Here is a 72,089-nt window from a genome sequence, read left to right on the forward strand (position 1 = left end):
TGTTGATGTCGAACTTTAGGCCGGCTAACATGTTGGCGGCGTGAAGATAGTCCGGCCGGGTCTTGAATCTCTTCAGCTCGGGGGAGGTTGGTGGTCCGATCTGCCATTGGGTTCGGAAGGAGGCCCGCTCGGGAAGGCGAATATAAAAGTAGAATTCTTTCCAATGCTTATTGGAAGAGGGTAGTTTGTTGAAGAAAATTAAGTCGGGTCGAGCCTGGAACATGTAAGTGCCCAGCTCAGACTGTTTAGGGTAGTAGAAATAGTAGAATACCTCCGGTCGGAGGGGAATATTGTGGATTTTAAACAGGACGACAACGCCGCATAAAAGGCGGAAAGTGTTGGGGACCAGGCTTTCGAGTGGAATGCTGAAAAAATTACAAACTTCAATGATAAAGGGATGAATTGGAAATCGCAGACCGGCTGTGAACTGGTCGTGGAAGACACAAAAAGCTCCGCGCGGCGGTTTGTTCGGCCGAGCGGAAGAAGTGGGTAGGATAATTTCAAGGTCGGAGGGGATGCCAAAACTATCGATCAGAATATCGACGTCGCGCCGATCGAAGCGCGACTCCATGGTGGTGTACCACGGGCCGAGAGCTTGGTCATGAGGTTGGGAGGAGCTAGCCATTGGCCGAGCGGACGAAACCAAAAAAGACGACAGGTAGAGGATAAAAGAAAGAAGATGGCAAACAAAACAGCGGCCGGAGAATCCGAACTAGACAAAAAACACAAGATTAACGAAGAGGGAAGGAAGGAAGAGCCTTACAGAGAAGAAGGAGGATCGAAGGAAGAACGTCGGAGATCGTCGGAGAACAGAAGAACAGGGTCACCGGAATGCTGAGAGCGAGAAGCTATGGAGCACGCGAGAGCAGAAATGTGACGAAGGAAGAAAGCGAAGCCTTTATAGGGTGGAGCCCGAGCGGCCTCCACCGTCGGATTCAGGTCGCGAGAACCGGAGCACGCATCGCACCGTTCATTTTGAACCGCCTCGATCCCGTCAGAACACCACGCCGCCGCTGTACAATGATGACAGCCTCGACACGTGGCATTCGGCCACTGGAACGCATTTAATGAGCGCGTGCTCGACTTTAATGATGGAGATTGGCAAAAACTTCGAAAAGATACCGAGGAATGTTGCCGTTGACTGGCGTTTTAGCTGCCCCCATGGACGCCGCTCGGCACAACTGATGGTCCAGTCAGTCGGACTAATCGCCTCCTTCGACTAGACTTGAAGGGGAGGCAAGTGATCCGGTAGTAAGGAGGGGGGACCCCCCCCTTTAAGCAGAGTCAACGCCTCGTGGAGGTTGAAAAGTAAAAGTTCAACCAGGGGTTTGTCCGAGCAGATAAAGATTGGGGCGACCGACCGAACGTTCCGAACGGAAGCAAAGACACCCCGGCGGGGAGTCGGGGTTCCGACGCTCATGTTGAACAGGGTTGTATGGCCGAGCGGGTAACCCGCTCGGCCGAAGGCATAAAGTAGTAATACTGCGAACAGTCTTCACAGAGCACACAACCGGGAATCTCCCGAGCGGACTAGCACATACGACCGGCCGGACGTGAGGGGACTGCCGACCGGCCGGACGCTCGGAATGGGGTAAGAAGAGACAAAAGGACAAGGGAACATCTTCTGACAGCGGGTATGTTCAACGACCAGGCCATACGCAGGATCTTACGACAGAGGGTTCCGCTGTCCCATCAGAGATGTGCTCGAACTGTAGCAGTATGGTATCAGGTAAGCTCTTCTGACAAGCTCATACTGAGGTATGGTTAGAGGACACGTATTCACCTCGGTATGTGTGCGTGAGCCTCTTCACAGCTCTATATAAGGAGCCTCACACTTCGCCGGAGGTACGCATTCTCCCGTATTCGAAGCCACTTCTGCATTTCCTCTTGCCTGACTTGAGCGTCGGAGGGTCGTCGCCGGGAACCCCTTCCCGGCCCGACTTCCTTGCAGGTTCGCCGGAGGTCCATACGATCGGTCGGAGATCTACGTCAGCAATTTGGAGAGCGCCACGTGCCCAGCGTCCGTTGATTCAACGTTCGGATAGGATCAGTCGACATTGCTACATAAGCCTGCTTCTTGCTATGCCATGAGGTGACGCCATCATTTAGCAAGAAGGTATAGCCAGATATGAATTTTCTGTCATCAAGGTCTCCTGCCTAATCTGCATTTGTGTAGCCACTTAGGTTCATCTTAGATCCTTGGAAACAGGTACATATCTATTGTCCTTTTAAGGTATTTTAATATCCTCTTCACCTCTTTCCAGTGTCTTGATCTTGAGTTTAACTAGAAATGATTAACTAAGCCAACACCATAGCTTATATTAAGACGAGTATATAACATAGTGTACATTAAACTACTAATAGAACTGACATATGGTATTACTTTCATTTTGACTATTTCTTCAGGAGTCTTAGGATACAATGTTGTAATCCGACATATTGAAGTGTTGTAGCATCTTAGCGATATAAGCCTCTTGAGACAATCCCAAAAGTCTCTTTGATCAATCTTTCATGATCTTTACTCCAAAGATGTACTCAACTTCTCTTCAAAAATAATACCCTCCATTTGGGTATATCCTTTTGCAACTAGTCGAGCTTTGTATCGATTAATCGATCAATCCGCTTTCCTCTTGATTTTGAGAATCAACTTATTCCCAATAGCCCTTCGGCCCAGAGGAAGATCAACTATAATTCCAAACTTGATTTTTTTTCATTGACTCCATTTCCTCATCCATTGCAACTTACCTTTTTTCTCTAATTGAGCATCTTAATGCTTCCTCAGCCGTTCGAGGTTCATTGTGTCAACTGAGTGTTATAAATGCCTTATTCTCAATATCAAACCATTTCTGAGGTTTAATCTTACGAACACTTCTTCGTAAGTTGGGTTGTTGAGAAGTCAACTTATGACTTGGCAAATCACTCCCGCTAGGTTGACTAGATTCAGACATCTCCTGATTTGTTAATAAAAGAACATTATCCTCCTCCTTTATCTCATATAGAGGAATACTCTTATCAACTTTACCTCATGTTGGGAATTCAGTTTTAAGAAAAGTATCACTCGAATCTATTTTGGAGATGGTTCTATCTAGTTGCTCACCTATGAAAACATAACCTTTGAAGGCCTCATGATATCTAATAAAGATACATTTCTTACCCCTAGGTCCCAATTTTCCATGCTTGTGAGAGCTATCATGAAGGGGGTCTCAGATTACTCAAATCCAATTTTTTGTCTATCTAACATTCATATGGGGTAGATAGAACTGACTTTGAAGACACTTTGTTAAGTATATAGACCACAATTAATAATGCATCTCCCCGATAGGAGATCGATAAATTAGCCTGCGCCATCATAGACCTAACCATTTCAAGAAGAGTTCTATTGTTTCTTTCAACAACCCCATTTTGCTATGGAGTTCTAGGGAAAGTTAGTTGTCAAATAAGCTTTTTCTCATTATACATTGTCTTGAACTGATCGACAAATATTCACCTCTACGTTCAATATGCACGATTTTAACCTTATATTCCAATTAATTCTCAATTTCATTCAAGTAACGAATGAAGCAATCTAATGTTTTGGTTTGAGAGAAATCAAATACACATGACCAAAATATGTGAAGTTATCAATAAATGTAATGATATAAGAACTCCCATTTCTAGCCTTCACATTCATTGGATTACAAGTATCCGAATGAATTAATTGCAATGATGATTCAACTCTTATAGCCTTACTAAATGGTTTCCTAGTTACTTTTCCATTAAGACAATGCTCACATATAGGCAAGTGAATCTTAGTCCGAGTGCCCAACAGACCCTCTCTAGCCAACCGATTCATATGTTCTTGTCCTATGTGCCCTAATCTAGCATTCCAAAACCTTATTAGTTATATCTACATCACTAGTTAGAGTAATGTTTCAAAAACAACCCTCAATGGCATAATTGACATCTGGTTCTACCATAAAATCATTGGATAGAAAACCATATCCAATTGACACTGAGTTAATCTTAAGTTCAACACTCCGGCTATAAATTAATACAATACCCTAAATCAAGAAGACATGTAACGGAAACAAGATTCTGTCAAATTTTAGGAGCATACAGGACATTATGTAGAAACAAAATACTATCACCACGGAATGTCGACTCCTTTGACTTCAACTCTTGCATTGTTTCCTACATAGATCCATTTGTTTCCAGTTGATACCCAGTGGTACTCTACAAATGTAACTCGCTCTCGAGCTACAAGGTTGGTTGCTCCCAAATCTATAATCCACAAAGGATAAGAATCAGCTAACAACACTGAACTAGCAACAAAATGCTCAGGAAAAGAAGATAGTTGCATTGTTTCAATATGGTCTTCTTTCCTTTCTTCTTGATTGAGCTTTGTTCCATAGCAACAACTTCTTTCTTCTTTCCCTTCCCCCTCTTGAACAATTTCTTTTCTTGGATCCAGATAATCCAATAGAACCAATAGCCACACAGGCTAGTCCATAAATCCTTGTGGATTCAACTCTCTCCGCCTCCAATTACACATGGTGTGAGATGTTAATGAAAGTCTTAATACTCTCACTGTGAGTTAGGGTTTGCTTTATGGTCATCCAAAAATTTAGAAGGGAATGAATAACTGTTTGAATTTGTTGTTTATTGGTCAACTCATGACCAACAATTTTAAGCTCCCGAATCATGTTCGGCATCTCCCTGAGGTGTTGAATCATTGAGATATTCGGACGCTTCTTGTAGCTGTTAAACCTGATTGTCAGCTGTCAAAGCTTGCTTAAACTTATTCCACTGTATTTTTCTTTAAGGGCTACCCAGATTGCATGAGCCGAAAGATACATACTTAAAAGATAGGTCATCTACCATTGAACTAATTAATATGCCCTTTGCAGTAGAGTCCTTTTTCTTCCATGCCTTATAGATATCAAGATCTCGTCTGTGCTGTGTAGTGAGACCATCTACAGGTTCTACCATAACCTGATTTACAACCTCTAGAACTTTTTGTTCTTCAAGTACATATTATATCTTGAGATGCCAGATCTTATAGTTATCCCCATATAATATCTCTCTGCAATTGAGTTTAGCTATGATATTCTTATTTGCCATAGTCTAACATAAATAAACATATTATTTAGTATTCAGTGTAATTCATATGTATGTAATTTATGATTGACTCATTGTTAATTTGAGTTGGTTTACAAAATCAAGTGATAACTACGTTTCTACTCATCATGTGTATGATCCAATCAAATCAACATTGATCAATACTATTACACACATCCCAACTAATGAACTTAATCATTATTCTATCATGATTTCTTTAATTAAATAAATTAATCATTTAATAAAATGAACTAATCATTTATCATGACATCATGTAGAGCAATCAGCATATGAATGAACATTAACATCAACATTGAATCAAATAGACTAATACTATTCATACATAATGATAGTAACAATAACATAACTCTAACAAACTAGATAGACTAATACCACTTCCACTAGGACAGACACTAGTGTAGTGACCAATATAGTCTCCTTCAACCTGGACTCATTTGAGGCAATCTCAGATAGACTAACTTTAAGATTTTTAATTTGATCTATCATCAAAACTTCTTCAGAATCCTCCTCAGATTCTTTAAGATCCTCCTCTGGATCCTCCTCAAATTCTTCGGGATCTTCCTATGAGAACTCATGGTGAAGTAGTTCCACACACAATACCAATGGGTGTGCTACCACCTTTGGTTTCTCTAGCAATGAACGAATCAACGCCCAGATCCTATAATTATCTTGGATTGAAAACTCTTCCTGTTCGAGTTTCCAAGACTGATTATCATCTATGTCATCTATAAATTGAATCAAATAAGTCAGTATAAAACCAACTAAGTAGTACAAAATCAGTTTAATTCAATTTATACATGTATAGAACCAACATTATTAATCAAGAAAAATAAATATTCTTGATTTTCAAGAGTTTTAATTGACTGACCCATTTGATCGATCGATTAGGAATCCAGATCTTGAGCTCTGTCCAATGTCCTCGTTAGAACTAATCCAATTGGATAGGAATTTTCTGTACATGTATTTTGTTATGATTTAAGCTAAGTTCATTTCAACTAATTTCAAACTTATAGATCAAACTCTGGTTCGTTTGATCAAACTAATACTTATTGATTTAAGTCTGATCCATTAGAACAAATTTAATTAGTCTAATTAAATCAACTAATGGTTTAAATTAAATTGGGATTTAATTTGACCCAAAATTAGTCTTGTTAAACTAATCTGGTCGATCTGATTTAATGAACCAGATGTAGTTTAAAACCGACCAAAAGGTTTAAACCTAGTCTAATTAATTGAAGCAGTTAATAACACATGAGATAACATTAAGGCTGCGTTTGGTAGCATGTAATCTACCTTGTAATGTAATCCAGATTACATTACAAAGTCGATTATTTTGTTTAGTTTAATTTAAAACTTGTAATGTAATGTAATCTGGATTACAAAAGGTAGTGAAGATTTGTAATCTGGATTACAAAGCAAATGCTATGTAATCCGATTACATTACGAGGTCATTGTTTCACCAAAGTTTAAATGCCGAATATACCCTTAGTCTGTTGTCGACTGCCGCCCGCCACCGGTAGCCAACCTTCGTCGCCGGCCACCGCCGCCGGTCGCCGGCCACCGCCGGCCGCCGGCGATCTACGGCGCCCATCCGGGCCCTGCCCACTACTGCGCCGCCACGCCCATCCCGCAAGAGTTCTACTCGTCGGTGGCGCCGGCGCCGCATCACCGCCGCCGCCGCCACTCGCTTCAACATCTGAAGCCCCCGCGGGCGCCGGCGTACGAGGCGATGGCGGGGGAGTCGCCCGAGTCCGAGGCGAGTTGCCGATGGCTGCCGCAAACTCCGGCAGAGGTGTGGCGACCGCCGATAGAGGTCACAGTATATTTTTGTCATTTTATAATAATACGAATTACATTCCTTATAAAAAATAATGGATACCAAACAAAAGAATGTAATCACTTTTGTAATCAAAAATTACATACATTACATTACCATTACATACATTACATTACCAAACGTAGTAATATAATCAAGATTTCATTATATTACATTACAAATTTAATTACATTACAAGTTAGATTACATTACACCCAACCAAACGTAGCCTAAATGAAATCAACATCTCAATGATTTAGGCAAACCACTGCATGCATAAAATTTAATTAAAAAAAACCATGAAACGTTTTTACATGCATAAGAAAAAAAACGTTTCAAACCTTAATCTGTGCCAACCATTCTCTGTGCTTCTTCTCCTTCGCCGTAACCCCTGTGCCGTCCTTTTTTTTGTTTTTTTTGTATTTTATTTGCTCATGCAAAAAAAAAACGGCCGGAGACGAACTCCATGGAAATGGCCACTGATCGGGGCGACAGGTCACGACACAGTCGTGATCTTACCTGGTGATGACGGCAGACCTCGATACAGTCAAGGTTTCACTCGGCGACGGCTGTAGATCACAGTCTACGATCTCGCCTGGTGACGGTAGAAAGCATGATGGAGACCGTGATGGAGACAAACTCCGTTGGCAATTTCTCCTGCATTAACAGAGGAGTGAGATGTTTAGTTTTTTTTTTCTTATATTTTTTTAATTAATTGAAGCATGTGAGATTAATTATAATTGGGATTATTAATCACCTCAATTAATTGAAACGTAAGTTTGACAACGCAAACTTAGGGGGCGTTTGGTTTAGGGGAATAGGAGTGAGGAATAGGAATGGGAATCGTTGATTCTCATTGTTAATGTTTGGATTATAGGAATAGGAATGCAAATAAGAGAATGAATCCTTGAAATTGGGTAATAACTCATTCCCATGTACCTCCCCTTCAATGAGTCATTACCCTATTTTCATCAATCAAAATATTCCCTTATTCCAAAAATACCCTTGAGCTAAAATTAAAATTTTCTTCCTTAATATCAAATATCAAAATATATTTATTTATTTTTTCTTTCATATCACTTCTCTCTCCTTATTCTCTCTCATCATATTTTCTCTCTCATCATTTTATCACATTCTTTCTCTCTCCTATTACACTCTCTTTCATTTTTTCTCATTACACTTTCTCTCTCATCATACTTTCTCTCTCCTCAATCTCTTCCATCGTACTCTTTTCCTTCTTTTTTTCTCATCATACTTTCTCTTTCATCATACTTTCTCTTCCATCACACTCCCTTTTCTCTTTTTTTCTCATTTACACTTTCGCTCTCATCACACTTTCTCTCTCCTCAATCTCTCTTGTCACACTCCCTCTTTTTTTCCCTCAACACACTTTCTCTCTCATCATACTTTCTCCCTCATCATACTTTCTCTCTCCTCAATCTCTCCCATCACACTTAATGTTCTCTTTTTTTCATCACACTTTCTCTCTCATCATACTTTATCTCTCATCATACTTTCTCTCTCCTCAATCTCTCTCATCACATTCTCTCTCCTCATTTTTTCTCATTACATTTTCTCTCTCTTCATCCTCTTCCATCGTACTTTCTCTCACATCATATTTTCTCTCTCATCTTCTCTCATCATGCTCTCTCCTATCACACTCTCTTTTCTCATTTTCTCTCATCACACTTTCTCTCTCTTCATTCTTTCACATCACACTTTCTCTCTCTTCATTTTTTCTCATCACACTTTCTCTCTCATCATTCTCTTTCATTATATTTTTCTCTCACATTTATCTTTCTCTCACATCTAATTTTTTCTCTTATTTTTCTTTAAGGGTAAAAAAGAAAATTTTGATTTATTCCGATAGAAAATATGCAACTAACCAAACATTGCTTTTAAGTGTGATATCCATGCTCATACCCATTCCCATTCCACAATACAATGATTCCCATTCCGATTCCTATTCCTAACAAAGAACCAAACGCCCCCTTAATCTAACGTGTAATTATCAGACAATTTTTCAAATAGTAAGTTTTACGAACAAAATTATTATCGACCTTTTTCTTCGCTACGCCCACTCTGCACGCCACACACCACACGTAGCCTTCATGCAACCACGACATACGCGATTACCAGCCACGAAGATCAATCATCGGCCTATAACGGCGGTCGCCGATCCTTTCTAGCATTGGATACTGGTCACTAGTTCTTGCAACGATTATTCGCAAGCCATTTACTGGCTTGGGAGGAAATTTTTGATACAGTTACGATTTCCAAGCGAAGTAATACATCTATCATGCATTTAGAACTAAATACACTCTGATACCTTTGTTGATAAATAACATGAAAAATTATAGAAATACAAAATCTGTAAAAATTCACAGTGATCTCTGATAGTAGATCTTGATCTTTGCTTTTCTGTCGGAAGAACGATCACAAACCACTTGTCATCGGAAGAACAATCACGAACGAATCGGAAAACTCTTTATGGTTCACAAACCAAATTCCACACCTCGGATGTTTTTCTTCTCTACAAGACACATAATTTCGACAGAATTCTAAGAGCACTTTTGATGTGCTTCGGTCCCATCTACATACACAACGCAACAATCTTTCTTAATGCATGCACCCCTCTTGCTCTCTTTTTTTCATTGCACCAATTGCCTTGGAAAACGAGGAAGATGACTCTTCATTTTCCTCTACCTCTATTAATGAAGGACTGAGAAAGGATTGGAAAATGAATGAAAAGAGGCACCTTACCTTCTTCACACCAACACAAACTATCTTGGAGAAAAAAACAAGTATAAAATCATACTTTTGTGTAGCTAATTCATCCTTTGATTACATCATGCTTAGACTAGATACTGTCAGGGGGCATTTGATATGAGCATGGAAATGAGAATCGGAATAGGAATCATTGTATTGTGGAATGAGAATGGGTATGAACATGGATATCACTCTTAAAAGCAATGTTTGGTTAGTTGCATACTTTCTATCTGAATAAATTAATATTTTCTTTTTTACCCTTAAAGGAAAATAAGAGAACAAAATTAGATGTGAGAGAAAGATGAATGTGAGAGAAAAATATGATGAAAGAGAATGATGAGAGAGAAAGTATGATGAGAGAGAAAGTGCGATGAGAAAGAATGAAGAGAGAGAAAGTGTGATGAGAGAAAATGAGATAAGAGAGTGTGATAGAAGAGAGCATGATGAGAGAAGATGAGAGATAAAATATGATGTGAGAGAAATGAGAAAGAATGAAGAGAGAGAAAGTGTGATGAGAGAAAATGAGATAAGAGAGTGTGATAGAAGAGAGCATGATGAGAGAAGATGAGAGATAAAATATGATGCGAGATAAATTATGATGGGAGAGGATGAAGAGATAGAAAATGTAATGAGAAAAAATGAGGAGAGAGAGAGTGTGATGAGAGAGATTGAGGAGAGAGAAAGTATGATGAGAGAGAAAGTGTGATGAGAAAAAAAAGTGAACAGTGGGTGTGATGGGAGATATTGAGAAGAGAGAAAGTATGATGAGAGAGAAAGTGTGTTGAGGAAAAAAAAGGAGGGAGTGTGATAAGAGAGATTGAGGAGAGAGAAAGTGTGATGAGAGTGAAAGCGTGATGAGAAAAAAAAGAGAAAAAAAGTGTGATGAGAGAGATTGAGGAGAGAGAAAGTATGATGAAAAAATGAAGGAAGAGAGTGTGATGGAAGAGATTGAAAAGAGAGAAAGTACGATGAGAGAGAAAGTGTAATGAGAAAAAAGAGGAAAGAGAGTGTGATAGGAGAGAGAAAGTATGTGATAAAATGATGTGAGAGAAAATATGATGAGAGAGAACAAGGAGAGAGAAGTGATATGAAGAAAAATAAATAAATAAATTTTGATATTTGATATTAAGGGAGAAAATTTTAGTTTTAGCCAATGGTATTTTTGGAATAAGGAAATATTTTGATTTATGAAAATAAGGTAATGGCTCATTGAAGGGAGGTACATGGGAATGAGTCAATACCCAATTTCAAGGATTCATTCCCTTATTTGTATTCCTATTCCTATAATTCAAACATTAACAATGACAATCAATGATTCTCATTCTCATTCCCCACTCCTATTCCCCCTAAACCAAACGCCCCCTGAGTCTCAAACTTCCAGACATCAAGGTCGACATCGGAAAAAAATAATAATCTTAATTAACTTTATTGATTATTTTTAGGATAATGGATCTGACCTCACGAAAGTTTCTCATCGATCATCATGATAAATCAAGAAGCGCACACGACGATCAACTTAGAAACCCAGCATCAGCCTTTGATTACGCTCCCTATTTAGAAAAAAATTTCCTACAAATACATCATAATTAAGATTCAAACCACAAATATCTAGATAATAATCTAAATCTCCTATCGCAACATCATAACCACAAGGACAAGCACTCTGGCAACTTGTCCAAAATAAAGATATCCACCGGGGAAACTCGAATGTTTTACATTACTTCTTTGCAGCTAATATGAGGTATCAATGAATATGCAAACGAAAAGGTTTATATTAGTTTTTGCTCAATTCAATGATGTAAAATATTTTAAGAAAAAATGCTAAGTAATTAACAGACAATGGTGATTCATAGGCGCGAGTGGAGTTGTTATTGCAAGAGGATAATAAAATGGGTGTCTCCGGAATCCCACGTAAACAAACACGACTCGAAATAATTTAAAAAAAAAAAATCAAAATTAATAAGTAGATTCTTAATTAAGCATGTGGTTTTGGAAACTTAAAATCAGGAGCATTTGTCAAATTTAATTTTGAGAATAAAAATTTCAAAATAAGTTTAACAAAAATATCTATGTTTCATATAATTAATGTAAAATAATTATGCTGATTAATAAAAAAAAGGTAATCAAGTAGAATGTAAAATAAAAGTAACTTTTATTATATTGTCCTGGGAACAGAAATAAAAAATTTATCATAACATATAACAACCACAAGACTACTGACTTGTGTTAATAAGGTAGGGTCCCACACCGGAAGGAGAGGATAATGAAATATTAGAGAAACAATATTCTTCTACGCTATTACAGGCTGAATATTCAATTAAAACTAAATGACTAAATCCAATAGAATCAATCATTTTTTTAAAAATAATTAATTTTTTCATTAAAAATTAAACAAATCCAAAGGATAAAATATGTAAAAATTAAATTAACTGCATAATCACATTTTTATTTCAATTTATTCTGTTTATTTGATTTAATCAAATAAAAAATTTTAAAATCAAACTTGAACCGAATTAATCGAATAATCTGATTATTTTTTTTAAAAAATAAATTCTAAAATAACCGTATCAAATATTTAAATTCGATTAATTTGATCGATTTATTTAATTTACTAACTTTTATTCACTTACTCTATGAAGCTAAAAGTAAAAAAAGGATAGTCTGATGCACGAAATTTTCATAATCTTGAGGAAAGATTCATTGTATATTGTCTTATTCTACTTTTATAAGAGATTATTTTTAAAGGCTATTTCCAAAATTCAAACCCGTGAAGTTTCACTGAAAGCAAATTAAGTAAAAAAGAGAATGCATTATTTATTTCACGTGTGGATGAAAGATAGATAGAGGTAAGCTTAGAGACATCATTGCTATAACCAGTATCGTGCATAAAACAACAAATGCAGCCACTGTTAGAAATATAAATGGAAAATGAGGTGGATATGGAGACGACCCCTTTATGTATGAGTTTAGTTTTATATTGAAGATTTTAAGGTACTATGGTTAGTTTATATTATTGTATATATATTGATGATGTGAACTAATATAAGGTGAGAGACTCTCTCTCATGCGTGGTACGTAGGGGTGCAAATTCAGGGTTCAGATTTATACTGAACCAAGTTGACTCATGTGCGAACATGATCTGCACTCATCGAATACTAGACTAGTGGAGGCAAAATTTGTCGAAGTGAATGAACCAACATTTTGTCACCTAAATCTCTTTTGCTACTTGCTTAAGAGTGTAATGGAAGCATTAATATGAAATTAATGGCTGACATTAAACTCATTAATGATGATTTCGTAACATCTCAATAATAATATCTGACATTAAACCCATTCATGACAATTCTATAACATCTCAGTAATAATTTTTTATATTAAACCCATTAATGATGATTCTGTAATGTCTCAGCAATAATAGTTGACATTAAACCCAGTATTGAATGATCATAACTTTGTCATTCATTGCAACCATGGGTAAACCCTCCTATAAAAGGAGGCCATGGGCAAGAGCAGAAAAAAATAGAAGTGAAAGAGAAAGAAAAAGAATTCATCCACCTTTGTTGCCTAACGTTCATTCGTTCAGTTGAACTATTCGTGATAACACTCAGGTGTATTCTCAATTCGTCACAAACAACTAGTGTTTGGGTGTGTGCATGGTTCTGCCATTGTATCTTGAAAAACAGACTATCTGAGAGAACCTCAAAGTACAGTGGAAGCGGGGCGAATATATTTCAAGAAAACTGCATTGAGCACATGCCCCAACATATCCCATGACAAATTCCTTTCCCGACTCGGTGATTCTAACTCTCGACTTGACTTATGACTCCCGACTTGATGACTCTGCTTTTGGACTCGGCAATATGAAGCAGAAATCATCCTAACAACCTAGCAGCCTGGCCTAGCTATCAAGGTCGACAGCTTGAGATTCTCTACTCAGGTCATCTTAACAGATAAGTTTGAATTTAGTTTGTCAATTCAGTATTTTCCCCAAAATCTCCAGCAATAGACTGTCCAACAATCTTCAAAACATATCTATTATTGTTGAGATGATCACAAAAAGTGTTGAGGTGCAACAGGCTCATCACATGAATGCCCCCTCCGCCTTGATTGGAAATGTTCCAATCATTCATGGGGAAAGGCTAGAGAAATTCATTGGGTTAAACTTCAAGAGATAACAACAGAAGATGCTCTTCTGCTTGACCACGCTTAATCTGACTTAATTCTTGATTGAAGACCCTCCCAAGCATGCTGAGGATGCCGATGTTCAGACCATCAATGCAGTGGATGCATGGACTCATTCTGAGTTCCTTTGCTGAAACTACATCCTCAATTACCTTGCTGACTCACTATATGCAGTGTATAGTATAAAGAGAACGACTAAGGAGTTGTGGGAGTCCTTGGACAATAAGTATGAGACGGAGGATGCGAGGGTCTCTAATTCCTGGACTACAAGATGTTTAACTTCAAGACGGTGATTAGACAAGTCCAAGAGCTTCAAGTGATCCTGTATGAGATCCACTCGGAAGGTATTGTTTTGAGTGAAACCTTTCAGGTGGTTGCTATTATTGAGAAGCTGCCTGCCAGCTGGAAGAATTTCAAGAACTACCTGAAGCATAAGCAAAAGGAGATAAACGTAGAAGAACTCATTGTTAGAGTTTGAATTGAAAAAGAAAATAAGGATTAAGAGAGAAAACTATTATCTCAGGCTACGGTGAAAGTCAATATGGCCGAGCATGGTAAAAACTTGAAATGGAAGAACCCCAAAACTTCCAAGATAGGGCCTAGAGGAGTCATAAAAATTTTTTTTCTGAGAAGTGCTTCAATTGTGGCCGTGTCGGTCGCGGATCTTCGGAGTACAAAAAGCTGAAGAAGAAGCAAAAGGCCAACCTAAATGAGAAATCAGAAATGGACGACCTTTGTGCCGTGGTCTTTTAACCGAAACTAGTGTGTTTAAATTTGCAACAATGGTAGATTAATACTGGAGCCACTAGACATATCTGCTACAATAAGGAGCCGCTCCACAATTTTAAAGAAATCAAAGATGGAGAGAAATTGTTCATGGGGAACTCAGTAATCTCGGACATCATGGACGAAAGAAAAGTGGTGCTGAAGCAAACCTCGGACAATTAGAGTTAACTCTCAACAATGTGTTGTATGTTTTGGAGATTTAGAAGAATCTAGTGTCTAGGTCACTATTAAGTAGTATGATTTTTGTATTATTTTTGAGTCAGACAAAGTTGTTTTATCCAAAAATAAAATATTTTTAGGAAAGAGTTATGTAATTGATGGGCTATTTAAGCTCAGTGTAATGCCGATTATGCCTAAGGTTAATAAAACTGTAAACTCTTTTATTGAGCCTTTATGTTTGTGGCATCATAGATTAGGACATGTTAACTATGATACGTTGAGTAGATTAATTAACATGCAAAGGATACCAACATTCCACCTTGAACTGAAATACAAATGTGAAATTTGAGTTGAAGCGAAAATGATAAGGTCATCCTTTTAACATGTTAAAAGAAGCAACGAACCACTCGGTTTAATTCAAATCAACGTGTGCGATCTCAAAGGTACACCGACACATGGTGGGAATAAATACTTCAACATTTATATATGATAACATAAAATATTGTTATGTGTATCTTCTCAAAAGTAAGGATGAAGTTATAGAAAAATTTGTTCTCCATAAGAATAAGGTTGAAAACTAACTTAATAAAAAGATTAAGGTGATTCTAAGTGATCGAGGCGGTGAATATGTTCATCATTTGCTGAATTATGTGTTGAACATGGGATCAAACATGAAACGATAGCTCCTTACACTCCTTAATAAAATGTAGCTATTGAGCGAAAGAACTGTTAGGGTCGATATGTGCTTGGGGGGGGGGGGGGGGGGAATAGCTCGTCGCGCTCTCGTTGCTTGCTTCGATGTTGATATGCAGCAAAAATAGACTCAAAACAAGCTCTCCAATGCTAACACAAGGGATTTACTTGGTATTCACCTCAAGAAGAGATGACTAATCCAAGGATTCACACGCGACACACACTCCACTAATCAAAACACTCTTTTTCGGTCGCAGCCGGAGGCGGAGAAGCCTTGTACAAACTCACACAACAATATACAACACCCACAAGAAGAAAATACAAAAGATACAAATGAAAACTCTTTCTTCTTGCTTACTTATTGCTTGTTGTTGCCTCTTGAACCTTGGAAGTATGACTACACTTGTCTCCAAGAACCTTCAAGAACTGGCTGTGAAAGTGTGGAGAATCTCACTAAGATCGCCGCTATGATCGCTAGAGAAGAAGCTGAAGAACTGCGGAGGAAAAAGCGCTCGCCAACGGCTATTGTTGGGGATCGGACGACCGGCTTGAAGGGGGGTTGGATAGACGGCACCCCCAAATACTCGCTTCTTTCTACAACGTTAGTGCGCAAGCGGAAATGCAAACAAAGCAAGTAGAAAGCTAAATACTAAAGGAAAGAATGCAAACCAAGCTACACGATCATTTACGTGGTTCGGAGATAAAGCTCCTACTCCACGGCGTGTCCGTAAGATGGACGATCCCTATCCGTCGGTGGATTACTCTCCGGAAGATCTCCGGCTAGTTCAAACCTCCTTGTGGGTGGAGAAACCTCACCACAAACTCACCAAGACCTCTTGGACACAAGGGAAACTCTTGAGCACTTGTAGACTACTAATTAGACCTTAACCAAGTTTAATTTCGTCAGAGATAACCAAGCTTCCAAGCCTTGGCTATATAGGCCGCGGGTTGAAAACCCCGCCTACCAGTCGACTGCCAAAACATGCAGTCGACTGCCCTCAGTGGAAATTCGACCGTTACATCCCAACGGCTCGATTCCATACGAACAGAGACATTCTGTTCACTGCCAGTCGACTGCCCTAGTCGACCGCACCAGTCGACTGTTAAAACATGCAGTCGACTGCTACAGTAGCGCTGCAGTAGCGCTACATTATTGCTACAGTAAAACCCTAAAACTAAGATTTTACTCCGAGTACAATCTCTCATGCACTCGTACCCTCACCCTTATGACTCATTTGATGCTTCATTTGCAGCTTTGACATCTTGCCTTCAAGCCTACTTCCTTTGGCTCTTGTCCCTCGGATGCATTCAAGCCCGCGGCTCATCCCCAATGCCATCCTTCGCGTATGCCTCGAAGTCGCTTCCCTCGACCCTTGTCCTCGCTGCCTTGTCCATGGTCCCTCGGATGCTCCATCCTTCACCGGACCCGAAGTCATCAACCTGAGTCACATGTGTATCCTGCAAACCTGCACAACTCAAATACACATATCAAATACAAGGGTGAACCTAACTTAAACCCTTTGCCCAAACACCAAAACACATGGTCCCGCGGACCATTGGGATTGCTCCAACAATCTCCCCTTTTTTGGTGTTTGGCAATACGTTTAAGTTAGGGAAAACATATAGCAAATAAACATGCTAAAACAAATGGACTTACGTTGCCAAGGCTACACACTTGGACTTACACGGCCGAATGGACTTACGTTGCCAAGGTTACACACTTGGACTTACACTGCCGAATGGACTTACGTTGCCAAGGTTACACACTTGGACTTACACTGCCGAATGGACTTACGTTGCCAAGGTTACACACTTGGCAACCGCCGTAACAATGCATCATGCATTTGAACCTATCCCAAGGCTCCCCCTACACTCCTCATGAGCTAGGATTTTTACAACGGGCTTTTTAAGAACCTATCCCAAGGCTCCCCCTACACAAAGGTACTTTCAGGTTTTCCCAACTAAACCTGACTTCTCCCCCTTTGCCTAACATCCAAAAAGTCCTCCAACAATATCCCAATTGTTGAAAACTTGTCATTCCAATTGACCCTAAACTCGTGTGTTTATCCCCCCATGGATTTCATACACTTGTATGAGTTGACTTGGTCAAAATTCAGTGCTGAAGACAATTTCAGACTAGTATCAGTCGACTGCAAGAAGTACCAATCGACTGCAAGAAGTACCAATCGACTGGTCGCTACTGGCTGAGCGAACAGAATGCTTCTATTTCCAGCCAGTCGACTGCATGTTTTAGAAGTCGACTGGTGCAGTCGACTGCTAAAACTAGCAGTCGACTGGCACAGTTTTTCAGCCTTTTTTAGCATTTCTGACCCAATTTCAGAAATTCACCAATAATTCCACAGACCTCCAAAAATCTCCAAATTTTGTGGAGAGGTCTGTTTTACCCATGTCTACTTGGGAAAATACATTCAAAAATGTATCTATCACCAATCCCAAGATTGATACAAAACTCAAAACTAGCTAAATGATTCAATTTAACCTTGACCTAAAGTCCTAGTTTTGGCTTCCTCTTGATGTATTTGCCCATACTAACCCACAATGCATCCCTAGCATTGGTTTATATGACATCTATACATCCAAAACCAATTATCATGCTATATGACCCCAATGTCATATTTTGAAGCATGAAACACAGTCCATGTGTGCCAATTCCCTAGGTTTGAGACTTAAGTCCGTCTCTAAACCATTTGACACACTCCATGGCTCCTCTAGACTCCCAAGTAGTACCCACCTGAGATCCATTTGCCATGGGTCCCAATTTGACTCTTTGAGCTCCCCCTAGAACTCTTAACCTTAGCCACCTCCTTAGGTGACTCATCTATTGTGGCTAAACCACAATGATGTCTCTTAGAAGATTTCCTTATCTTCTTGACCTTGGACATATCATCCTTGCTATAGTCATATGCAACCCTAGCATAAGACTTTCCCTTAGCCTTGGATGATCCTCCCTTGCCATGATCATTTGCCACCCTAGCATAGATCTCTCTTTGGCCTTTGAGGTGCTAGATCGGTATCCCAAACCCGATCTATCATTATTGGGTCTTTGACTACCCAACACCATATTTAATCCCTTAGATCCAATAGTGAATCTCTTAAGGAATTTCTCCAAATTATCAAGCTTTGACTTTAAAGCTTGATTTTCCCTTTCTAGGTTCCTAACCCTAGAGTTAACATGTCCACCTTGGACATTCCTAGACCTACCCTTTCTAGGCATGTGCCTCCCCTTCTTGGGATTAATGCCTTGGTTCTCTATTACCTTCTTCTCCTTAGGTAATGAGAATTTAACTTGCCTAGGTCTATCATGCATAGGTCTCCTAGGGTTTTGATCGACATTTACGCTACTCCTATCATGATATTTGAAACCAAAATTTTGCATGGGCATATAATGATTAACATTATTTTTCCTAACATGCATGAGAACATAAGAATTTGAATTTGAATTACACTTCAAATTAGGGTATACCTCCCTTACCCTTGAAGCTCCCCCTTGACTTGAGCTTTTCTTCTTCTTCTCTTTCTCCCATTTCTTTAATTGCGCAAGCTTCTTGATCTCCCTCTTCTTGGGGCATTTTTTGTGGTAATGTCCCCGCTCACCACACGTGAAGCACACTATGTGCTTTTTCTCCTTCTTCTTCCTACAACTCAAATTAGATTCAAAATGAATTGAATTGAGTTTAGGAGCTACCTTCTTCTTACCCATAGGACATCTACTCTTGTAGTGTCCCTTCTCATTGCACCCGAAGCAAGTGATATGGTCCTTTGACTTCACTTCGGTGGAGGTGCTTGCTAGGTTGACCACTTCCAAGACCTCTTCTTCATCCTCTTCACTTGTCTTGGATTCTTCTTCAATTCTTGAAGATGTTGATGATGACTCATCTTCCTCATCCACACTAGTGGATGACTTTTCTTCATCCTTCTTCTCCTCGGATGTTGAGTGCTCATCACCTTCCGGTTGCTCCTCCTCTACTCGAGCTTCTTCATCCGTTTCTTCAGATTTTTCTTCTTCTTGTGTATGCATAGGTTCTTCCCATTGAGCCTTCTTTATCTTGCTCCACAAATCGTGAGCATTCTCGTATTTACCTACAAGGCTCATTACGTCATTAGGCAAAATATCAATTAATATAGATATTACCTTGTCGTTTGCCTTTGACCGAGAGGTTTGCTCCTCCGTCCAATGTCGTGGTCGGAGCTTCTTCCCTTTCTTGTCCTTTGGGACTTCAAACGGCTCTTTGACTACCATCATGGTGTTCCAATCCGTGTTGAAGAAGACATCCATCTTCATCATCCAATATGTGATGTCCCATAAGCCTCTACCTTCAAGCTTTGACGGTTCAATCAAGCCGGTCATCTTTGCTTCCTTGGCGGTTAGTCCAATGGAGAGCGGCCTCGCTCTGATACCACTTGTTGGGGATCGGACGGCCGGCTTGAAGGGGGGTTGGATAGACGGCACCCCCAAATACTCGCTTCTTTCTACAACGTTAGTGCACAAGCGAAAATGCAAACAAAGCAAGTAGAAAGCTAAATACTAAAGGAAAGAATGCAAACCAAGATACACGATCATTTACGTGGTTCGGAGATAAAGCTCCTACTCCACGGCGTGTCCGTAAGGTGGACGATCCCTATCCGTCGGTGGATTACTCTTCGGAAGATCTTCGGCTAGCTCAAACCTCCTTGTGGGTGGAGAAACCTCACCACAAACTCACCAAGACCTCTTGGACACAAGGGAAACTCTTGAGCACTTGTAGACTACTAATTAGACCTTAACCAAGTTTAATTTCGTCAGAGATAACCAAGCTTCCAAGCCTTGGCTATATAGGCCGCGGGTTGAAAACCCCGCCTACCAGTCGACTGCCAAAACATGCAGTCGACTGCCCTCAGTGAAAATTGGACCGTTATATCCCAACGGCTCGATTCCATACGAACAGAGACATTCTGTTCGCTGCCAGTCGACTGCCCCAGTCGACCGCACCAGTCGACTGCTAAAACATGCAGTCGACTGCTACAGTACTGCTACAGTAGCGCTGCAGTAGCGCTACAGTACTGCTACAGTAAAACCCTAAAACTAAGATTTTACTCCGAGTACAATCTCTCATGCACTCGTACCCTCACCCTTATGACTCATTTGATGCTTCATTTGTAGCTTTGACATCTTGCCTTCAAGCCTACTTCCTTTGGCTCTCGTCCCTCGGATGCATTCAAGCCCGCGGCTCATCCCCAATGCCATCCTTCGCGTATGCCTCGAAGTCGCTTCCCTCGACCCTTGTCCTCGCTGCCTTGTCCACGGTCCCTCGGATGCTCCATCCTTCACCGGACCCGAAGTCATCAACCTGAGTCACATGTGTATCCTGCAAACCTGCACAACTCAAATACACATATCAAATACAAGGGTGAACCTAACTTAAACCCTTTGCCCAAACACCAAAACACATGGTCCCGCGGACCATTGGGATTGCTCCAACAGCTATAACCTGTGCAACGGTCGAATCCCAATCGATTGAATGACTCTCAATCGATTGGGGAGGCTTTGAATCAATCAGTCGATCGTCAGAGCGCCTCTGTGCTCTCTAGAAATCGTCGCAATTGATCGCTCGATCGATTCAACTTCTATGCACGATTTTCAATTCCCCAATCGATTGGTCGATCGATTGGGGGCGCCCAATCGATCGGCTGATCGATTGGGAATGCTTCTGTGTGAGCGATATAAGCTCCCAATCAATCGGCCGATCGATTGGGCCACTGGTTGTGGAACATAGCCCCAATCTATTGGTTGATCGATTGAACCTTTATTCAATCGATCAGTTGATCGATTGGTCTCCCCTTTTGACTTACTTAAACCAAGTCCGGGGCCCCTAATTCCAATATCTAGTCAATCGTGACCTGTTAGGACATTATTCATGACATCCGGTCAACGTTGACCTGCTAAGACTTCTTCATCAAGTGTCTGGTCAATCCCTTTGATCCACTTGGACTTTTCTCTTCATGCCAAATGTCCGGTCAACCTTGACCCACTTGGACTTACCATCTCATGCCAAGTGTTCGGTCCTCCATGATCCACTTGGACTTCCACTAGATGTCCGGTCACCCTTGAACCATCTAGATTCCCTCGTGCCAAGTATTTGGTCAATCCTTTGACCTACTTGGACTTTCTAATACTAGGTGTCCGGTCAACCTTGATCCACCTGGATTTCCATGTGCCTGACTTTACTCACCCGGTCTTTCCACTGCTCGACTTCACTCACCGGGACTTCTACCTGCCTAGCTTCACTTACTAGGACTTACCATCTGCCTGACTTCACTCACCAGGACTTTCTATCTACCTAGCTTCACTCACTAGGACTTTCCATCTGCATGGCTTGACTCACTAAGACTTTCCATCTGCTTAGCTTCACTCATCATAACTTTCACCTAGCTTCACTCACTAGGGTTTTCTAATTGCTTGGCTTCACTCACCAGGACTTTCAACTTCCTAACCTCCAATTAGGACTTTCCCAGTCAAGTATTCAGTTAACCCTTTGACTTACTTGACTCTTCTTCACATCTAACTAGTCAACCTTGACCAGAGGAGAATTGTATCAATAATCTCTCCAACCGGATGATTGCATCTGCAATTTTTATGTATTGTCAAACATCGAAACCCAAACATATAGACTCAGACTTGAGCCAACTCAAGCCTAGTCAACCTGGTCAACCTTGACCCAGGGGATATTACACCAACAATCTCCCCCTTTTTGATGTTTGACAATACCTTTAAGTTAGGCTAATCCCATAGCCTCAACTTCCTTTCATGCCAAAGTAAGAATGAGAGTTTCCTTCATTCTCCCCCTTTCCTAGAGGGCAAACTCCCTCTTTAGGTAATGAATATCTAACTTAAACCCTATATTCTTCCCCTATTGACATACATAAAAAAGAACTCTCCCCCTGAAAAGTTACTCACCGTTGTTCACAACTTCACTCGTTGGTCACAACACCACAATGAAGGTCTCATACGCTTCACTGTATTAAATGCTCACCCTTGAGCATTACTCCATATTATGATGCTAACCCCACAATGAAGATATCTACTCTCCATTATTTTTCAACGCTCAACCCTGAGCATTTTATCAAGAGAAGGATATACCACCTTCCATGGTTTCAGAAAATAATTTCCATGTCCTTAGCGAGTAACTCCCCCTAAAGACATGTTTCAAACTTCTGTCATTGCACCAACAATGACTTCAAACTCCTAAACCTTTAGGAAACCTAAAAATTTAAAGTTTTGAGATTCAAAAATCCAATATTGAAACTAAGCCTCAACCTAAACTTCTATTTAGTCTCCCTTAATCAATCCATCCTTGTTTTCATTATGAAAACTCCCCCTAAATGTATACACATGTGTTTCAAGGGGTTATGAATGGTTACCTAGACTAAAAATAGTTTAAAATACTGAAATAAGGCTTTCCCAGCCAAAATCAGCATTTTCAATCGATTGAAACCAATTCAATCTATCGCCTGATCGATTTCGCGAGTTTCTGTTCATGAAAATTACCTTTGAATCGAACCACTAATCGACCCAGGCAAATTGAATCAATCGGCAGATCAATCCAGCGAGGCTCTGCTCATGAAGAAACGTAGCTCAATTGATCGGCTGATCGATTGAGGCTTCCCAATTGATCGGCTGATCAATTGAGTTTATGAAATTTTGAAATCCAATTTCAACCGAATTCCATAAATGCCCTAAAAATTCTACAAAATTCTAAAAATCATGAAAACTCATGTAGACATTACTTAGGATATATACTATCATAGAAAAATAGTTTTCTAGGAAAATACTTCATATTTTCAAAGATTGACACAAACTTGAAAACTTATAAAAACTTTAGTGTTTTCTTCTAGTTTGTGTCTAAATTTTCAATGATGATTACTATCAAGCGATAGTCTTCACCAAGCTTTTCCAAAATTATTTTAAAATTATTTTCAAAATCAATTTCCAATCATGTTCTTTGGGCTCAATGCATATGACTTGTACATTATCTTTCCCAATGATTGGAGTACACACAAATATGTGTTTTGATGAACCTAAAATTAAAAAAGAATGCACTAAATCAACATCTTGAGTTTTGTTTATTATCCTAACATCTCATTTGTATCTAATGTGTACTAAAACATATACAAGTCACCTTATAGTTCTTTGTGAGATGTAAAATTTGGTTTTCCCCTAAACTAGGCATCATGTTTATCTATCTAGGCATTTTGGACTATAAACATCCATCTAGGATATTACTTGTTAGTAAATGTCATTATCCTTAATTTCAAGGAATTAAACATAATGCATGATGAGTTATGACATACATCAAAATGAATAATTTTCAAAAGAAAATATACTATAACTACATGATGTATGTATGACATGACATGATATTTTTGTGTTTTTCATAATAAGCATGAATGCAAAATATGATGTCATGGCATGTGATGGGCAAATAAAGCATGACAATTAGCATAATAAAATGTACCTAGATTATCTATCTAAGTGTTCTTAAATCCTTAGCTAAACCTAAAAGTAATCCTCGATTGCCCATATCTTCTTAAGAAAATGCCAAAACCCAGCTTGGCATTTCTTTTGCACTTGATTAATTTGTGCCAATATAAATTACATCAATTCCTCAAAGTTGGCACATTTTACTCTTCCAAAGAGTAAACAAATAATGAATTTCATTTTCAAAGGTTAATAAAAATCATAAAAATGCTCTCCGAGTGTCAACTTCATCAAGGTTGGATTAACTACCCTTACAATTAGAGTTGACACTCTCTAACTCATCTAAGGGGTAAAGAAAATGCTCCTAGGAACCCAAAACCTATTGGTGCTCCTTGGATGCTCCAGGTACTCACTAGGGATGACTTCCCTAGATACTTTCCTAATGATCTTGTTAGGCTTCTTAGAAGCCTTGGTCACCTTCTCTAGGTCAACTCTAGGGATAGCTTCCCTTGTGACATTCTTAGTGACTTTGTTAGACTTCTTAAAAGTCTCAGTCACTTTTGATGTTGCAAAGATACTCCTAAGGATGACTTCCCTTGTATCCTTGACTTGACTCCTAGACCTAGGGTTGGTTTCATAGTTATATGGAACCCTATGATAAGATATTACATCCTTCTTAGCCTTGGGTTTGTATCCCAAACCTCTATGACCATTGTATGACCTTTGTGCTCCTAAACCTAGGTTATGCTCATTTTGCCATTTTAGGATATTTTCTATTCTTTTTAGGGTCTTTTATATTTTATCAAGCCTTGACCTCAAGACTTGATTTTCTTTCCATAAATCCCTAGTTTTGGATTTCTTTTTGTCCTTGAGCATTTTTATTTTTAGGCTTATACCTAAGGTCCTTAGTGTTATTTCCTAGTTTATCTATCTTGCTAGCCTTAGGGGTAGCTTTAGCATGATAAACTACATAATTTTCCTTAAGTTTATCATGCTTCCTATTTTCATGGTAAATATCGTTAAAATGATATACGCTAGAACTAGCATGCTTTTTACCATTACTCAAAGGGATAGACTCAATAAATGATACATTGAGTTTTACCTTGGAAGCTCCCCCTTGACTTGAGCTTCCTCCTTTGACTTTGACCACTTTCCTCCCCTTAGGGCATTGACTCCAATAATGTCCTTTTTTATGACATAAGAAGCACACAATGTGCTCCTTACTCTTCTTTGTTGTGGGGCGGTCTCCTTGGGCTTCTCCTTACCCTTAGGTGCCACTTGGGCCATCTTCTTGGCCAATTTAGGACACTTACTCTTGTAATGCCCCTTTTTCCTACACTCAAGTAAATGATATGATCTTCATTGTTAACAATTGAAATTGTTATACCTTTACTTGTAGTGGTGACATCTTCTCCTTTTGATTTGGATGTAGAGACTTCCTCTTGATCCGACAATGATGATCCTCTAATTGATTTGTCTTGACTTTTGGAGGTGAAAACTTCTTCATCTTCATCCCTTCTTGATCCGGAGATGGAGGCTTCTTCTTCTTCTTCATCCTCTTGTAAATGAAACAAGGAATATGCTCCCTCCTTGCTCTTTTGGTTGCACTCCTTTGAGGATGAAGCTTCTAAAATCTCTTCTTCCGATGTTGAGCATATCTCAACTTCGAAATCCTCCTCCTCTTGGTCTTGCTCCAATGAGTTACCCTCTTTGGGTTTGTCTTGATTTGGTACAGTAGAAGGTTCTTCATGAAGCTTGGCTAATTTTCTCCATAGCTCTTTGACATCTTTAAATTCTTCAATTTGCTCCAAGATGTTGCTCGACAATATATTGACCAATAGCTTGATCACTTTATCATTGGCCTCACATCTTTGGATTTGCTCTTGGCTCCATTTGCTATTCTTCAGAATTTTACCCTTTGAATTTGTTGGAGCTTCAAAGTCTTCCATTAGAGCAAACCATTGCTCTATCTGTAAGACCGTTAGACCGTTAGTGCTACCCGCACCAACACTATCTCCATCATCAAGAAATTTTTGATTCTTGATTTCCAAGAATCGAAGCTAGTCATTGTGAATGGTGGAGGCTGTTGGATCGAAAAGCGCTAGAGGGGGGGGGGGAGGGGTGAATAGTGCTCGTGGCTTTCACTTTTCATATTCGGAAAACTTTAGAAGTAAACGCAGCGGAATAATAAAGCACACCACAAAGAGACACCAAGATTTACTTGGTTCGGAGCCTGGGGTGACTCCTACTCCAAGGCCCACGCTCGTTTAGCGTTTACTTTGGGCAACAACTATAATCGCGCAAAAAGTACAAGAGATTATTACAATTTAATTGTACTAAAAGACTATACTGACAACAAAGAATTGAAGTTTCGCAACTTCGGGTTGTCAGAGTCTTGTTGTAGCTCAGCCGGATCGTCTCGTTGCAGCGTGCTGAAGAAAGATTACTTGGAATGTGTTGATACAAGTTGCTGGTCGAGACTGCCTTATAAAGGCTATTGAGGGCGCCTTCAAGTCCCTTGAGGGCATCACCGCCGGATCCGCAATGTGGATTAGCTCTGAAACAATCTTTGTCTATCCACTTGAGGGTGCCTCCAACCTCCTGGAGGGTGCCTTCAATGTCGTCCGAGGTGCCTCAGCACTCCATGAGGGTGCCCCCAGCTTCGCTGCATGCACTCCTCAGCCTTTGCACCTGAGGTGCCTCCAAGCTCCATGGAGGGCGCCTCAGGTACTATTCATCCGAGGTAAAGCTTACTCCTTTGTCCCTGCAAGATATGTTAGTCCTAAAAATACCCTGCAACACAAAGTTAGCACATAATAATAACATGAATATAAAAGTATGACAATCACCGGATTGTCTGGTTCTGACTTCAGATTTTCGACCTGGAAACCCCTAAGTTGAACCGACGCCTACTGTTCCCTCTTCGGAGAACGCGTCCTCACCTACTCCACTCAGGAGAGTATACTTGTTGCTAGACCGGTCCTCCAGACCGATTGGACTTTTGCTCAGAGCCCGAGTCTTCAGGTCTTTCAGCTAGACGCCCGCTCCACGACCCGCCCAGTCTTTCACCTGGTTCGCGACACCAGGACTTTCCACTTAGAGTATCTGACTCTAGGACTTTTGTCCGAAGACCTCGACCTGCCAAGGCTTTCCACCTAGGGTTACCACCCCTAGGACCTAGGGTTACAATACCCTAGGGTTTTCCTGCCTGCCTAACCGCAGCTAGGACTTTTGCCTAAGATACCTTAGGACTTTTCCTGCAAGCTCATTCAATACATTAGATCACCAATAATCTTAACTTTGAATCCTTTGCCATTATCAAAATTCAGGTTCGATAGTCGGATGCTTCCCGCACCAATAATCTCCCTCTGTTTGATTATGACAATAAAAATTTAAAGCTAAATAAAAAGACATAAAGAAATAAAGGAATAATGTTGTAAAGAATTTCAATGACAGTACAAGAAAAAATTTAATTTAAATGCAAAGCTCCCCCTAAATGCAAAGCTCCCTCTTAATTAAAGCTTAAGTGAAAAACTCCCCCTAAATGCAAAGCTTCTCTTTTTTCATATTTGAATTTTCATATACTCTCCCCCTTTGCCATATATCAAAAAATAGCAAAAGGAAAGGTATAAAAATAGACAGGTTGAGGAGTTGATCATATGCCTTAGTTTAAGAATTTAGCTTTAAAAGTACATAACCAATAACTGGTTTTGAGAAATATTTTATCTTTTAAAACTTAGCTTTTCAGAAGGTTTTGAAAAAACTTAGCTTTTTAGAATACACAAACTTTTAGCTAGAACTAACTAAAAAAAAATTAATAGAAGGTTGAACATATATTTTGATAAAAACTTAGCTTTTAGAATAAATTTTCTTGTAGACTTTTTAGATAAGTGAATGCATAAAAAAAACTTTATCAAAAGTTAAGTAGGGAGCTTAGTTCTTTAAAAATAATCTGATTTTTAAAAAAGTACTTGGATTTAAAAGAACCATTTCCTTAAAAATTTCAGAAACTAAGTTTGGAAAGAAGTTTTTAGCTAAGGAAAAGTAACTTAGCATAAAAGTTTTTAGCTAAGGAAAAGTTTGTTGACTTTGAAAAGTAACTTAGCAGAAAAAGTTTTGTGTAAAAAGAACGAACAACAACATTTGAAGAAGAGAAAAAAATTTTAGAGATTCAAAAATTAATTTTACTTAGTTAAATTTGAAAGGAAAAACACTTAGCTTAAATAGTAACAAATTGTAAAACTTTAGCTAAGGTCACTTTCACTTAGAATAAAAAAGAGTAAGTCAATGTTAAAGAAAAATTTAGTTCTGTTTTTCAAAAGTCCTAAAGTCCAAGCATGAGTAATTAACAAAATTAAAACTAAATACTTAATTTCCTTATCCAAATGTCTAACCATTAGCTACTAGCTGCTTACCTAAAAGGCAATAGCTTTCACTTGGTTAGTCAAGTTAAGTCAGTGATCCAGTTAGACTTGACTAAGACAGGATAACTTATCTTAATTAATGTAAATTGGTATTTATTCCCTAGACTTATGTCGATGCACAGACATAAATATTCTTAAGTCCAGACAGTACCCTATGTATCTCACACCATTCTAAGTGTTTTTATACACAAGCAAGTTAAACCTAGGGTGCTTGTGAGATGCTCTGGTTGAAACTAGGGGTACATGATTTCTGGGGGGTTAATACCTAGGCTAAGTCCAAATTTTTGAAAACTAACAAAAATTGGAATTTAAAAAATATTTTTCCTAGAATTTTAAAATAAATTGACTTAAAAACATAGTTTAAAAAAATAGAATAATAAAGATAAATTCTATTCTAGTAAGCACAAAACAAACCAAAAGAGAGTTATCTACACAAGGAGTAAGTGTAAGTCCAATAGATACAATGCATGTCCAAAATATGATCAACTAAGAGGATCGTCAGCTGGAGGAGGTGATAGAGGTCGCTCGGGTGCATGTAGTGCTCCAAGAATCTCCTCTCGGAGAGAAGTGAATCCGGAGGTCATCTCAACCTGTAGTGTCCGAAAATCGTCTGAAATGAGCTGTCGCGTCTACACGGAAGACTCCTTGAGTCGAGTGAGTCTATCCTCGATAGATATGGAAGTGGAAGGCTGGGTTGACGTCGAGGGCTGAGCTGAAGGATCCTCAAACATCTCAGTAAGTGTGAATCCTAAAACCTCCTATCCCTCGGCTGGATAAAAATACTCATCTGGAGCTAGGACGAACCCCTCGGCTGGAGCAGTGCCTTCGGCTGGAGCAACAACCTCATCCTCAGCTAGATCGACCGACGACGACCCACCTCTCCATGCGAGGGCCCCCTGAGCGGTGATGTCTATATGAGCTAACCTAAGGTGACGCTGGCCAATCTTGTCATAAGGTCTAAGGGAGGTAAATGCCCCCTGGGTCGTATCTATCCCTAAAGTTGAGAAGATATATATCAAGACATGACAGTAAGGCATGTGGACTACAAGGGACGTAATGAGACTGGCCGCATGAATGATGTTATGAAACATGTGTATTGCGATGTCTATATCAAAACGCTGACATAAGACATCAAAAAAGAAGGAATGTGAAGGACGCATTTTCGGGACATCCCGAGATGTGATCGGTAAAATGCATGCTGTCAGGACTCGATACATAATGTAGTCCTGGACCCTAAGAGATAGTGACATGATGTATTTTTGTGAGATACATAATGTAGTCCTGGAAACCTTATGTATTTTTGTGAGATGGTTAACTTTAATTTAGATTATATCTAAGGATTAATTTACATTTGAGTTAGACTTAGGTTTTTTAATTAGTCAATTAAATACACATTTCAAGGATCGACTCCCAGGCTGTGGCGAGACACTAGACCTTCTTGGGTATGTGATCATCCACCACTTCTGGACAGAGCATTTCAAAGAAATTATATATTTAATTTTCCTTTTGAAACTACTAGAACTAACTAATCAAGTATAAATTACGCCTGAGTCCTTAATCTAGCCTAATCTAAGCATATAATAAAAGTAGGAAAAATAAAGCAATCATCAAACAATTCTTATTTGTTTATAAATATAGTTTTTCTATTGGCTCCCCCTGGATCATAATCTCGATATGGTCTATCAAGGTAATGTATCTGATCCTTGGAGACCCAATAATGACGTAGTCCAACGTGATTGACCAAGTTAGACTTAGACACCTATGCTTGGACTATCTTTCTATTTGGTCTGTTAACAAGTGTAGATATGAACGGTATTTCCTTTTAGTCTTAAATCCTAGTCCGGATCTATTGTATACGATATTTCATTTTCCAAGAATCAAATCAAGATTCTTGGAACCCAGTGTAAACCATTCCAACGTGATCTTCTAATCCTTGACTTGAGTTTTCAGACTGGAATTATCTTCCTCAAGCTTTTGAACTTGAGTTGAGGTTTTAGTCTGAATAGGGTCAGTCAAGGATTCGGAGTTAGTCACTTTTTTAAGGGATGTTACCTCCTTTAGAAGTGATTTGATTCGAATGTTGAACTTAGCTAATTTATACATAAGATAATTAACTAAGTTATGCAACCGAGAGATACTTACAGTGGGGTTTGGCCCTTCGGAAATGGATACGGATCCGTGGCTTCTCTCGGACTCAGCTTCCGATTCATCCTCGCTTTCGGATTCGTTGATTTGGTCCCGGGTCGTCAGTGCAAGGAAGCACGTTTGTTTGAGCTCTTCATCGGACTCTTCTGATGAGGACTCGTCCCAGGTTGCCTTCAGAGCTTTCTTTTTTCTTTGCTTCTTAGCATCTTTTTGATTCAGACAGTTGGCTTTGATATGTCCCTTTTCATTGCAGTCATAGCAGGTTACTTCGAACTTGACCTTGGAACTTGGTTGAACCTCCTTGGACTGGATTACCTTCTTGACATCCTTCTTATTGAAGCCCTTCTTCTTTTTGTAGAGCTTTCTTACCAGATTGATGAGTTTGGCTATGATCTCGTTGTCATCATCATCCAAGTCTAGTTCTTCTTTTGACTCTGGTTTGGTTCTGCGTCTTGCTTTTGGTTCGCATGCTCTGCTTGTACATGCAATCAAAGCTATATCCTTCTCGGTCGATTGTGCGTTAATTTGTTCATGCAATTCAAATTCAGCAAACAATTAGTCTAGTTTAATTAAAGATAGACCCTTAGATACCTTGTAAGCATCTACCATGGATGCCCACAAGGTATTCCTCGGAAAGACATTTAGGGTGTATGTTAGGATGTCGCGGTTCTCCACTTTCTGTCCGATTGCATGGAGTTCATTGAGCATATCTTGTATACGGGCATGGAGCTGGCTAGCCGTCTCACCTTCCTGTATTTTAATATTATATAATTTATTAAGTAGTAAGTCACGCTTACTTACCTTTGTATTGGATGTACCCTCGTGCAACTCGATTAGCTTTTGCCACAATTCTTTGGCGCTCGAGAACGGGCCGACGCGGTTCAGCTCCTCCTTGGTTAAGTTGCACTGAAGTGTACAGGTTGCTTTGGCGTTTGCTTCTACTTTCTTTATCAGAGTTGAATCTCAGTTCTCACACGATATCAATTTACCGTTACCATCAGTTGGGAGTTTAAGACCAGTCTTGATGATCATCCATACTTTGAAATGAGTCTGAAGGTACGGCTCCATTCGGCCCTACCAGTAATTGAAGTCTTCTCTGGTGAAGAGCGGAGGTCGGGATGTACTGTAGCCTTTTTGAAGAGCCATAGAAACTTGCATAAGGAAAACAACAAAAAGAAACTTGTACCAGAACTTGATCCTGGATTAGTAGTGCGGGTTAAAAGAAAAACTAACATGCGATCTCAAGTGGTGTTGCACCAACTTCAAGAAAAATTCGATTACAAAAAAAAAATCGGAGAGTGGCAAGAATACCGATTCTGATCGACTCTGAAAAACTAAAAATCACCACGAAAAATGTGCTTGACTGGTGGTTGCACCAAATCGAAGCGATCCCACTCTGATACCAATTGTTGGATAGAAAAGCATTAGAGGGGGGTGAATAGTGCTCATGGCTTTCACTTTTCGTATTCGTAAAACTTTAGAAGTAAACGCAACGGAATAATAAAGCTCAACACAAAGAGACACCAAGATTTACTTGGTTTGGAGCCTGGGGCGACTCCTACTCTATGACCCACATTTGTTAAGAGTTTACTTAGGCAACAACTATAATCGCGCAAAAAGTACAAGAGATTATTACAATGTAATTGTACTAAAAGACTATACCGACAACAAAAAATTAAAGTTTCGCAACTTCGGGTCATCGGGGTCTTATTGTAGCTTAACCGGATCATCTCGTTAGCAGCGTGCTGAAGAAAGATTGCTTGGAATGTGTTGATACAAGCTGCTGGTCGAGACTGCCTTATAAAGGCTGTTAAGGGCACCTTCAAGCCCCTTGAGGGCATCACCGCCGTATCCGCAGCGTGGATCAGCTCCGAAACAATCTTCGTCTATCAACTTGAGGACCCTCCAACCTCCTGGAGGGCGCCTTTAATGCCATCTGAGGTGTCTCAACACTCTATGAGGGCGCCTTGCAGCTCTACAGCCTTTGCACCCGAGGCGCCTCCAAGCTCCATGGAGGGCACCTTAGGTACTGTTCATTCGAGGCAAAGCTTGCTCCTTTGTTCCTGCAAGATATGTTAGTCCCAAAAATACCCTTCAACACAAAGTTAGCACATAATAATAACATGAATATAAAAGTCTGACAGTCATCGGACTGTCCGGTTCTGACTTCAGATTTCTGACCCAAAAACTTTAGGTTGAACCAACGCCTATTATTTCATCTTCGGGAAACGCGTCCTCACCTACTTCACTCAGGAGGGTATACCTGTTGCCAGGCCGGTCGTCCAGACCGACTAGACTTTTGCTCAGAGCCCGAGTCTTCAGGTCTTTCTGTTGGACGTCCGCTCCACGACCCGCCCAGTCTTTCACCTGGTTCGCGACACCAAGACTTTCCACCTAGAGTATCCGACTCTAGGACTTTTGCCCGAAGACCTCAACCCGCCAAGGCTTTCCACCTAGAGTTATAACCCCCTAGGACCTAGGGTTACTACACCCTAGGGTTTTCCTGTCTGTCTAACCGTAGCTAGGACTTTTGCCTAAGATACCTTAGGACTTTTCCTACAAGCTCATTCAACACATTAGATCACAAATTATCTTAACTTTGAATCCTTTGCCATTATCAAAATTCAGGTTCGATCATGGGATGCTTCCCGCACCAACAGAGGCACCCTTGTGTCGAATCTGAGTCCATCTCGGAATTCCATCTTGAAGTTGAGCTTTTGATGAAGTCTTCGACTTGATGAAATTACTTCAACTTCTTCGCCCTCTTGCCTTGTTTCCCCTTCCGACGATGATTCCGGTGAAGAGCGACATTGCTCTGATACCACTTGATAGGGTCGAGATGTGCTAGAGGGGGGTGAATAGCTTGTCGTGCTCTCGTTGCTTGCTTTGATGTTGATATGCAGCGGAAATAGACTCGAAACAAGCTCTCTAATGCTAACACAAGGGATTTACTTGGTATCCACCTCAAGAAGAGGTGACTAATCCAAGGATCCACATACGACACACACTCCACTAATCAAAACACTCCTTCTTGGTCGCAGCCAGAGGTAGAGAAGCCTCGTACAAACTCACACAATAATATACAACACCCACAAGAAGAAAATATAAAAGATACAAATGAAAACTCTTTCTTCTTGCTTAATTGTTGCTTGTTGTTGCCTCTTGAACCATGGAAGTGTGACTACACTTGTCTCCTAGAGCCTTCAAGAACTAGCTGTGAAAGTGTGGAGAATCTCACTGAGATCGCCACTATGATCGCTAGAGAAGAAGCCGAAGAATTACGAAGGAAAGCGCTCGCCAACGGCTATAACTTGCGCAATGGTCGAATCCCAATCGATTGAATGGTTCTCAATCTATTGGGGAGACCTTGAATAGATCGATCGATCGATCGATTCAAAGTGCCTCTGTTCTCTCTGGAAATCACCCCAATTGATCGCTCGATCGATTCAGCTTCTGTGCGCGATTTCCAGTTCCCCAATCGATTGGTCGATCGATTGGGGGTGCCCAATCGATCAACTGATTGATTGGGAACACTTCTCTGTGTGCGATATAAGCTCCCAATTGATTGACCGATCGATTGGGCCACTGCTTGTCGCAGCACAACCCCAATCGATCAGTTGATCGATTGAACCCCTATTCAATCGATCAGTTGATCGATTGGTCTCCCCTTTTGACTTGCTTAAACTAAGTCCAGGGCCCCCAATTCCAACATCTGGTCAATCATTGTTGGAATCACAAGGTATTTTGATGTGATCAAACAAGTTAAGTTAGGTCCTGTTTGGTTTAACTCTTGTGTCTAAGTGTGCAGGAGCTTAGGAGCATAGGAAGTCGAGCGGAAGATGCGATTAACGAGAAGGACGACACGGGGAGAGAGCCGACGGGCTTGGTGCGTCCGAGGGACGAGCTGCCACGGAAGAGAACACCAGTGCACGAGAAGAACGTATGCGACGTTCGAGGGACGAGAAACTGGGGAGGAAGGCTGCTCGAGGAGAAGGCCGGAAGTTGGGTTCAGGTGAGCCCTATTTCTGATGGCCGAGATCACACAAGCTAGCGGAGCTAGAGCGGAAGACCCAGACCGAGGCGAGCTGAACCGGAGCAGAGGTCTCGGACGGAAAAAGTCAATTAGAGTTGACTTTGGGGGTCCGAGCGCCCGGAACCATTCCGGGTGCTCGGAACAGTCTGGGACGCTCGGAACCCTTCCGGGCGCCCAGACCGAGTTTTTATCCAGATCACGGTCAAACCACGATCTGTGTGAAAGGGATAAAATTTTATCCCCCCAGGGTGCCCGGAACCCTTCTAGGCACCCTGAACAGTGCTAAAAATATAGCACTGATTTTCACAGTTAAATCAATTAACTTGTAATCTAATTCTCTGTGCTATACTTTTCTGTCTGTGCTGTTAACGCTGTAAGAGGCTACTCCACCTAAAGGAGATCTTCAGATAGTGCGCTATATTCTCCTTGGATTAGCAATCTTCTGATTGCAAACCGAGTAATTCCTTTGTGTCTGCTTTCTTTTAATTAGTCTCTTTGCTTTTTATTTATAAGTGTTCTTTATTTAGTTATAAGCCAAGAAAGGGTTGGTTTATTTTTCAGGGCAATTCACCCCTCCCCTCTTGCCGGCCTCCAAAGGGACCAACAATCATGACCTGTTGGAATATTATGCCTGACATCTGGTCAACCTTGACCTGCTAGGACTTCTTCACCAAGTGTCTAGTCAATCCCTTTGATCCACTTGGACTTTTCTCTTCATGCCAAATGTCCGGTCAACTTTGACACACTTGGACTTACCGTCTCGTTCCAAGTGTCCGGTCCTCCATGACCCACTTGGACTTCCATCAGATGTCCGGTCACCCTTGACTCATCTGGATTCCTCGTGCCAAGTATCTGGTCAATCCTTTAACCTACTTGGACTTTCCAACACTAGGTGTCTGGTCAACCTTGACCCACCTGGATTTCCACGTGCCTGGCTTCTCTCACCCGATCTTTCCACTGCCCGACTTCACTCACTGGGACTTCTACCTACCTAGCTTCACTCACTAGGACTTCCCATCTGCTTGGCTTCACTCACTAAGACTTTCCATCCGCTTAGCTTCACTCACTAGGACTTTCCATCTGCCTGGTTTCACTCACTAGGACTTTCCATCTTCCTAGCTTCACTCACCAAGACTTTCACCTAGCTTCACTCACTAGGGTTTTCCAACTGTCTGACTTCACTCATCAGGACTTTCAACTGTCTAACCTCCAGTTAGGACTTTCCCAATTAAGTATCCAGTCAACCCTTTGACCTACTTGACTCTTCTTCACATCTAACTGGTCAACCTTGACCAGAGGAGAATTGTATCAACAATCTCCCCAACCGAACGATTATTTCTATGTATTGTTAAACATCAAAACCCAAACATCTAGACTCAGACTTGACCCAACTCAAGCCTCCTAGTCAACCTGGTCAACCTTAACCTAGGGGATATTGCATCAACAAGAACCACACTCTAAAGGAGATGATGAATATTATGTTGGATCGTAGAAGTTGCTAGAGGGAGGTGAATAACGATCGAAAAATTTGAATCGAGTATGCAGCGAAAAATACAAATCACAACGCTAATATAAACCAGTTTTACTTGATTTGGAGCCTTCGTCGACTCCTACTCCAAGGCTCGCACTCGTCGAGTGCTTTCGTTGGGCAATTACTAATAGTTCGCTAATAGGATTACAATAGTAAGTACATGAACTATTAAAAAGAAAATACCGACAACAATAAAAAGAACTTGAACCACAAGTTGTCGGAGAGCCTTCGTAGCATTACAGGAGCAGAGCATACTAGAGCAGTCATAGAAGTTGTTGTGTTTGATGCTCCGTGGAGGCCTTCATTTATAGGCATGCTCCGGGAACCCGGATCGTGACATAGGCCCGACCAATCAACGTGCTCCATATCTGCGACGGGATAAGTTTTTGCCTTCCAGGTGCCCATACCACTATTTTCTAGAAATTCTTTTTCCTGCAAGAAAATGTTAGTATGAGGTAAAATAAAAGTTAAACTAACTTGCAAAACAAAAGTTAGCACAATTTATAATCAAACAGAGGAGACGGGAATCTAACTAGGAATGCGTCCCCACCAAGTCATTCCCCTTCAGTGACTTACCTTAACTTACCTGCCAGACATCAGGTCAACCCGTCGATTTGTCTAGACTTCGTGCTAGTTATCCAATCACCCCATTGACCTAGCTGGACTTCATGCCAAACATCCGGTCAGCCCGTCGACCAGTCTGGACTTTATGCCAGCTATCAGGTCAACACGTCGACCTAGCTGGGCTTCGTGCCAGCTATCTGGTCGGCCCGTCGACCTAACTGGGATTCGTGCCAGCTATCCGGTCGGCCCGTCGACCTAACTGGGCTTCGTACAAGCTATCCGATCGGTCCGTCCACCTAGCTGGGCTTCTCCTGCACACTTTATCAAAGCGTTAGATCACAACGAAACTAATTTAACCTATTTTGTCATTCATCAAAACTTGAGTTAGACCGTCAATGCTAACTATACCAACATATTCTTCTATTGAGTTTTAGACTGTCAGAGTTCATATGAGAGAAGGTTGTGTTAACAGCTAATTACCTTTTAAATAAGGTACCTCAAAAAAATACACAAAAGCTCTTATGAGTTATAGAATGAAAGACAATCATCCTATAAATAATTACAAATGTGGTGGTGTCTCACCAAAATTTTGGTACATAATCTGAAAAGGATTAAGATAAGATAAAAAAATTACTGATTACATATTTATTAGATATGCACATAACAGTAGTGTGTGTATTAGTATTATATGCATTAGTTATAAATACCGGATATACACAAGAACTCTATAATAGAATCTAGAAATGCCTCATTCTTCCAGCATGTATTTCTGTATAAGACTCGAGAGGAGTTAGCTCCTCAAAATGGGTATATAAAACACAAGAAAAAGAAGATGATGATGAACTAGTTGAGGTTGAGCTCGGACGAAGTAAAAGAGCTCAAGTGGAAAATTTTTATGGAATAAATTTTATCACTTTGTTGTTGGAAAGTGAACCTCATAGTTACTTAGAAGCAGTAAGCTCTTCTAATGGACTTTATTGAAAAGAGACAATTGCATCTGAGATAGACTCCATTTTATAAAATCATACCTAGGAACTTATGGATCTTCCTTAGAGAAGCAAACCACTAGATTATAAGTAGATCTTCAAGAAGAAAATAAAATTAGATGACACGATTGATAAGTACGAGGTTAAATTGGTAATCAAAGGATACCAACAACAAAAAAGCCTTGATTATTTTGATATGTATTCTTTAGTGTCGAGAATAATTTTCATTAGAGTGTTGTTGGTTATTGCCGCTCTATGAAGTATGAAAATACATCAGATGGATGTAAAGACAACCTTTCTAAATGAGAATTTAGAAGAGGAAATCTACATAGAACAACCTGAAGGGTTTTCTGTGTTAAGACAGAAAATATAAGGTTTATAGATTGGCAAAGCCATTATATGACTTGAAACAAACACCAAAGTAGTGGCATGAGAAATTTGATAATGTTATGAAGAAATGTGGACTCAAAATTAATGAATGTGATAAATGTATTTACATGAAAGCATAGAGAATGCCTTTGTTATCTTATACTTATATGTAAGTGACATACTTATTATTGAGAGTAATGATAAGATAATTAAATCCACTAAAGATATGTTAAACTCAAAATTTGATATGAAAGATATGGGTCTAGCTGATATGATTCTAGGAATCAAAATTCTTAGAACAGTAGAATGACTCTTAGTTAGTCACATTACATGGACAAGATTCTTAAGAAATTTATCAAGGGTAATACTACATTGGCACGAACGTTGATAGATATAAGTCAACATCTATCGAAGAATCGAGAAGAAAGTATTTCTCAAATAGAGTACTCTCGAGTGATTAGAAGTTTGATATATCTAATGAATTGTACACGACCAAACTTAACTTACATAGTAAGTAAACTAAGCAGATATACAAGTAATCCCTGTGTTGAGCACTGGAAAGGAATAAAAAGAGTACTGTGGCATTTAAGGTATACTTGTGAATATGAACTACATTATATAAGATATTCTGTTATGATCAAATAATACAACGATACGAGTTGAATATCTAACATAAAAGACTCTTAGTCTATGAGTGAATATGTATTCACTCTAGGAGGTGCAACTATTTTATGAAAATCTTCAAAGTAAATCTAATAACCAAATCCACAATAAAATTTGAGTTTGTAACTCTTAACAAATATGGTGAAGAGGCTGAATTGTTATGACAATTCTTAAAAGATATTGTTGGCGCAGTGGGGCCGGTCAGAGAGCGCAGCGTCTATTAAGAAAGATAAAAAAAACCTTTCTCTGTTTTCAACTATGATTAGTAGCACTATCACAATAATTATAATTTCAAATGAACAACTAATAAAAAGAAGAGGCAAACAGATTTAACTTAGTTACAACTTAGATGGTTATTAATCCAAGGCGGTTGCAAAGCTCTACTAGAAAAATGTCCTTCTCTGTAGGCAGAGAAGCCTCTTACACTCTTTGAAAAGTTCATAAAAGACTAAGAAATGATTATAGTAGTTGTTCTAAAATTGTTGATTTTCTAGGTCCAGGGGTCCTTTTATAACCCCTGGGAAATCTTATTCGAAGCTTAAGGGCGCCTCCAAGTAGGATGGAGGGTGCCTCCAGCAAGGTAGCAACGGATAAAACTTTATCCGCTGCCAACGACTACTTTGGCCAGGCCGAGGGCACCCTCCATATGCATGGAGGGCACCCTCCATGCTTATGGAGGGAGCCCTCCGCCTGAAGATGGCGGAGGCACATGGGGTGCCTCAGAGGCGCCTTCAACCTCTGTTGAGGGTTCCTCCAGCAGGTTTGCTTAGCTCCTTTAGCTCTCCTGCTGCTCCGATTGCCTAGGTGATTGTGGCCAACCGAAATGGGCTTACCCGAACCTAATTTCCGGTCTTCTTCTCGAGCAGGCTTGTGCTCCTGCTTCTCATCCCTCGAACGTCGCACACATTCTTCTCATCCATCGGTGTACTCTTCCACAGTATCTCGTCCCTTGGACGTACAGAGCCCGTTGGCTCTCTCCCGTGCTGTCCTTTTCGTTAGCCGCATCTTCCGCTTGACTTCCTGTACTCCTAAGCTCCTGCACACTTAGACACAGGGATCAAAATGAAATAGGACTTAACCTAACTTGGTTGATCACATCAAAACAACCACGGGGTCCAACAGATGTTCTTAGATAGCTGAAACCAGTGTCGATAATTTACATACATTGTGATAGTCAATAAGCAATTGGTCGAGCACAGAGCCATTTGAATAATGATAAGTCTAGATATATACGTTGTAGATATAATACCATTAGACAACTACTCTTAATAGGAGTTATCACTCTTGACTATATGAAGTCAAAGGATAACCTAGTAGATTTGTTAACTAAAGGGTTAAATAGAGAGTTAGTTGAAAGTTCATCGCAAGGGATGAGCTTGATACTGATGAGAAATGTTGGTGTAAAGAAAACCTAACCTATGAGACTAGAGATCCCAATAACTTTTTCCAAAGGGACAACTTAACTGCATTGATAAAGTTACTTACTGTGGGGGAATGACCCAATAGATCAGTGAAGGATGGAGGTTAAGCGCACAACTTTTAATGATCTAGTAGAGTAATGTGGAATACTCTTAAGAGATCACCTATGTGAGAAAAAAATAGGACCGCTTCGAAAAGAATTATAGACACTATTCTTAGAACTTCTCACAGAACTAGACATGTTTATGGCTAAGATCGACACACTCATGAGAACCGAGTCGTACTAGGGAGAGTCCTGTGTGAGATATGTCAATACCTATATAGACGGTAAAATAGTTCAAGGACATCGTGTCTACTGTTAGTTAATAACCGAATAGATTTTCACAAGGGAAGGTTTAAAGGGTAAAACCTACTTGTTCTATACTGAATTCAACTATTAAATGTTATCACATACCATGTTTCCATTCATGTAGGAAATTGTTAGAAATGTGAATGGAAAAGGAGGTGGAAAGGAAGAAGGAGACTCCTTTGTGCATGAGTTTAGTCTCACATTAGAAATTTCAAGGAACTATGGTTGGTTATATTGTTATACATGCATTGATGATGTGAACAAATGAATGATGAGAGACTCTCTCTCACGTGTGGTGTTAGGGAGGGGGGGGGGGACAAATCCAGGGCTCAAATTTGTACTGAACTAAGTTTACTCTTGTGCAAGCACAATCTGCATGTGTCGAATGGCAGACCGGTTGATGCAAAATTTACCCAAGCGAATGAATCAACATTTTGTCATCTGAATATCTTGTTGCTATCTGCTCAAGAGTGTAACGGAAACATTAATCTGGTTGACATTAAACTCATTAATGGTGATTCTGTAACATCTCAATAATAATGTTTGACATTAAACCCATTAATAGTGATTCCATAACATCTCGACAATAGTATTTGACATTAAACCAATGAATAGTGATTTTGTAGTGTTTCAGCAATAATGACCAACATTAAACTCAACATTGAATGACCATAACTCGACCATTCATTTTAGCCATGGGTGAGCCCTCCTATAAAAGGATGTCATGAGCAAGAGTAGAAAAAAAGAGAAGCGAAAGCAAAAGCAAAATAATTCCTCCACCTTTGTTCCTCGATTTTTTCCTCTTAGTCATTCATTTGCTCGGTTGAACTACTCGTGATAACACTCGTGTACATTCTTAGTTCGCCACGAATAACTAGTGATTGGTTGTGTGCATGGTGCCATTGTATCTTAGGAAATAGACGACGTGAGAGAACCCAAAAGCACAGCCAGAGTGGGATGAATCTGTTTCAAAGAATCTGAGTTGAGCGCAGGCCTCAGCATCTCCCTTGGCAAATTCCTTTCCCAAATTGACGACTCTGATTCCCGACTCGGCTTCCGACTTCCGACTTCCGACTCAGCGACTCTGCTTTCAGACTAGGCAATATGAAGCAGCAATCTTTCTGACAACCTAGCAGCTCGACTTGACTTTCAAGGATGACAATCTAAGATTATTTGATTAAGTAATCTCAACTGATATGTCCGAATTTAGTTTGTAAATTCAATATTTTTTTAAAAAAATATTTGGCAACATATTGTCCAACAACAACTAAATTCACAATGGTCCATGACATGATTCTTACTTTGATTGTGTGGTCCATGGAGGCAGAGTAAAGCATGTCGCCCACCATATATAAATGAGGTTACTGCAAGTTTATGACCAGCAAGAGAGGCTGCTAGCTCAAGAGAGTTATTTCTAAATCAATTTTCTATGCCAGTATACTTCCATCATGCAGCAAGAATATAGGGATGAGAATTCAGCTATCAAACACAAAAATGTGAAGCATAGAAAAAACAGCAAAACCAATCATATATAATACCTAAAACCAAAAAATAGCAATCCGTTGGCAACAACCAGAGAATGGACTTGTCCATTTGGTCCATCAAGACAACTTTGAGTTACCACAAGGAACAAATCCAATATGCAATTAATATCTGAACAGGGAAAGAAAAAGCAGAATTGAATAGAAAGTATCTATTTACTGACCTTGATAGAATTTGGAACTCCTACAAATATCTAGGGGTCCTGCACTTATCCTAGAAGTCACTTCCCCTCCCATTTTGAAGCTAGCAAGGAGCTATATCAGGTGAATATAAAGGGGAATTTAGACATCAGAAATACATTAATTAATGTAAGGTTTTGCAAGGGAGAAACCCTAGATTCTATCTCTCTAGTGATTGGATCCAACAACAACCCTTCATCCGATTCCGATCAACTACCAATGCAATTCTTCATGATCCAACGAATTCAGTGAGCCTTTTCAAAGCCAATTGCAGAGTTTTCTTCTTCCACACAGTGCCACTTCATTAAGTATTTCTCCTTGGTAGATTTGTAGTTCATGTTCTATTGGATCTAATTGTAGCAACTTGGTTGGTTTAATTCCTTAATGCATTTGAATTTGAATTTGATTGAGGTCAATTTAGTTTGTTGTTTTCCTATTTGTGCCATTTACATTTGAATCCTTGCTTCCTTAGTTAATTGCAGTGGCTTAATGATGATCCCTGTTTAGATTAGGGAGACACAGGTCTGTGATGGTTGAACACAACTTTGAGGTCGACGACTGTCGATCGGACGTGGCTGTGAGGTTGAGAGAGAAAAAAGATCCTCCAAGAGAGACTTTCGAGAGAGAAATTGGGAGACTGTGAGAGAGAGAGAGAGAGAGAGATGTTGGTGCAATATTCCCTAGGTCAAGGTTGACCTAGTTGACTAAGCTTGAGTTGGCTCAAGCTTGAGTCTTGATGTTTGGGTTTCGATTTTTGAAAATACATTGAGACAATACATGGAGACTGACAGGTCGTGGAGATTGCAGGTGCAATCGTCCATGTGGAAAGTCCTGGTGAGTGAAGCCAGGCAGATGAAAATCCTAGTGAGTGAAGCTAGGTGAAAGTCCCGATGAGTAAAGCCGGGCAGTTGGGAAAGTCCTGGTGAGTGAAGCCAGGCAGGTAGAAGTCCTGGTGAGTGAAGCCAGGCAAGTGAAAGTCTTGATGAGTGAAGCCAGGCAGGGGGAAGTCCTGGTGAGTGAAGCCGGGCAATGGAAAGACCTGGTGAGTGAAGCCAGGCACGAGGAAATCAAGGTGGGTCAAGGGTGACCGGACATATGGTAGAAGGAAGTCCAAGTGGGTCATGGAGGACCGGACACTTGACATGAGATGATAAGTCCAAGTGGGTCAAGGTTGACCGAACACTTGGCACAAGGAGAAAGTCTAGATGGGTCAAAAGTTGACCGAACTCTTAGCGGTCGGAAGTCCAATAGGGAGTTGGCATGGAACTAGAAAGTTCGGACGTATTGAGCTTCCGAAGGTCATAACTTTTGACTCGGATATCGGAATGAGGTGATCTCAGATGCGAAACGAAGCTAATTTCAAGCTCTATCCAGTTTTCTACTTTCCAATCAATTGGGGGGGGGTTCAATCGATTGGGTGACACGAATTCGTGCAGAAATGGGATGAATCGATTGGTTAATCGATTGAAACTTCCCTAATCTATTGGTCAATCGATTGAGAGAGTTTATGAGTGAACAGTACGCTTCTGAATCAATCAGTTGATCAATTGAAACCTCCAATCGATCGGCCGATCGATTGGAGCGCTGGAAATCGCTCGAGAAGCCTTGAATCGATCGGGCAATCGATTCAGGGTGATTCCAGAGAGCACAGAAGTGCTCTGGATCGATCGGTCGATTGATCCAAAGCCTCCCTAATCGATTGAGAGTAATCTAATCGATTGGGATTCGACCGTTGGCGCAAATATAGACGTTGGCGAGCGTTTTCTTCGTTTCTTCTTCATTCCTTCTCCACAGGCAATCAAAAAAAAACCTCCACAGCGATTCTTTCATCCTCACCGCTAGTTCTTGAAGGTTCTTGGAGGCATGTCCAAGTCAAGAGGCGAGTTACGACAAGAAGAAGAAGAAGCTAGGGTTTCATTGTATAAAATCTTGTAAGATTTATTTGTATTTGGCTTTCTTCTTTCTTATTGTTGTATTGTAAGATTGTAAGGCTTCTCCGCCTTCGGTAGTTACCGTAAATGAGTGTTTTCATAGTGGAGGGTACGTGAGTGTGTGGATCCTTGGACTAGTCACCTCTTCTTGAGGTGGATACCAAGTAAATCCCTAGAGTTAGCGTTGTTGTTTTTGGCTCTTGTATTTTCCGCTGCACATCATCCCAAGAAGCGAGCAACGACGAGCACGAGATCGCACTGAGCTATTCACCCCCCCTCTAGCTCCATTTTCGGTCCCAACAAGTGGTATCAGAGCGAGGTTGCTCTTCACCGGAATCATCGCCGGAAGGGGCAAAAAGCTAGAGGGTGAAGAGGTTGGAGCAATTCTACAAGTCGAAGACTTCATCAAAAAGGCTCAACTTCAAGATGGAATTCCAAGATGGACTCGGATTCGACACAAGGGTGCCTCCACCATATGTATCCACGAGTTTCGATTCTTGGAAATCAAGAATTGAAAATTTTCTTATGATGGAGATAGAGCAATGGTTTGCTCTAATGGAAGACTTCGAAGCTCCAAAGAATTCAAAGGGAAAAATTCTAAAGAGAAGTAAGTGGAGCCAAGAACAAATCCAAAGGTGTGAGGCTAATGACAAAGTGACCAAGCTTTTGGTCAATCTATTGCCAAGCAACATCTTGGAGAAAATTGGAGAATTTGAAGATGCCAAAGAGCTATGGAGCAAATTGGCAAAACTTCATGAAGAACCCTCCACTGTACCAATCCAAGAAAAATCAAATGTGGGTGATTCATTGAATCAAGACCAAAAAGAAGAAGAAGAGGACTCCGAGGTTGAGAGGTGCTCAACACCGGAGGAAGAAGAAGAAAGTCCATCATCAATAGAGCACGAAGGTAAAGTCAAAGGAGTTTACTCCTTATTTCATGTGCATGACGATTCGGAAGTTGAGAGATGTTCAACATCCGAGGATGAAGAGGAAGAAGCCTCCACCTCTAGGATTGAGGGGGAGCGTGGATCATTATTGTCGGATCAAGAAGAAGCCTCTACATCCGGATCAAAAGGAGAAGATGACATCCCTACACATGAAGATATAAATGTTTCAATGAAGAATAAAAATCACATTATATGTTTTGAGTGTAGGGAACATGGGCACTACAAGAACAAGTGCCCCAAATTGACCAAGAAGAAGGGCCAAGTGGCACTAAAGGGCAAGGTGAAGCCCAAGGAGACCGTCCCCATAACAAAGAAGAGCAAGGAGCACATTGTGTGATTCTCTTGCAATCAAAAAGGACATTACCAGAGCCAATGTCCTAAGGGGAAGAAAGCGGTCAAAGCTAAAGGAGGAAGCATGGATCAAGGGGGAGCCTCCAAGGTAAAACGAGAGTCTATCCCCTTAAATAATGGTAAAAAGCATGCTAATTCCAATTTTTATCATTTTAATGCTATTTACCATAAAAATAGGAAGCATGATAGCATTAAGGAAAAACATGTAGCTCTTCATGCTAAAACTACCACACCTAGGTCTAGGAAGGTAAATAAAAATTTAGATAAGAATTCTAAAGATTTTAGTTACAAGCCTAAAAATAAAAATGCTCAAGGATTAAATGAAAAACTAAAAACTAAGGATTTAATGAGAGAAAATCAAGTCTTGAGGTCAAGACTTGATAAATTAGAAAAGACCCTAAAAAGGATGGAAAATATCCTAAAAGGGCAAAATGAGCAAAATCTAGGTTTAGGATAACAAGGGTCATCCAAGGTAATAGAGGTTTGGGATACAAACCTAAAATCAAAACGGATGTGCCTTCTTACCATAGGGTTCCATATAGCTATGGAACTAACCCTAGGCCTAGTGGTCAAGTCAAAAATACAAGGAAAGTTATCCCTAAGAGTATTTTTGCAACAAATGTGACTAAGACTTCTAAGAAGTCTAAGAAAGTCACTAAGAAGGTCACAAGGGAAGAAATCCCTAGAGTTGACCTAGAAAAGGTGACCAAGGCTTCTAAGAAGCCAAACAAGGTCACTAGGAAGGTGTTTAGAGAAGTTATCCCTAGTGAGTACCTAGAGCATCCAAAGAGCGCCAATAGATTTTGGGTTCCTAGGAGCATTTTCTCTACCCTTTAGATGGGTTAGAGAGTGTCAACTCAAATTGGGAGCGTAGTTAACCCAACTTTGATGAAGTTGACACTCGGAGAGCATTTTCAAGGTTATTATCAACCTTTGAAAATGAAGTGGAGTTTCATTTACTCTTTGGAAGAGTAAAATGTGCCATAATTTGAAAGTTCAATTTTAAATTAAATTGGCACAAATGGGAAAATCATAAAAAACTACCAAGTTGGGATTTTGGTATGTTCTTAAGGAGTAAGGGCAAAAATTTAGAACTTGATCTCGATGATTACTCCTTGAAGGAGAAAATTGTGCCAAAATTTGAGGAATATGCTTAATTTGAATTGGCACAAATTAAGAAAAGCAAAAGAAATGTCAAAATTAGACTTTGGCATTCTCTTGGGAAATAGTGGGCAATCTAGGGTTCAAATTTATTAAAGTTAGCTAAGGTTAAGGATACTTAGATAGGTAATCTAGGTATTGTATGTGTGCTAATTTGTCATGTCTTGTTTGCCCATCATATGTCATGACATCATATTTATTTATTTGTTTTTGCATTCATGTTTTATTATGAAAAATACAAAAATATCATGTCATGTCATACATACATCATGTAGTTATAGGAAATTTTCTTTTAAAAATTATTTATCTTTGATGTATGCCATAACATTTTCATGCATCAGTTTATTTCTTTCAATTAAGGACTAATGGCATTCACTAACAAGTAACATCCTGGGTGGATGTTCATAGTTTTAAAAATGCCTAGGTAGATATGCATGATCCCTAGTTTAGGGCAAAACCAAGATTTTACATCTCACCAAAGAACTATAAGGTGACTTGTATGTGGTTTCATACACATTAAATACAAGTGAGATGTTAGGATGATGGACAAAACTCAAGATGTTGGTTTAGTACATTCTTTTGAGTTTTAAGTTCATCAAAACACATAGTTATGTGTTTTTCAATTATTGGGAAAGCTAATGTACAAGTCATGTGCATTAAGCCCAAGGAACATAGTTGGATATTGGTTTTCAAAATGATTTTAAAATACTTTTGGAAAACCTTGGTGAAGGCTATCTTTTGATAGTAATTATCATTGAATAGTTAGACACAAACTTGGAAGAAAACACTGAAGTCTTTACAAGTTTTCAAGTCTGTGTCAATCTTTGAAAATATGAAGTATTTTCTTATAAAACTATTTTTCTATGATAATATATGCCCTAAATAATGTCTACAACGATTTTCATGATTTTTAAAATGTTGTAGAATTTTCTAGGGGTTTCTGAAGTTGACTGAAATGAACTTTCAGCAACTTCAGACCTTCAATCGATCGCCGAATCGATTGAAGGGTCTCAATCGATCGGGCGATCGATTGAGGGTGTGTTTCTCGCAAGCAGAAGCTTGCTGGATCGATCCACCGATCGATCCACTTGGTTTGAATTGATCTATTGATCGATTGAATCACTGATTTCAGCTGGGAAAGCTTGTTTTCAGTGATTTAAACCATTTGTGGTCTAGGTAACCATTCCTAACCCTTGGAACACATTTGCACTCATTTAGGGAGAGTTTTTATGATGAAAACTAGAATGGATTGGTTGAGGAAGACTAAGTAGAGGTTTAGGTTGAGGTTTGGTTTCAATATTATATTTTTGAACCTCAAAACTTCTAATTTTGGGTTTCCTAAAGATTTAGGAGTTCCAAGTCATTGTTGGTGCAATGACAGAAGTTATGGTCATATCTTTAGGGGGAGTTACGTTTTAAGGACATGAAAATTTATTTTTCATACACCTTGGAAGGTGGTTAACCTTCTTTCGTGGAAAGGCTCAAGGTTGGGTATTTGAATACAATGGAGAGTGGATATCTTCATTGTTCAAGTGGTATATGCTCAAGGATGAGCATTTGATGAAAATGAAGGGTATGAGACCTTATTTGAATCGTGTGTGAACATACCAAGTGGTATATGCTCAAGGATGAGCATTAAGAATAATGAAGGGTATGGGACCTTTGTTATTAAGTTGTGAACAACGTTGGGTAATTCTTCAGGGGGAGAGTTTTTGATGTATGCCAATAGGGGGAGAATGTGTGGTTAAGTTAGACCTTTATTACCTAAAGAGGAAGTTTGTGCCCTCTAGGAAAGGGGAAGAATGAAGGGAACCCTCATTCATACATTGGCATGGGATTAGCCTAACTTAAAGGTATTGTCAAACATCAAAAAGAGGGAGATTGTTGGTGCAATATTCCCTATGTCAAGGTTGACCTGGTTGACTAAGCTTGAGTCTTGATGTTTGGATTTCGATATTTGACAATACATTGAGACAATACATGGAGACTGACAGGTCATGGAGATTGCAGGTGCAATCGTCCATGTGGAAAGTCCTGGTGAGTGAAGCTAGGCAGATGAAAATCCTAGTGAGTGAAGCTAGGTGAAAATCCCGATGAGTAAAGCCGGACAGTTGGGAAAGTCCTGGTGAGTGAAGCCAGGCAGGTAGAAGTCCTGGTGAGTGAAGCCAGGCAAGTGAAAGTCCTGGTGAGGGAAGTCCCGGTGAGTGAAGCCGGGCAATGGAAAGATCTGGTGAGTGAAGCTAGACACGAGGAAATCCAGATGGGTCAAGGGTGACCGGACATCTAAGTGGGTCATGGAGGACCGGGCACTTGGCACGAGATGATAAGTCCAAGTGGGTCAAGGTTGACCGAACACTTGCCACAAGGAGAAAGTCTAGATGGGTCAAAATTTGACCGAACTCTTAGCGGTCGTAAGTCCAATAGGGAGTTGGCATGGAACTAGGAAGTTCGGACGTAGTGAGCTTCCGAATGGCATAACTTTTGACTCGGATATCAGAATGAGGTGATCTCAGATGCGAAACGAACCTAATTTCAAGCTCTATCCAGTTTTCTACTTTACAATCGATTGGCCAATCGATTAGGGGGTTAAATCGATTGGTCAATCGATTGGGTGACACAAATTCGTGCAGAAATGGGCTGAATCGATTGGTTAATCGATTGAAACTTTCCCAATCGATTGGTCAATCGATTGGGAGAGTTTCTGAGTGAACAGTACGCTTCTGAATTGATCAGTTGATCGATTGAAACCTCCAATCAATCGGTCGATCGATTGGAGAGCTGGAAATAGCTCGAGAAGCCTTGAATCGATCGGGCAATCGATTCAGGGCGATTCCAGAGAGCACAGAGGCGCTTTGGATCGATCGGTCGATCGATCTAAAGCCTCCCCAATCGATTGGGAGCAATCCAATCGATTGAGATTCGACTGTTGGCGCAAATATAGACGTTGGCGAGCGTTTTCTTCGTTTCTTCTTCATTCATTCTCCACAGGCGATCACAGAAAAACCTCCACAGCGATTCTTTCATCCTCACCGCCAGTTCTTGAAGGTTCTTGGAGGCATGCCCAAGTCAAGAGGCGAGTTACGGCAAGAAGAAGAAGCTAGGGTTTCATTGTATAAAATCTTGTAAGATTTATTTGTATTTGGCTTTCTTCTTTCTTATTGTTGTATTGTAAGATTGTAAGGCTTCTCCATCTTCGGTAGTTACCGTAAAGGAGTGTTTTCATAGTGGAGGGTGCGTGAGTGTGTGGATCCTTGGACTAGTCGCCTCTTCTTGAGGTGGATACCAAGTTAATCCCTAGAGTTAGCGTTGTTGTTTTTGGCTCTTGTATTTTCCGCTGCACATCATCCCAAGAAGCGAGCATCAACGAGCACGAGATCGCGCCGAGCTATTCATTCTTCGATCCAAGAGGAGAGAGTAGGTTGGGTTAACCCTTAATGCATTGCATTAAATTTGATTGAGGTCAATTTAGTTTGTTATTTTCCTATTTGTGCCATTTACATTTGAATCCTTGCTTCCTTAGTTAATTGCAGTAGCTTAATGATGATCCCTGTTTAGATTAGGGAGACACGGTATGTGACGGTTGAACACAACTAATTGAGAGAGAGAGATCCTCTAAGAGAGACTTTCGAGAGAGAAATCGGGAGAGAGAGAGAGAGAGAGAGAGAGAGGGAGAGAGAGTAGAGGGGTTGGCAGTGCCCCTTGAGTGAATCCTCTCCTTTCCCCTTCTCTCAATCCCAACCCTAAAAAAGGAGGAAAAGATGAATAAGCCGCTTGACCTCGTGGCGCCTATTCATACCTCTGCATCACTGCTAATCCCCATTGTACCACATGATACGCATTTATAAAGGATAGACTCTAACTTAGTCGTTTTAAGATATTTTGTAAAATTATCTAGAACAATGTTTATCGTGGTCGGTGAAGATGGGATGTGTTCCCTTTGGAAGTACAGATTGATGCATCCTCTTATGGAGGTCAACTCCCTTCCTTCAATGTGGTCGAGTCCTCCCTCGATAATCTTTCAAGAGGTGGGTTGGGTGCATAATAGGCATATTAAGATTTCACTTTACATCAATTATATTATGCACTTTTACACAAGAAAACTCACTAAATCAATAATTCTAATGAATCTAATATGTGTTTATAGCGGGAACACAGGCTTTTGGTAGAAGAATTTTTTTGCTTATTAGTATGAGCCCAAATCCTCTGGACCGCTTTTTGCAGTCTAGGTAATGATCCCTAAATATGCATTGATGGAATACATGGTCCCCACTTATAAAATAGGTAGGGATCATTCATCTCCACAAATGCATGTTTAGGGACCATCCCCTGGACCGCAAAAAGCAGTCCAGAGGATCTGGCCTCGTAGATGGATTTTCTGAGCATTGGCATACAAAATATAGATGGATTCATATATTTAGACAATTCTACAAACTATAGATGAATTTATCATAACTGAGTTGTATTATGTTGGAGAAACATTTCTCCAATAGTATAAAATTTTCCTAATTTTTTCAGTTGATTCTCATCCTTTTCAATATCATGTGAGTTTTTATTTCAACCCCTCTTTCATGATCATTAATGCTATAATGTACATTCTTCCTGTTTGAGTATACCTTGTTCTGAAATTTTTGAGTATAGCGCCGATATCAGTATCAATATGCACCAAAAAGAAACTTATCTTTGAGCTTGTCAGGTTGGACAATGATGGCGACTTAGGAAGGCGAATGACAATGTATGATGGAGGGGAAATTCTATATACGACGGGTGCTTTTCCTTTAGGTTAAAGGACTTCACGATTTCATTACTTGAAGAAGATGGAACTTACCATTTCTCCTCTATATACTTGCTATCTTTGTTACAATCGTGTAGTTTCTTGTTTTTCATAAAATCAAAGGAATTTAGAGTGATTATTAAATAAAATTGATGGTATCCAGATTTATCCCCGAGCATCCCAAGTCGGTAGGATCTTCTCCCAAGCAATCATTTTCTCGGATGTTACAATAAATACTACAATAATAGCATTGCTACAATAATGCTTCTTTGTGATGACCGGTGGGCTGGCGTCGTGGCGCTTCCCCAACACGGAAGGGGTACAGGCGATGAGGGGTGCTGGAGTGAAATCACCTTTGCTTTGTCGAAGGGTTTATTGGAGCTTATATAGGTGACTTGGGTGAGAAGCAATCGAAACAAGTTTGGAATTGGAATCAATTTATTAACTCAAAATTACCAGGTCCATTAGTAGGTCTATGAAACCAGTCCAATTACCAGGCCTATTAGCATATTCAAATTATAATTAATCTGTCACAATGCCTTAATTATAATATATTATTTAGTATGACACAATCACTTATTATTAATGATAATTTAAAATAAATTAAATCACTTAATATGAAATTTCTAAATTACTAATTGAAGTCCGCCTCAACCATGATTAACTTGTACATGAGAGAATATTTAAACAAACTGTAGATTATATATATATATATATATATATATATATTTAACTATTGAACTAACAATAAATAACAACAACACCAACAAATTAATTGGTTCAATTTCTTAAAATAACAGGGAGATGCAGCCCTTGAAGGAAACTCTTAATCATCTCCAAAGCTCGAGCTGGCTGATAGCTTGGAACACTATGTCCTGCTCCCCGAACAGTAGCAAATGTCAAATTATGATCATAAACCACAGTGTATCCCCCAACCTGCATATTCACAATAAAAGTCATCAAAGTTAATATTGTTTTAGTAGTTGTAGTCATGGTTTTAGCAATGAAGAGAGTTTTGACATCTTTCACTGTAATTCTGCCAATATTATAGGAGGATAACTTGCTTATCTATGTAAAGACTTTCAGTTCTTTTATCTATGGGTGAAGGTGGATTCAAGGATAATGAAATACAAAATATATGAATGTGCAATTACCAAAATATTTAAAATAATATAATTGTCTACCTCATTGTTAAGCATCCAAGCTCTCCATGGAACCTTCACTTTAAGCTTTAGCTTGTTGAGGGAGTATCTTGTGGAAGTAACAGGAACTCTTCCATCCAAGTCACCGCTGCACAATTGCATGCATGAATATGAAAGTGAACCAAGCCAAAGCTTACTTAGGGACAAAATTTGATTGAAAACCCCTCACTCGTAATCTGACAAACAATAACTTTATCTTTATCGTATGACATACGTTATGTTGAAATCTTAAAGACTTGTGCATGTCTCCAAGGCGTAGCACAGACGGTGGACGCATGACATTTATGGCGTAATAATCAGGGGTCGATTCTCAAGAATTGATAATCTAGAGTTCACCCTACCATATGCCTATAGCATGTGTACCTACATGTACCTCTCTCTATATCCGTGGGGCCGACACTAAGGGGGGTGCTAAGGTAACGAATCTACCTTTTCTTAAAGACTTGTGCAACTATAGCTACTAAAACAATGGCCTCGAAATGAAAAATCGATATATCTATAACTATTATTGTAGTTACACAATGTATATAAGGGCCATAAAATTGATGTACCTAAAGCCGATACCCCTTTTAATATGATGAAAATCTCTATTTACTCATGCAAAACTATTGTCATACAATGAAGACATCGATGTCGACAAAGGGGTTTTCATCTAAATTTTGTCTCACTTTAACTTATCTTCTGGGTTAGTTATATGAATCTAACGATGAGGCTATAATTATTTTTTTTACCTGTACTTCAAAACCCTAATTCCATTAGACAACAATTCGTGAATAATTGGTAGCATTGTGGAAGGCTGATCTGACCAACCCTGTATCACTTTGCTGCATTGAGACAAAAAATATAAATAAATGAGTTGAATTTTTATTATTTTGTTTAAAAGAAAATAAAATTATCAAGTGACAGCTTGGTGCATATGAAGTATAGATATATACCTACAACCAGACCAAGTGTAGTTGAGCTTTGTCACATTGGCATGTAGAGCTTTCTGCACCTTAGGATTGTTAAGGTATGCCTCCACGTAATTAGAAGTACAAGGATCAAAATTCTCAATCTGCATCAGAATTTAAATACAACATTAATTTCAGTATACAGAGATAACAATTGGTAGGTATAAAGGGATCGGACAAAGTTGTCATATATTTTGAAAAATAGAACGAGATCATCGAATCTGTTAGTTCCATGGTTTTTACATTTAACTTGGCTATAAACCATATCTCTATTATTCATAATTGATATGATTGAGCGAAAATTTAGAATCAGTTAGGCCACAAAAAGAAGCCTCCTAAGGTGAACAAAAATATATTATGCAAGTTCCAACTCAACATGTGGAAGAGGAGCTTGTGAAACACATGAATCCATGATCAAGAGGAATTTATAATCTCTCTGACTCGAATGTTGAATGGCCATTATCATAAGCCACCCTTCTCCATTTGTGCAATATTCAAGTGGAAAATATTCATATTAGTGATTAAGTTTAGAATGAGTTTAGAAAGGGGGCCTGCCCGCCAAATGATCTAAGGAAACTTATAATCTCATCAAGTCAATCCTGCAACGTATAGGTCTCCCTGGGTGCAATTTAACCTTATCCAGTGACTGACTTGACTGAGAACCATAAAATGATTTGAGTGAAAACTATGTAATGTAAGTGATTAACATTCAAATGATTGGTGGAGGGGCCTTGAAAGGGTAGCAAGACCATTGCATATATATCTCTTCGCACATCACATGATCAAGCGGACACAATCTCGAGATCACCTGGCGTTCATGCATTTTTTTTTTTTTTTTGAATATGAGGGTTTGCATCAAGTTAGTTGTTATTGTATTTCTCAAAGGGATCATGATAGAAGTTAGCATTTACAGTCTGATTACCCCTAAATCCAATATAGATTTTTCCTAATTTTACTTGCGATCAAACAAGAATGCAATGAACTTCGATTCTAAATTGACTCTAAAACTACCAGGAAAATGAGGATAAATATATAAAGATGCTTGCAATATACAAACCGAGGGCAACTTTCGAGTTGGCGTCACGCCCGATGAGAAGCATAGAGGTGCGTATATGTTGTAGACGTTCACTTCCGTGAAAACGTGGTTCGCCTCGGCGATAGCTCGGTTGCACTCCGGAGGCTGTAGTTGCGCACCCGGCGAAAAATTGCAGAACTTGTGGATCGCAACGATGGTCTCGTCGGCTAAGAACGCATGCGTCCAATAGTAGTCAAGCAGCCCCTTGTTACTCGTCTCCTCGTCGATCACCGCGTTCCCGATCTAGGTCATTCAAAAGCAAAAAAATGACATCTTTCAGTCGAGAACTAGAGGAGATTAATACTTCCCAAATCATCTTGCAATCGAAATGAGAACTTTCGATGAAGAATCGGATCTGAGGGGATCGATCCTTCCCAATCAATTTAATTAGAAATCAAAAGAGTGGGGATCGATCGATCAGACTGATTATTCTCGGGATCCATGTCTTACCGCGATGCCTTTGAGATTGATGAGGCAATCTTTGTGATGGAGTATGGCATGGGCGAGCTGAGGGACGTAGTGCCCGGCATAGCTCTCGCCAGTGATGAACAAGTCCCTCCCCTTATACTCCGGGAACCGCTCGAACCAGTTGACGAGGAAAACCAGAGCATCAATTGCCGTCCTACGGTCACCGCTCGTGGCATAGTCCGATGTGGTGTTAGAGTAGGAGAAGCCGACGCCGGCGGGACTCTCCAGGAACAAGACGTTCGCCACTGAATGGTGGCATGATGCCAATCAATTCGAGGTAATGCCAAAGCAGAAATCTTTTGTCACGATGATGATAATGATGATGATGATTCCTACCTTCGTTCCAAGCATAGGGATTCCTATACAGAGTCTTGCCATCACTCATGACTCGAAACGGCCCGAGCTCCTCCATGGCGCCGTACCCTAGAGATGAACACCCCGGCCCTGCACCCACCCATGTCACAGCAATCACCACTCTATCGATCGAAAAGCAACATCATTTTATACTAATTCCATACCTCCATTGAGCCAGAGCACAATAGGCTTCGATCCGCTGTTCTCGGTAGCCTCGACAAAGTAGTAAAATAGAGCCCGTCCGTTGGCTCTGTCAACTGTGACATACCCCGCGTACTGATCGAAATGCACCCCTTCTGGTTGGCCAGGCAGCCGAACAACCTTGTCCCCCTCCTTCAGCCCACTATTGTCGTAGGCCTTCGACTCCAAGTCGGATATCGAAAGAAGACTTCTTGCCCAAGACGAAGAAGACGACCTCTCTGCTCCGTTGTTAAAGTAGAACTTGTTTAGCACATCTCTCTGCCTCGCCGTGCTGGAAGCCACGCAGTGTAAGAAACAGAAGAGGAGCAGGCGGAGGAGGAGGAAGAAGAGACAACTGAAACTTGGCTTCATTGTTTGATTGGGAATGAGGAATAGAATGGAATAGAATCTTATTTATGGGATGAATCATTGGATAATTATGGGATGAATCTTTTATATGGGATGGATTCTTGTTGGAGCCAGCGGAGATTGATGCGTTTGTTCTGTTTGGCAATGGACTCTGTAAAAGGCCAACGAATGATTAATTTTGAATAAACATTTTCAAAATTAAAAGAATTTAAAAAAAATACACTTTTTTCAATATTTATACAATGAAATAATGCATATTCATATTTTATTTAAATCTAATTTAATTTTCCCTTAATTTTTATCAACTTTTACCACTCACTCACTGGATTATTCATTTATCATAATAAGTAAATCTAATTAGTTTTAGCAGTTCTTGTGAGTCACGTATATAATGATCTAATTAGTTTTAGCTTGACTATTAACTAATTAAATTAAGTGAGATTAAATTAATAATGAAGTTTAAATTTATTTAGTTAATGTTAAATTAATTGATTTTAAATTTGATTTCGAATTAACTAAAATGTTAAGTATGGATTAACTAGTTAAGGATTAATTAAGATTAGATTTATTAGTTTAGGATTAATTAAGTGTAAGTTAACATAATTTAAGTTTGAGTAAATTAGTAATTAAGTTTAAGATTTATAATTATTGCTCACGTTTTGGTAAATTAAGTGTAATTATGAACTATTTAATTGAATCTGAGGTCAATTTATTAAGTTTGATTCGAAATAATATTCTTACTTAAATTAAGATTTATTCATTAATTAAATATGAATTAAATTGTTTAGTTATGTTTAAATTAATTGATTTAAACTAATTATGAATTAGGTTAAATTAAACTTATAATAATCAAATAATAAAGGTTTATTACGTTGATTAATAAATAAGTTTTTAGGTTATAAAGAAAATAAAAAACTTTTAATTAATTGAATTAATTGTTTAAGTTTTAATTAAATTGATTAAGATTACTTAACTTTTAATAGTGTTAAATTTATTTAAGTTTTAGTTAAGTTAATTTAAGGTGGATAACTAAGGTTCAATTTTGGAGTCATTTAGGTGTGTTTAAGTTAGGTTTATGTTAGGTTTAATTTTAAAATTTAAATTATGAATTTAGTTTTAATTGGATTTAGTTAGATTAAAATTCAAATTAAGTCAAAATTTTAATTAGTTAATATAGTTAGTTAGTTTAGGATTAATTAAGTTGATTAAGTTTTTAGGTATAAATGTTATTGCAAGAAGCAGCAGATGATCAAACGTAAGTTTTGATATTGACAAAAGGTTTTATGTTACGTCCTATTGTTGTTCTAGAAAGTTTAACTGAATATACAGAAGTCCTAAGTGATCTTAGGCAAAGAAGTTAAAGTGGACATTAAGCTATTAGAAAATCCTAGTTTGGGCTAGGCAACGAAGTCTTGGTTGTTAGGACCAAAAGTAGCTAGAGGGGTGAATAGCTCGTCGCGTTCGCTCGGTGCTCGGCGTTGCTTGTTTCTTCAAAGATATGACAGCGGAAAATACACAAACAATCACACAACGCTAACACGGTTGGTTTACTTGGTATCCACCTCACAAGAGGTGACTAATCCAAGGATCCACACCAACACACACACCCTCCACTAATAAAACTCTCCTTTATGGTAACTACCAAGGGCGGAGAAGCCCTACAAGACTCAATACAAGAAGAGAGGGAAAGGATACAAGAAATACAAGCTTACAATGAGTATAAACCCTAACCCTAGCTTCTCTTCTTGGCTTTGATCCGCCTCTTGACTTGGAGAACTTCCAAGATCCTTCAAGAACTGGCGATCTGAGCTTTGTAAGTGCTGTGGAGGAGCTGGCGAGAGATCTAGAGTGAATCGGTGAAGAGATGCCGAAGACAACGTTCGCCTGCGGCTATAAACCCGACGCAACGGTCGGATCCCGATCGATTCGAATGTTCCCAATCGATCGGGGAGGCTTTGGATCGATCCAGGGATCGATCCAAAGCGCTCTGTGCTCTGGGAAAAACGCCTGGATCGATCCAGCGCTTATCGCGCGAAGCAGCCGCGTCCCGATCGATTCACTGATCGATTGGGACATCTGGATCGATCCACGGATCGATCCAGAGGCTCTCTGTTCGCTAGAAAAGGCCTGGATCGATCCACTGATCGATCCAGCTCCTGGATCGATCCACTGATCGATCTAACACTTGGTTTTTGCCCAAAACCAAGTTCCAAGCCTCTCAAACCAACATCCGGTCAGCCTTGACCTGTTGGTACACCATGCCTAGCATCTGGTCACTCCTTTGACCTGCTAGGACTTCCCACCAAGTGTCTGGTCAATCCCTTTGACCCACTTGGACTTTTCTATTCATGCCAAGTATCTGGTCACTCCCTTGACCTACTTGGACTCCCATCAGATGTCTGGTCAATCCCTTTGACCTATCTGTATTTTCCCTTGCCTGGCTTCACTCACCAGGACTTTCACCTAGCTTCACTCACTAGGGTTTTCATCTGCCTAGCTTCACTCACTAGGGCTTTCACCTGGCTTCACTCACCAGGACTTTCACCTAGCTTCACTCACTAGGGTTTTCCATCTGCCTAGCTTCACTCACTAGGACTTTCCTTCTGCCTGGCTTCACTCACCAGGACTTCCATTCTACCTAACATCCCAGTTAGGACTTCCCAGTCAAGTATCCGGTCAACCTTGACCTACTTGACTCTTCTTCAATCAATTTCTTATTGTCAAACATCTAAACTCAAACCAAGACTCAGCTTGGTCAACCAGGTCAACCTTGACCTGAGGGATTTTGCACCAACAATCTCCCCCTTTTTGATGTTTGACAATACCACAATAACACTTACAATACCACATGTAAGTTAGGCTAATCCTATAGCCTCAATCTTCATGCCACTAGGTAATGAACACATAAATTAAGCTCTTCATTCTCCCCCTAAGAGGGCACACTCCCTCTAGGTAATGAAAGCCTAACTTACACCCATTCACAGGTCCTTTCATTCTCCCCCTATTGGCACACATCAACCCATCTTTGGGCACACATCAACCCATGCCCCAATTTTGGGTACACATCAACAAATCCATTTGTTGACGACTCTCCCCCTGAAGAGTGGCTCATCGTTGTTCACAACATCACTCGTTGTAATCAACACGATAATGAAGATCCCATACCCTTCATTTATCCTTAACTTCTCCCTCAATGTAGACAAATACCCAACCTTGAGCATTTTCTAACCACTTGAGTTCCCACTTGAAACAATGAAGATATCCACTCCCCATTTCAAGTTCAAAAGCTCATATATGAGCATTTTCTTTAAAGAAGGTTATCCACCTTCCAAGGTTCATGAAAAATAAATTTTTCATGTCTTTAAAGAGTCCCTCCCCCTAAAGACATGGTGGTAAACTCCTGTCATTGCACCAACAATGACTTGGAATCCCTAAACCTTTAGGAAACCCAGATTTAGAAGTTTTGAGGTTCAAATACTCAAAATTTGAAACAAACCTCAACCTAAACTTCAATGAAGCATTCCTTAACCAATCCATCCTTGTTTTCACATGAAAACTCCCTTTGTATGTATACAAATGTATTTTAGGGGTTTGGATTGGTTACCTAGACTCAAAGAGGTTCAAAGATGCTGAAATCAGACCTTCCCAGCCAAAATCAGCAACTTGGATCGATTGGAGTTGGGTTCCAATCGATTGAACCTTTCTGAATCGATCCACTGATCGATTCAGACTACCTGGATCGATCGGCTGATCGATCCAGCGAGCTTCTGCTCGCGGGAGACTTGCCTTCTAAATCGATCCACGGATCGATTCAGGCACTCCAATCGATCCATGGATCGATCGAAGCTCTGATAGTTGCTGAAATTCCATTTCAGTCAACTTCAGAAACCCCTAGAAAATTCTACAAAAATCCAAAAATCATAAAATTTCGTGTAGACATTATTTAGGGCATACTTAATCATGGAAAAATAGTTTTCTATGAAAATACATCATATTTTCAAAGATTGACACAAGCTTGAAAACTTGCTAAAACTTTAGCGTTTTCTTCAAGTTTGTGTCTAACTATTCAATGGTGATTACTATCAAAAGATAGCCTTCACCATGGTTTTCCAAAAGTATTTTAAAAACATTTTCAAAACCAATATCCCATCATGTTCCTTGGGCATAATGCACATGACTTGTACATTAGCTTTCCCAATTATGGGAAGACACATAACTATGTGTTTTGATGAACCTAAAAACTCAAAAGAATGCACTCAATCAACATCTTGAGCTTTGTTCATCATCCTAACATCTCACTTGTATCTAATGTGCACTAAAGCACATACAAGTCACCTTATAGTCTTTGTGAGATGTAGATTTTGGTTTTGCCCTAATCTAGGGATCATGCATATTTATCTAGGCATTTTAAAGATATTAGACATCCACCTAGGATGTCACTTGTTAATAAGTGTTGTTAAATGCCATTTGTCCTTAATTACAAGGAATTAAACTAATGCATGATAATGTTGTGGCATACATCAAAATAAAATAACTTTCAAAAGAAAAATTCCTATAACTACATGATGTATGAATGTCATGACATGGTATTTTTGGATTTTGCATAATAAAACATGAATGCAAAAAAAAAAAAACATGATGTCATGGCATATGATGGGCAAACAATCATGGCAAGATTTAGCATAAATAAAATATACCTAGATTAACTATCTAAGTATCCTTAAGATCTTAGCTAAACTTACAACTTAAACCTAGATTGCCCTAAAGTGCTTCAAGAAAATGCCAAAGCCTAAATTGTCATTTCTAATTCCCTTGATTAATGCATGCCAATTGAAAATAAGCATATCCTCAAATGTTGGCATATTTCATTTTTCCACAAGTGTAGCACCTTTAAATTAAGACTCGGATCACCTTAAATTTCCTAAGAACATACCAAAATCCCAACTTGGTAGTTCTTATGAATTTCCCAATATGCGCCATTTAAGATTAAAATCAATTCTTCCACCATTAGGCACATTTTACTCTTTCAAGGAGTAAATAATAATTCCATTTCATTTTCAAAGGTTAACAAAACCTTGAAAATGCTCCTTGAGTGTCAATTTCCTCAAAGTTGGGTTAACTACCCTTCTAATCGGAGTTGACACTCTCTAACCCATTTATGGGGTAGAGAAAATGCTCCTAGGAACCCAACACCTATTGGTGCTCCTTGGATGCTCTAGGTACTCACTAGGGATAACTTCCCTAGATACCTTCCTAGTGACCTTGTTGGGCTTCTTAGAAGCCTTGGTCACATTTTCTAGGTCAACTCTAGGGATAACCTCCCTTGTGACCTTGTTAGTGACTTTCTTAGACTTCTTAGAAGTCTTAGTCACTTTGGTTGCAAAGATACTTCTAGGGATATCTTCCCTTGTATCTTTGACTTGACCTCTAGACTTAGGGTTTGTTCCATAGCTATATGGAACCCTATGATAACTAGGCACATCCTTTTTAGCTTTGGGTTTGTATCCCAAACCTCTATGGCCATTGGATGGCTTTTGTACCCCTAAACCTAGATTTTGCTCATTTTGCCCTTTAAGGATATTTTCCATCCTTTTTAGGGTCTTTTCTAGTTTGTCAAGTCTTGACCTCAAGACTGGATTTTCCATCACTAAGTCCTTAGTTTTTGATTTTCCATTAAGTCCATGAGCATTTTTGTTTCTAGGCTTGTAGCTAAAATCCTTAGAGTTCTTGCCTAGACTTTTACCTACATTCCTTACCTTAGGTTGGGTAGTTTTAGCATGTAGGGCCACATGCTTTTCCTTAAAGCCCTCATGCTTTCTATTCTTATGGTAAATTGCATTAAAATGATAGAAATTAGAACTATCATGCTTTTTACCATGATGTAAAGGGGTAGGCTCAATAAAAGTTACCTTCCTTTTTACCTTAAAAGCTCCCCCTTGACTTGAGCTCCCTCCTTGAGCCTTGACCATCTTCTTCCCCTTAGGGCATTGACTCCGGTAATGCCCCTTTTGATTGCAAGAGAAGCACACAATGTGCTCCTTGCTCTTCTTTGTTCCGGGAATGGTCTCCTTTGGCTTCTCCTTGCCCTTTGGTGCCACTTGACCCTTCTTCTTGGCCAAGTTTGGACACTTGCTCTTGTAGTGCCCATGTTCCCTACATTCAAAACATATAATATGATTTTTATTATTAATTGAACTATTTTTACCTTCTTGTGTAGGGATGGCACTTGCTCCTCCATTTGATATTTCTTGAATGTTGGAGGTGGCACCATCTTCTTCTTCTTCACTTGACCCAGATGTAGAAGCTTCTCCTTCTTCTTGATCCGGTGTCACCAAGGATTGCTCCCCCTCAATCCTAGAGGTGGAGGCTTCATCATCTTGAATATGAAACAAGGAGTATACTCCCTCCTTGTTCCCTTCGGTGCATTCCCTTGAGGATGAAGCTTCTTGGATTTCCTCTTCTTCGGAGGTTGAGCATCTCTCAATCTCGGAGTCCTCCTCTTGGTCTTGCTCCAAACAGTCACCCTCTCTGGATTCTTCATGATCTTGTGCAGTGGAGGGGATCTCTTCATGAAGCTTGGCCAATTTGCTCCATAATTCCTTTGCATCTTCAAATTCTCCAATTTTGCAAAGGATGGTGCTTGGCAATAAATTGACCAAAAGCTTGGTCACTTTGTCATTGGCCTCGCACCTTTGGACTTGCTCTTGGCTCCACTTGCTCCTCTTGAGACCTTTGCCCTTTGAATTTCTTGGAGCCTTGAAGCCTTCCATTAGAGCAAACCATTGCTCTATCTCCATCATAAGAAAGTTTTCGATTCTTGATTTCCAAGAATCGAAGCTCGTGGAAGTGTACGGTGGAGCCACCCTTGTGTCAAATCCAAGTCCATCTTGGAATTGCATCTTGAAGTTGAGCTTGATAAAGTCTTGAACTTGAAGAATTTGCTCCAACTTCTTCACCCTCTAGCTTTTCTTGTTATGCTTGACCCTTCCGGCGATGATTCCGGTGAAGAGCGGCCTCGCTCTGATACCACTTGTTAGGACCAAAAGTAGCTAGAGGGGGGGTGAATAGCTCGTCGCGTTCGCTCGGTGCTCGGCGTTGCTTGTTTCTTCAAAGATATGACAGCAGAAAATACACAAACAATCACACAACGCTAACACGGTTGGTTTACTTGGTATCCACCTCACAAGAGGTGACTAATCCAAGGATCCACACCAACACACACACCCTCCACTAATAAAACTCTCCTTTATGGTAACTACCAAGGGCGGAGAAGCCCTACAAGACTCAATATAAGAAGAGAGGGAAAGGATACAAGAAATACAAGCTTACAAGCTTACAATGAGTATAAACCCTAACCCTAGCTTCTCTTCTTGGCTTTGAGCCGCCTCTTGACTTGGAGAACTTCCAAGATCCTTCAAGAACTGGCGATCTGAGCTTTGTAAGTGCTGTGGAGGAGCTGGCGAGAGATCTAGAGTGAATCGGTGAAGAGATGCCGAAGACAACGTTCGCCTGTGGCTATAAACCCGACGCAACGGTCGGATCCCGATCGATTCGAATGTTCCCAATCTATCGGGGAGGCTTTGGATCGATCCAGGGATCGATCCAAAGCGCCTCTGTGCTCTGGGAAAAACGCCTGGATCGATCCATGGATCGATCCAGTGCTTATCGCGCGAAGCAGCCGCGTCCCGATCGATTCACTGATCGATTGGGACATCTGGATCGATCCACGGATCGATCCAGAGGCTCTCTGTTCGCTAGAAAAGGCCTGGATCGATCCACTGATCGATCCAACACTTGGTTTTTGCCCAAAACCAAGTTCCAAGCCTCTCAAACCAACATCCGGTCAGCCTTGACCTGTTGGTACACCATGCCTAGCATCTGGTCACTCCTTTGACCTGCTAGGACTTCCCACCAAGTGTCTGGTCAATCCCTTTGACCCACTTGGACTTTTCTATTCATGTCAAGTATCTGGTCGCTCCCTTGACCTACTTGGACTCCCATCAGATGTCTGGTCAATCCCTTTGACCTATCTGTATTTTCCCTTGCCTGGCTTCACTCACCAGGACTTTCACCTACCTTCACTCACTAGGGCTTTCACCTGGCTTCACTCACCAGGACTTTCACCTAGCTTCACTCACTAGGGTTTTCCATCTGCCTAGCTTCACTCACTAGGACTTTCCTTCTGCCTGGCTTCACTCACCAGGACTTCCATTCTACCTAACATCCCAGTTAGGACTTCCCAGTCAAGTATCCGGTCAACCTTGACCTACTTGACTCTTCTTCAATCAATTTCTTATTGTCAAACATCTAAACTCAAACCAAGACTCAGCTTGGTCAACCAGGTCAACCTTAACCTGAGGGATTTTGCACCAACATTGGTCCGATGAACTAGGCGAAGTCTTGGTAGGTCGAGGATGTCGGATAAAAATTTTAGGGTTGAGGACAATAGATGAAGCCCTGGAGGTCGCGGGCACTAGGCGGAAAATCCTAGAGTCGAGGACATTAGGTAAAAGTCTAGAAGTCTCGAATACTGAGCACAAGTCCAAATGGTCTGGAGGATCAATTTGACAAAAGGTAAACTCTCCTGAAAAGAGTATGTGAGGACACATTCCCCGTTGAGAGAACAATAGAAGTCAGTCAGACCTAGAGTTTCGGCGAAACTCAAAGTCATGACCAGATAATTCAGAAACTATCAAATATTACTTTTCTTTACATATTATTTATGTCTATAACATTATGGTGCAGGTGATTGAAATTGTAAGTTGGTTAGAAAATGAGCATCTAGGCACCTGAACCCGGACATCCAGGTGCTCAGACATGGTCCAAGCGTCCGGACTGGGGAGAATCCAAGCACCTTCACGAGCTGAGGTGGGCGCACCTGGATTGGCCGCCACATATCACAATCTAGGCGCCAGGATCGGTCTGGGTGCCCAGAGATGGGTAAAATTTACTAGATAAAGTTTCAACGAGAGCACGCCACGTCAGCCCAGTAGGGGTGCTCGGGAAGGATTCCAAGCGCCTAGATGAGACTATAAAAGGAGGGTTCGACCAGCACCTTCAGTACATCAATGCTAAGGTTTATTCATTAAATTTTGAAGTATATAGCTTTGAAAAATAAGGTTTTAATTTTAAAAAATAATTTTGAAAAATATGTAAGTTTCGAAAGACCAACAATATCCTATTCTACTGAAATTTTTATTAGAAAACTATAAGTCAACTATCAGGAGCATAAGTTAAAGTTAAAGTTTAACTCAGGATAAAGACAAAAAAACAAAGTCAACTAAGAAAAAAAGTCAAAGCTAAGTCAATGTATCTAAAAATATAGATCAGTCTCAAGACCTAAAATCTGATAGTCTACTATGAAGATGTATGGTGGAGGGGGCCAGAGCTCCAAGATCTAAAAAATATCATCAACTAGAAGTGTTGAGTCTGCTCCTCCTCCCTAAGGCTATGAATTTCTTGTTAGAGACAAGTGATAGACTCCTCAAGGCTAGTGAATTTGTCCTTGCTACTCGGAATACTGTTCTAGTTCCTCTGTACAAAAATTTGTACAAGCATAAAACTATTCTTGCTACCCATGTGCTCTACTGAAGTTAAATTTGGATTGCAAATGATGCTTAACATTATTAATCAAAATTGTCCTTCAGAAGTTAAACTTGGATTGGAAATGACACTTAACATTTTTACTCCAAGTTTAACTGATGTGATCTTCCTAAGTGAAATCATATTACAGAAGTTAATTAAATATCTATTTCAAATATTGGCTTCCAGGTTAAATATGGCAAGGCACTAGACCTTCTTCGTTATGGGATTATCCATCACTTCCTAGACAAAGTTTTTCAAAGAAATCAGATATTTAACTTCTTACAATAAACTAGGTTTAACTACAGAGACCTCAATAGAAACACAATATCGAAATATGAAATCGAAAAATAAAATCGATAACAAAACGATAACCTAAAACCGATAGCCTCTTGTGTTTAGTTTTTCAAGATCTATACAAAGAACATGAACTATTTATGATGCGGAAACAAATAGCTAGTTATACCTTCCTTTGTAGCTTAAGACCTCTTGATCTTATGTTGTATTCCTCTCCTCCTCTTGGGCGTTGTGTGGGCAACGATCTACCAAGATGGAATCCATCCGAACCACTTCTTCTCCTCCAAGACTCTCAAGTCACCAAGGGATGCCAAAATAGGAAATTTCCTTCTCTTCTTCTTCCTTACCTCCAAGCCACCGGCCACAACAAGATAAGCTTCCTCTCTTGCCGCTGACCCTAAGGAAGAAAGCCTCTTTTCTTGCCGCCGGCTCTAGGGTGGAAAGCTTCCTCTCTTGTACCACCGACCCTAGCTTGAAGAAGGAGGACAATTGTCGCCGGCCTCTAGGGGAGAAACCAAAGGGAGAAGAGAAAGGAAAAATGGCTGGCCACCCAAGGAAAAGAGAAGAGGAAATAGAATTGTGTTACTCATGAAGCAACCTCTCATTCTCCTTTATAATCCTTGGTTATGGGAAAGAAGGAAAGTTTTAAACATAATTAAAACTTCCTTATTTGTGGCCTCTCCTTAAAAGGAAATTTTAACAACAATTAAAATCTCTCTTTTCTAAATTTCCTATTGTACATGGTAATAAAGAAAAGTTTTGAAATTAATCTCTCTCTTTTAAAACATGTAGACAACTATAAAAAAGGAAAGATTAATTAAAACCTCGCTTTTTAAATCATGGTTACAAAAAAGGAAAGATTAATTAAAACCTCTCTTTTTAAATGATGGTTACAAAAAAGGAAAGTTTTATTAAAAATTAAAATCTTTTTTAAACATTATAGATAACTACAAATAAGGAAATATTTTAACTATATTAAAATCTCTCTTTAATCTTTTGTAGATAACTATAAAAGGAAAGATTTTAAAATCTTAAAACTCTCTTTTAAAACCATGAGAATGACTATAAAAGGAAAATTAAAATCTTTCTTTTAACCATTGTAGATAACTACAAAAAGGAAAGATTTTAACAAAATAAAATCTCTCTTTTAACCATTGTAGATAACTACTGATCCTGTCTGAGAAGCTGAACAAGGCGGAGATCCGGAAGAAGGAAACCCACTACGCTGATGAAGAATAATACTCGTAGAACGCCGATCCGAGAAACCCAAAGTGGATCGGGAGAAAATAGAGTCACCGAAGGTCCTCCTCCACGAAGACTCGATGACGAAGAGGAAATCCAAATCTGAAGAGAAAAAACCCAGATCCGAAGCTTGCAAGACTTCCTGCGCACAAGAGACCAACCAACACTACCGGCAATGATGTGAACTTACCTTGCCCACGGAGAGGATTCTCCTTTTTATACCACTTCATATAACCTCCGTAGTCATGAAGTGGACCTCGGTTTGTTAGAGTTCGTTATGAGATGATGTCAGCGGCGTACTTGTGGTAAATGACTTTTAAGGAATCTTTTTTGTACCCCAGATGTACCTTCTTTGTCGTTTAGTACCTGCAAAATAATCTGGGAGCATATTTCCCGTCAAAATATATAACACCTGTCATGCATTTACATATTACAGATATCCTCGTTAATTATCTTATTTGAAATATTCATTTATGATCCTTTCTCATGCAGTTTCTATTTGTATCCTTTTTATATTAATAAACTGCATTTTATCCAGTATCTTTCTAAGGTATTGATCGACCGACCCGTACTGGCTGTCCCCTTGAAAGGATATCCCCGACCGATATTAGCCTACCTTCGTCCTGAAGTTATGTCCCGGCCGATATTAGCCTACCTTCATCCTGAAGGAATGTCCCGGCCGATATTAGCCAACCTTCATCCTGAAGGTATGTCCCGGCCGATATTAGCCTACTCCATTTAGAGTATTTTTCCCTTGGGAGGCGTATTTCGGTCGATATAGGCTTACCTTCTATCGGGGTATGTCCCGACCGATATTAGCCTACCTTCGTCCTGAAGGTATGTCCCGGTCGATATTAGCCTACTCCTTTTAGAGTATATATATCTTTCCCTTGGGAGGCGTATTTCGGTCGATATAGGCTTACCTCCTATCGAGGTATGTCCCGACCGATATTATCCTACCTTCATCCTGAAGGTATGTCCCGGCCGATATTAGCCTACCTTCATCCTGAAGGTGTGTCCCGACCGATATTATCCTATCTCTTTTGCTTTTCCTTCCTCCTTTTCTTTCCTCATCGGGAGACCCACAATACCTAACCCATATCACTAGCCTTCCCTTCAAGTCTAGTCGAAGGAGGTGTAGACGACTGACTAGACATAAGTATGGTCTTGTCTTTTCCTACCCGTGACTCTGCTCCAGATTTTGAAATGACCTCACAGATTTTGTGTACCACTGTTTCTCTAAACCAAGTATAGTGATCCTATGAGCCTTTTGCTTCTTTAAATAGGCTTACAACCTTCTCTTCATCCACCACCCCTTTCAGTTCTTTTCCTTCCTTGTCATCTCTTATTGCTAAGGTTATGGTCTTGGATCCTCCCCTTTGGGGGCGACTTTTGTTGGACCAAGTGAGATCTATATATGAGTTTATTGGAATTTTTGCTCCAACTACTTCTAAGGTTCAAGGGATTGTCTTAAGAGATGAAGCCTCATCATTCATATTTTTCATCCAAAGATGTCGATGCTCTGAAGGACTCAAGAAACTTCAGAGAGATTTTTGCTACTCATAGAGGGGCAGCCAAATGACCCAAGGGTGCTATGTGAAGGGCACAACACATGTTACCCTTGGGCTATACTTGGTTGCTTCACTTGCCGAGCTCAGACGGCTTGAGAGGGGAAGTGGTTTTTTACATTTACTTTTCCATGATGGAATGAATAAATGTTTTCCTGTCTCGTTGCCTTTGAGCCTTTCTGTTTTTGTTGCTTTCTTCGTCTTAGGCAGCATATTGCCACTTATAAGCCTTGACAAGCTTGGACGAAGTGAGCTATCTCTATCTCCGCTCCGTGGTAAGTTTGAATCCAGTGGGATTGAAATTTTCTGAACATTCTAAGAGTTTATATTTGTAATATTTGTTATCTAGCTGAGGTTTTACTGTTCTGAGGGAAAATGTAATGTTGTGTATCCTGATCAGATTCCAAGTGTAAAAACAAACTTTTGTATCGAATTAAGTGGTTCTATTGAATCCTTCTGTAATTTACCAGATTAACTGTGATGTGGCATTCATCGTTCCTTGGTGTATCTTGTGTGTCATTTATTATAGCTAAGGCTATCTTAACTGTCGGAACATCTTCTCATTATAACTAATGTTATACCAGCCAATATTGTCTTATTGATCACAGTCAACACTATACTTATCTAGCATAATCATAATTATATCATTATAAAACTACTTTGATACATATTAGTTTGTATTTTATAAGGATATTAATTTAAAAGTTGTCACTCGCCTAAATCTCCATCCTTAAATGTTTTTGTCTTTAGCCTGAGTTTAGTCAAAAGTTTAGTCCTTTTTATTTTATTATACCCAGTTATTCACGTCTTCTTTCGAAGCTTCCTAGCTAGTGATTGGTTCTTCTTCAGGTGAGAGAATGTTGAAAATGTACCCCGAGACGCTACCAACCCCAGTGTGATCCGACCTGTCACTTCCGATATAAATGTTTTTATGATGGTATGACACGCACTTTTTCTGACCGCCACGTCACGTGGGTCTTCTGCCTTTCTATTGTGATCCTCCGCGCTTGCTGCAAAAAATATTTTGATCTGACGACGGTTGTGCATCTTCCAAACCCTAAACCCTTCGTCTCCTTTTAAACCTTGTCCTTTCTTTTTCCTTCTCTAGAGTTCTTTTCTTGTTGCTGCCTTCAACCATATCCCGGGCTCACCGTTTCTCGACGATCTCTTCTCTTGTCTTCAGTAAGTAATCTGTTGCTTTACTAGCCTATACTTTTGTCCATGGCTGCGGAAGCAATTGCTCCTTGGTATGTTCATATGTCTTCTTCCTTTGATAAGAATGCTAGAGTATCCATCCGTCGCCAATATGAAATTCCTAAGGAATATAGCATCATAATCCAACACCGAATGATCGGCCTCATCGTCCCCCTGATGACTGCGTGACTTTTTTCAGGGACCAGTTGATAGGGGGCTTAAGGTTCCCCATTCCTCCTTTCTTGATTGAAATAAGTCGGTACTTTGATATTCCTTTGCAGCAGTTCGCCCCTAATGCATTTCGTTATCTATGCGGTACTTACATGTTATTTCGTCTATGGGATATTCCTCCTACTCCTCAAAATTTCTTCATGTTGTCTTATCCCAAGTGCTCAGAACCGGGTGTTTTCCTGTTTCATTCATGAAATAAAATGGTTCTTTTTGAGGGTATGCCTTCATCTCTGAAAGCTTGGAAATCTCATTTTTTCTTCTTAAAGTTTCCAGGACATATTCCTTGGTCTCATGCTTGGAAATCTTTTTTGCCCCCCTTGCCCGACGTCAAGGAGTTTCATTTTCATCCTTCTTTCCCCCTCTATTGTGAGAAATTGTTAAATCATCGGCTTTCCATTCTTAAGTGGCTACGGGTTGATCTCCTATACTTGTTTGGTTTAAGCCCTGTCAGACCTGATACTCGAGTTCCTTTAGGTAATACCCTATTTCTTTCTCCTTATTTTTAACTGACTGAACTGTTGTTCTTTTTTCTGTAGTGGATAGCTTTTATGATGCTTTGATTGACGAAGTACTACGTGTGGAAGAGGGCATACTTCGCGCCAAGGAGGCTGAACTTCTGGCTGTAATTGCTCTTCCTCCTCCAATCGAAGAGCTAGCTCCTTTGCCTGAAGTGCCTAGTTCTTTGGGTGCTCTTGAAGCTCTTGGAGCTCCTAGAGACCCTTCTGCGGAGATCCTTCCCAATCTTGTACCCACTGTTACTTCTCCAGCAGCTGCTGCCGTTTCTTCTTCTACTGCTCTCCCTGTAATCAAACTCACATCTCCTGATAGCCCCAGTAAATTGATAACTGAAATTTCCACGGGCAAGCGTCCAGGGCGTAAACTAACCAGGGCTCCTCCTTCAAAAAGGAGGCTTATTCTTCCTGCTGATGAGTTGGTTTCAGAAGGCTTCGCTTCGGCTGACCTTCCTTCCGATGAGCCGACGCTGGCGGAGCTTTATCCTTCTCTCAATTTTCCTGCCTCACCTTTCTCCAGTGCCAGCGCTTCTGGGGATGTTTCTTTTACTTTTTCTCTATCTATACCAACTTCTGGATCTTTACCTTCCTCGTCTTCTTCTTACTTAGTCTTTGCTCCCCCTTCTATTCCTACTTCTTCCTTCTCGACTGGTTCCTCCGTCATTCCTGTTCTACCCATATTATTAGGGGGTTCTTTTGCCAATTCTTGGGACGAAGTTCGTCCTCTTTTTGAAGAGCTCTCTATTCCTGAGGCAATTGATCGCTTTTCTCATAAGGAGAATCAGGTATATGCTTGTTAACGCCTATTTTCTATTTCTCAACTATTATCTTATGGCTTTCTGTTGTACTTCCAGCGATGGATAGAAAATATGGGTTTTTCTCGACTATTACACAACCTATACGCTGAGAATAAGAGGATGAGATCTGAAAATGATAAGCTGAAACAAGAGGTTGCTGAGTTATCTTCTGCTGCGTTTTCTGCTGCCGCCAAGAAACAGCTTGAGGCTCAGATTGAAAGTCTTGAAGCACAATTTAAACTGGCTACGGACCTCAACCAGGAACTGACTTCAAAACTTGGCGAGCTAAAAGATAATTATGAAGCAGAATTGACTGAGAAGCTCAAAGCCCTGCAACTGAAAGAGGATGAGGTAGCATCTTTGACCACCTTCCTTGATTCAGCTAAAGCCGAGGTTTCTGCTAAAGAAGATGAATTAAAGACCTCTCAGATGGCGTTGGTAGTCTACAAGGGGAGCGAGGATGTTCGTTACAAGGAACGAGCCACTGCCATGATTGAGTCTCCCGAATTCAACAGACCGATCGTGAGGTCCATCCTATCTGCGTTTACTGAAGGAGCTCAAGGGGCAATTCAGCAATTAAGAGAAGAGAGTTACTTATCTCGTGACCCTCCTCCCAATTTCTTAAATCGACGCATATTGATTGAGAACAAACCCCCTGATCTGTACCCTAAGTTGACTGACTTGAATTCAAACTCTTGTAAAGA

General features: G+C 39.9%; 1 protein-coding gene across 1 annotated transcript; it reads right to left on the reverse strand.

Annotated features, from left to right (window-relative positions):
- Window positions 1-14,033: 14,033 nt before the first annotated feature.
- Window positions 14,034-55,965, reverse strand: LOC122013696 (serine carboxypeptidase II-3-like). The gene is made up of 9 exons (XM_042569933.1): window positions 55,578-55,965; window positions 55,396-55,503; window positions 55,042-55,304; window positions 54,574-54,834; window positions 53,502-53,614; window positions 53,298-53,390; window positions 52,549-52,654; window positions 52,163-52,300; window positions 14,034-14,309 (listed from the first exon to the last, which is right to left on the reverse strand). The coding sequence occupies exons 1-9, from the start codon at window positions 55,963-55,965 to the stop codon at window positions 14,034-14,036; spliced, it is 1,746 nt and encodes a 581-aa protein (XP_042425867.1).
- Window positions 55,966-72,089: the final 16,124 nt, after the last annotated feature.

Source organism: Zingiber officinale, chromosome 8B (assembly GCF_018446385.1).
Source record: "Zingiber officinale cultivar Zhangliang chromosome 8B, Zo_v1.1, whole genome shotgun sequence".
Classification (NCBI taxonomy): domain Eukaryota; kingdom Viridiplantae; phylum Streptophyta; class Magnoliopsida; order Zingiberales; family Zingiberaceae; genus Zingiber; species Zingiber officinale.

Coding starts and splice junctions, on each gene's coding strand:
- LOC122013696 (XM_042569933.1), bottom strand. CDS start 55,965: ATGAAGCCAAGTTTCAGTTGTCTCTTCTTCCTCCTCCTCCGCCTGCTC. Junction 53,615..54,573: donor CAACTCGAAAGTTGCCCTCG/GTTTGTATATTG, acceptor ATGCAGATTGAG/AATTTTGATCCTTGTACTTC. Junction 14,310..52,162: donor TTCAAGGGCTGCATCTCCCT/GTTATTTTAAGA, acceptor CTTATGCTTCAG/GTAGTTCTTGAAATTCTTCC.